Here is a 64,980-nt window from a genome sequence, read left to right on the forward strand (position 1 = left end):
TCCCGGCACAGGAATGGGCAGAATGGCTGCCAGGCAGAAAAGTATTTGGTGGTGAATGCTCAGGATGACGGGGAAGCAGCCCTCTAAGGCAGGCAGGCAGGCAGGCAGGCAGTTTTCAGGTGGAGAACTGGAAATAGATTCTCTTAAAACCATTGGTACTCATACAGATCTTGGACAGTTTTCATGTACATCTAGGGATCCCCGCACCCTCGTCTGAAGACTGCTGCCTTAGAGCAATCAGAGGTATTAGCGTATGGAGCCAGCCTGGGTTCAGGGAGCCAGCCTGGGTTCAGGTCCCTGACTAGCTGCGTGACCTTGGGCGAGTTTCTTAACCTCTTTGAGCCTCCTTTTCTCCTTTGCAAAAGAATGATAATACCGTAGCACCGCCTTCCTAATGAGCTATCGTGAAGGGTAGATGAGGAGGTGCTTAGCGCAGGGCTGGGCAGCTGGAGACGTGCTTGGTGCGGAGTAGCTCCCAGCTTCTCTCTGGCCTTGGTGCAAGCAGAGATCCAGGCATGCTGCAATCTCCCTGTGCTCCCGCCCCTGCTTCCCCCTGAGGTTGTCCCCGCTGCTCCCGTAGGAAGGACCCCACCCTCCGCAGCATGCTGATACCTGCTCTCTGTGTTTGGTCTGGACAGGTGAGCTGATACTTCTCCCGCCACGATGACCAGCCCCTCGGAGGAGAGAGACTCCATACCCGGCTCCTGTATTTATTACCGTCACACACTCAGTTACCTCCTTACTGGCACCTGCCGTCTATTTATTAGCCAATCGTATCCCTGCTGAATGACTCTCTCCCTCCAAGATGAGGGGCATGGAAGGATATGACCCTCAGGAATTCAGTGCCTTACGCAGAACGTGAGAGAAAGAAGACAGCCAGGGCCCGTGTGTGCTTCAGCTCGGGAAGAAGCAAGATGTGACTTTGCGAGGGCCACGCTGGGCTCCAGAGGCCCGAGGACTCCCCACGGGGCTGGAGAAGGAATAAGAGAAGAGGAAGAACCCACCACCTGCCCCCTGGGCTTTGGGCTCTGCATGGACCAGCCGCCCCTTGGGAGCTCCGGCGAGGATGCGGGCCGAGGAGCTTGCTCTGGCCAGGCAGGGGGTGAGGGGCCCCGTGGCCTCCTCCTCCTGTTGGCAGCGGCTCTGACCCGGAGAGCGGAACACTCAGCTCTGGGGAACAGCCGTCGCCCGGGGCCTTGGCCACTTCCTCCTCGCATCTTGCTGCAGCTTGTCCCAGGACATTGTTCTTTGTGGCCGAGGAAGGCTTCACCATCCGGCCCCGCTCAGGGACACAGGCCACGAGCGGCCCCAGGCCCGGCATGGAGCACACTACCTGCCTGGCTGTCTGGCTGTCAAGCCGTTTTCTCTTGAATAAAGTTATTCTAGTCTGAAAACCTCTGCCTCTGGGAGTGTCTGTTGGAGCTGCGAGCAGCAGAAGGTGGAAGCGGGACAGAAAAGGGATCACGGGCCCTCGGCTGCCCCCTGGTGGCGGCAGCCTCCTGCAGCTTCCTGGGGGTGCCTTCTCCCCAACTGCTGTCGGCAGAGACCCTGCAGTCCACTCTTCCTATTAAGAAGGATTTCCGATATTTAATCTCTGCTCCAAAGTTGGGGCAACTTGGACCCAGTATCCCATGAACACCCTCTAATGCAAGAGCACAGTCCCCTCCATCTCCCCCAGGGTCACCCCATACCTGACCCAGTGCCTGGCCCTCCGGACCCTGAGTGAATGGGGGTTCCTCGGGTCCTGCCCCCCATCTCCAGCCTGCTCAGGTTACCGAGTGCAGGGGTCTGCGATGCTGCCCGATTCCCTCTCCCTTTACCTACCACCCGCCTCTGCCTTCCTCCTGAAGGCCTTGGCATGAAATGAGAAAGAGTGCTTTTTAAATTTTTTTCAGTCCAAACCACATCAGACCCCATCTACCTCTGGTCCGAAAGGGGTGTAGTTTTATGGTTGTCAGGTATTGTGGGAAGGAGAGTTCCCCGCTCCTTGCAGGCTGCTCAGGACAAACCCACAGGTCCAGGGAAGGCTCACCCAGGGCTTTGGAGGGAAGCCCTGGACAGTCCAGTGGGTGGGGTGAGTTGGCCCTGCTGAGGCAGCTGGCCTTGGCAGTCTGTTCACCGAGGCCTGGGCCCCCTGGAGGACACTCTGGTCAGAATGTGTTCTGACTGGTGATCACAGAAGGGGTGTGGGCCAGCCCCGGGGCAAATGCTCTGCAGAAGAACTGCACTTTCTTTCCTGCTTCTCTCGTCTTGGGCTGAGGCCATGCTGAGCCATTGCCTTGGAGGAACTAAGAGCTGAGAATAGCAGCCCCTTCCCCTCGGCCAGGCCCTGAATTGGCCACAGGGACCCCAGCTCAGTCCCAGGAGCATCTCCAAGGCTCTCAGCTTCTCAATCACCCACATGGAGGTCAGTCTTCCTCCATGGCCATAGAGCCCTCTAGAGAACTAGACAGAGACGGGGAACTCTCGGAGGCCAGAAACAAAAAGCTGACCCCCGGCCCAGAGCAGTGGGAGGAGTAGGAAAGGAACTGACAGGTCCATTTGGCCACCTGGGCAGTCCTTTCTGATCAGTTAGGTCCTGCAAGGCCCTTTTCATTTGCTCATTGATTATTCATGGAGCACCACCTGTGTACCTGCCACTGTCCCAGGCACCACGGACCCAGAGGGGAATAAGGCACACAAGGATCTGCTCTCCTGTGTCTGAGAGGACAGACAGACTATAATCGTGTGTTACAGGATATTGGGTGGTCTTTACTGTTGCTCAAACTGGTGGCTGGACCTAGAACTAAGGAAAAAGGAGCCTTGATACCCCACACTCTAAAACAAAGGAGGAACGATTTTGGGGTGGACACACCTGCTTACAGGCTTTATCGAGAGGTGGCTGAAGTAATTCACCCAGCTCCTCCTAGAGCACCCCCTTCTCCATAAGCAGAAGACCAGGAACGGAGAAGGAAAGGAGAGGGAAGTGAGGTCGCTGGAGACCTGGGTTGCTGGTTCCTCCTCCTCCTCTCTGTGGAGCTGGATTTGCCCAGATGCTATCTGAATAGGAACTGGGGGGCAAGGAGAACTGAAGAGTGACAGGGGACAGAGTAAAGGGACACCTTGGGGCAGGAATTTCCCATGGGTCAGGGCGCCATGGTGAAAAGTGAATGGCCAGAAGCACCCTTGCCCAGGTTCTCCCAAGAGGGAGACCTGCAGGTGAGGAGATCCTACAGGTGTGGGTCTAGGGTTGGGGAAATTGCTGAGTGGCACGTATCAGAGAGAGAGAGCTGGAAAAGAAGCACATCAGGGAACAGTGCTATAGGGCCGTGGTCGGCAAACTGGCTCACGAGCCACATGCGGCTCTTTGAGTGTGGCTCTTCCACGAAATACCACAGCCTGGGCAAGTCTATTTTGAAGAAGGGGCGTTAGAAGAAGTTTAAGTTTAAAAAATTTGGCTCTCAAAAGAAATTTCAATAGTTGGTATTTGGCTCTATTGACTCATGAGTTTGCCGACCACTGTTCTAGGGTATCCCTGTGGTGCACCAACAAGACAGTTGGCATCTATCATGGGAGGCATAGTCATAGCCAGAGAAGAAATGGCCCCAACTAAGAGGGACTTTACTCCAATTTCTCCTTCCTGGCCCATTTGGAAGAAAGAGAGGGAAGTGGGGAGGAGTACAAAGGCAGACTGTGCCCTTCCCAGCTCCCTTGAGCCAAAGCCAGGCCCTGCCTTCAGAGAAGAGAGGTGTTATACTTACACTGGGTAGACCAGCCTAGATGGGGTTGGGCCTTTAATAAATTAAAGTGACAGGAACATTAGAAGATCCGCCCAAAGTGCTATTAATACACAAGAAATGAGAATCAACATAATTCATCTAGAAGCAATGATGAGAGAGAAGAAGAAGAAAAAAAAACAACTGGGTTGTTTGTGCTTTCCCTGTTTGCTCAGTAAGCAAGTTACACATGTAAACAAAGAAATTAATACGTCATTGCCAAAATGGTTCTGGCACATTAGATATGACCTTGACTTCTTTGACATTTCTCCCTCGAGAGGGAAGGTCTGTTCCCTGTCTTTGAATCTGAGTTGACCTGGGTCTGCTTTGATCATAGAGCATGGCAGAAGAGACCCTAGAAGAGTTCCAAACCCTTTCAAGAGATCTGGAAGCCTTGGTCTCTTGGAACCCTGAGCTGCGATGTAAGAAGTTCAACTATCATGAAGTCACCATGTTGGAAGGAAGCCTGAGCTTGCTGCAGAGAGGTGTGGGGAGAGAGAGCGAGAGCGAGAGCGAGAGCGAGAGCGAGAGAGAGAGAGAGAGAGAGAGAGAGAGAGAGAGAGAGATGCTCAGCCAGCCTCCAGTTGTCCCAGGCTCCCAGCCTTTACAGCCATCTCAGCAGAAGTCCCAGGACTCATGGAACAGGACAAGCTGTGCCCTGTTTGATTTCCTAACCTGTAGAACCATGAGATATAATAACAAATTGTTATGCAGCAATAGGGGCTGAATGGAAAACAAGGAAAGGTGATCAGAGGTGATATTTATGGTGAAGCTGAAAGATAGAAAGGGATTCACTCAAACAGAAGACACCACTGATGCAAACACCTTAGAAGAGATCCCAGCAAGGCTGGGCAAGGGAGGAAGGGACATGAGATGGGATTGATGTTTGAGGTAGGCAAGGGCCAGATCATGCAAGGGTTTGCCAGGTTAGGAGTCTGAATTTTGTTATAATGTGGAGGGAAACCATTGGAGGGTTTCAAGCAGGGGAATGAAGTGACAGCACACATATTTTTGGAAGATCACTCTGCCTTCTGTGTGGAGAATGGATCTTGGGGTCACAAGACTGTAGGAACAAATACCACTTACAAGGCTATAGGAGAACCAGGCAACCAATCAGAATGGCTTGGTTTAGGAAGAAGTAATGGAGATGGAGAGGGATAAAGAGTTTGTTCTTAATGTGCCACATGGACTGGTTACCCTGATCATTCATTCATTCTTGAGCTTTTTTTGAGTCTACTAGAAACAAGCAAATTGTAGTAGACACATGAATAAGGGGGCAAAATATATCAGCATATGAAAGTTTCCCCATTTCCCACTTAGTAGAGAAAATCTCATTCTGCAAGAAATAAGGATAACAGGAGAGAAAGCTTAGCTGAAGGGGCTACATTGATCTACCTAAGAACACACAGAGACAAGGCAAGCCAGAAAAGGGAAAGGAAAGACCTCACGGCTCGGTCTAGAGAAAGAGCGTGGGTTTTGTTGATTTAAGAGCTTCTGATGGTTTAAGACAATTTGGGGAGAGAGGGAAGGGTTGTAAAAGTGATGCTACACTTCTCCCATGTTCAAGTTCCTAATGTTCTTTGAGAGATACTCACTCAATAAGTCAGAGAGCCAGCCCAGAGGAACACCTGGGAGAGCCAGGGTTGCACAGAGAGACAGAAGGAACTGTCACTGGTCTTACAAAGCTGGTCAAAGGAGTCTGAGATGTACAAATGATTATGAAAGAAGGAAAGAAGACCCCATGGCTTAAGCAGATGAAGTGCTACTAAAGAAATCTGAGATCTCTGAGGTGACTTACACATGGGGGAAATCAGAAAATCAAGACTGGCTTCACCGAGTCTGTAGCATTTGAACAGTGACTCAAGGGATAGGCAAGATTGTGGGGAGATAGATGGAGAAGGCATTCTAGGTGCAGACAACACATTAATCAAGATCCAGAGGTGGAAAACCCATCACTATACAGAGATTTTCACATGGTTATGTTTTTTTGTTTGTTTGTTTGTTTAAATTTAATAAATCTTTATTGCTCAGATTAATACAATCGTTTCTCCCCCCCCCATAGCTCCCTTCCACCCAGTTCCCACCCCACCCTCTGCCCTTAACCCCCCCCATTGTCCTCATCCATAGGTGTATGATTTTAGTCCAGTCTCTTCATGCACCTCACACACCCCTTTCCCCCTTTTAATTATCAATCCACTCCCTCTCTTTGCCCCTCATTCTATTATATTCACCAGTTTATTCTGTTCCTCAGGTTTTTAATTCATTTGATTTTTAGATTCACTTGTTGATAAATATGTATTTTTTGTTCATATTTTTTATCTTTACTTTTTTCTTCTTCTTCCTCTTCTTAAAGAATGCCTTTCAGCATTTCATATAATACTGGTTTGGTCATGATGAACTCCTTTAGCTTTTTCTTATCTGTGAAGCTCTTTATCTGACTTTCAATTCTGAATAATAACTTTGCTGGGTAGAGTAATCTTGGTTGTAGGTTCTTACTATTCATCACTTTAAATATTTCTTGCCTCTCCTGTCTGGCCTGCATATTTTCTGTTGAAAAATCAGCTGATAATTGTATGGATGCTCCCTTATAGGTAACTAACTGTTTTTCTCTTGCTGCTTTCAAGATTCTCTCTTTGTCTTTTGCCCTTGGCATTTTAATTGTGATGTGTCTTGGTGTGATCCTCTTTGGATTCCTTTTGTTTGGGGTTCTGTGGGCTTTCTGGACTTGTAAGTCTATTTCTTTCACCAGGTGGGGGAAGTTTTCTGACATTATTTCTTCAAATAGGTTTTCAGTGTCTTACTCTCTTTCTTCTTCTGGCACCCCCATAATTCTGATGTTGGTATGCTTAAGGTTGTCCCAGAGGCTCCTTACACTATCTTCAACTTTTTGGATTCTCTTCTCTTCTTGCTTCTCTGGAGGAGTGTTCTTTGCCTCTTGGTATTCCAAATCTTTGACTTGATTCTTGCGTTCCTCTAGTCTACTGTTGGGAATCTGTACAATATTTTTTATTTCAGTCAGTGTAAGTTTAATTTCTAGTTGGTCCTTTTTCATATCCTTGAGGGTCTCATTAAATTTATCGGCCTTCTAGGAAATTCGTGAAAAACCTTATAACTGTGGTTTTGAATGCTATATCTAGTCTTTTGTTCTCCATTTTTTTCGTTTGAGATCTGTTTCCTTGTCTCAGCATTTTTGCTGCTTCCCTGAGTTGGAAGGGTGGCTTTGTGTGTTTGGTGTCCTATATGGCCTGGTGGGTCAGCCTCCCCAGTGACCTGAGGTAGACACTCTTGGTGCCCCCCTTTGTATACTGCCTATACAGCCTTATTGTAGTTATGTCTTGATTGTTGTTGGTATCACTGGGAGGAATTGACCTCCAGGCCAATTGGATGTGAGTATCAGCTGTGTCTACACTGGGATACCTTCTGTATTGGAGACAGTCTTACAGGATCAGACTTGCAAAATTGCAAAAGCCTCTGAGCACAGCTTGGATGGGGCGGAGTCTCGGGGATGAGCTGACAGTCTTGGCTTCCCATCAGTCCTGCCCGTGTGCACACTTCTCAGACCTCTGCCTTCCATGGATCCCCTGAGTTTCCATCTGACAGTCCATCTTACCCCTTGTAAGAGCATGGGTGCCCCAAGGGCTTGCCCTGAACTGGGTTTCAGTGCTCAGTATAGTCAGAACAGGGGATTCAGTGCAATTCGACTCCCTCCGCTATGGAGAGGCTGCAGCAACCTCCCCAATCAGACCTCTCTGTGTGCACTCACTTGTGTGCAATTACCCACTGTGGCTCCCGACTCCCCCGAGTCTCCCAGTCTCTAAGTCTCCGGGTACCTTTCTCTACTGTCCAGACTTCACCCGTATGAGCCTGGGTCCACAAGGTTTCAGCCAGGGATGGGGTTCAGTGGAGTCAGAACTGGGGTTCAGTGCAGTTGGGGGCTTCCTTTCCCCTCCTGCCAGCCAGGCACTCAGCTGCCCTTCCTCTCTGTGCATGTGTCTCCCTACCTCAGCGCTTTGCGGCTCCCCTGATCGTGAGCCTCTCTCCTTCTTTCTAGTTGTAGATTTCCCACTCAGCTAGCTTTCCTGTAGTTTTGGATGATGTCCTTTCTGTCTTTTAGTTTGTTATTTTGAAATTGTTGTGCGAGGTGGCAGTATAGGCGCTTACCTAGGCCGCCATCTTGGTTTTCCCCACATGGTTTTGTTTTGATGTTAAGGAATGTGAAGCAGATGAGTGATAGGCAGGTTGGGAGGTAAGCTGGGCCCTGGATGCCATCCTAGGTTGTTAGGGCATTGCTAGGCAGTGGGAGGCACTGACATTTTTATTTTTTTTAAAGCAGGGAAAAGTTTTTTTTGTTTGTTTGTTTGTTTGTTTTTCAAGAAAGTTAAAATTTTTATTTTTATTTTATTATTATTTTTTTAAATCAATCTTTATTGTTCGTATTATTACAAAGGTTTCTCATTTCTTCCCCCCTCCACCAGGTTCCCACCCCACCCTCCGCCCCCTCCCCATCCCCCATTGTCCTCATCCATAGGTGCAGTTTATGTTCAGTCTCTTCCTCCCTCCCTTTCCCCGATAGTAAATCCCTTTTCAGATAGTAAATCAGTTACTTAGCATTTTCTCATATCAATAATACCTCCACATGCCCAATGATACATTTCACACAAAAGACATTTCCAAATAGGTCAACCAGCCTCATCCAGGCCCCACCCAAGGCACTCACAGATCAACACCCCAGCGCTATACTTACTCAACACATCCAGATCTAAGCCTTCATCACTTGATTCAGCAGACCCTCAAGTTCCCACAAAAGTTTCCAGCCATGTCTGAGAGGCAGCCATGGGGCGGGGGCAGGCGAGGAGCGAGCTGTTCTGGGCCTGGCCTCTGTTGCTCTTGTTCGTTCCACAACCAGCAAAAGCAGGGAAAAGTTTTAAGCAGGAGCCTGACATGATCTTGGAATTTAAGGCTGAAAGCAGATTGACAAATAATCTATTTCTACCTCCTTATTTTACAAGCAAAGAAGTTGAGGCCCTGGCTTACTCAAAACCATGAATGTTAAGTGAGGCAGAATTTTTTAAAATTTGCCAGTGAGTGGCTGAAATGGAATTGAACCCAGATTTCCCTCCAAATCTGCCCCTCATCACATCCTCTCTCCCTGAGATGAAGAGCAGAGCAGGGAGGAGAAGGAGGGAGGACTGTGTCTGCTCCAAGCTGGAGAAGCAGGCCAGACATCTGCGAGGTGGCTGGACAGAAGAGGCCCCTCCACAACTCTGGAGGGAACTCAAGGCTCCAGACAGGGCGGTGACAGAGCCTTGGTGAAAAAGGTGGCTGTCTGTCAGCACCAGAGCCCAGCAGCTATTTTCCTAGAGAAAGTGGACCCTTCCCTGTCCTGAGGGAAGCCCGGACTGCTCCCCTGCCCTTGACATTGGCTGTGACTGAGGCCCATGAAGGCCTGGCTCCTCCTAGGTGTCTGTGCCCATCCCCTCCTTCCCACCCCCCCACCCCCCGAGGCCATGGGGCTCCAAGCCAAAAAGATGTGTTTCTAGTCCCTGAGATGACTTCATCACCATGAACACCAGGCAGGACCGTCAGAGGAGGCTGAGGGCTTCCTCACAGAGTTGGGTCCATTCCCTGTTTCCCCTGGGCGACAGCGGGAAGGTCCTGCTGCCAGGCTGACCTCTTACTGACACACCCTGGAGACTTGGCCCCTGTCCTGGTTGGACTCGGAGTAGGAGAGACCCCTCTTCCATGCTCCAATCTTCCCCTTTTCCTCTGTCTCCTCTAAGGCCCCTGCCCCCACAGGCACCAGCAGTCCGCGGGACCACCCATGCATTGCCCTGTGGGCAGCACGTAACGGGAGCCTCTTGCTCACAGGCCCAGGCCCACAGTGCTGGCTGTTTACACTGTAATGGTGATATCTTTCTCTGTGAGCTCTTTATCCCCTTCAGAGTGGTCTGTGCCGCGGTCCCTTTTGAAGGCCCTGAAGCCTTCTCACTTGCCAGACAAGCTGGAAGAAAGTACTAAGAGGGTGAGAAATCTGCCCAAGGAATCTCAGCCCCTCTGGGGCCGGGGCTGACAGCTGGGCCCGGCTGCTGCACAGCCAGGCAGAAGCGGAGGCTCCCAAGGCTCTGATTCCCTTGCAGACCCAGGGCCAGCCGTGTGGGGCCACAGAGGTCATCGTGCCAGAGGGAAGGCCCCATCAGAACCTGGGGGCCATCCTGGAGGTGACCCCAATCAACTGGAAATACAGCTTCTCATCAGACATAGGGGGGTGAGAAGTTGTATTTTGCCCCCTCACTCATGTATCTTCTCACACCCAAGTCTTTTTTTTTTTTTTTTTAATATATTTTATTGACTTTTTACAGAAAGGAAGGGAGAGGGATAGAAAGTTAGAAATATAGATGAGAGAGGAACATCGATCAACTGCCTCCTGCACACACACACACACACACACACACACACACACACCCACTGGGGATGTGCCCTCAACCAAGGTACATGCCCTTGACCGGAATCGAACCTGGGACCCTTGAGTCTGCAGGCCGACGCTCTATCCATTGAGCCAAACCAGTTTCGGCCACAACCAAGTCTTGAGTCCAGATCCAGGAGCCGCTGGGTGTCCTCGGATCCTCCTTAGAAATCAGCCCTGGCCCATCAGCCGAGACTCCACGCGGGCTGCTACACTGAGAACTTTGCTGTGCATAGACTTCCCTCCATCCCCTCCCCTTTCCCTGAGAATAAAGCGCTCCCACCCTCTCAGGAACAGACTCACTGTTTTGTGGCCATAACACCAATGACTCTGAGGACCAGGGATACACCTGGTTTACAGGACCACGCATTTCAGGGACCTGCTCCCGAAACCATGTGCTCCATCAGGAACCATTCGCCTCCTGAAAGCAAGCAGTCAGCAACAGCCTCACTCAGCTGACCATTGCTTCCAGGTCAACCGACTCCCGCATGCTCTGCAAGGCGGCTCATCCCGGACTGCCGCTTCCCCAAGCCCGCCTTGCTGGGAGACTGCGCCTGCAAGGACAGCTCCCCCTTGCTGAAGCAAGCAGTAAACTCAGCCTCTTGTTTCAGATATGGAGTAGTTACAGCTTCCTTCATTACCTCCTCCCCCAAGTCTTTCTTATAATCTATCACAAATTCTTCCAAAATCCAGAGAATGAGCAATATCCTTCTTGTCAGTGTTGGTATAAAGTTGACCTACAGTGGGGACAGAAGCCCCTTCCTTGCTATTCCTCTGTCCTCCCCAACATATCAGCTCCATCCTGGACCCAAGTAAAGCACCCATGGGACGGTGCATTGTGTCAAAAGACTCCCTCCTCCCACCCCCAGGCAGGAAGACAGGGAGGATGGAAGAGCGGGAGGAGACAGCTGCCACTACACTTCCCTTCTGACACCAAAATGAGATTGTAATATACTCATTGTTTTATAACTTGCCTTTTAACCTGTTAACCGGGGAGTTCTCTTTTTAATGACGCAACCTGTAATGGGCGCATACTCTTTCACTAGGACGTGTCAGTACGTCACGCCCGGAGGACGTAATTTCATATTATTATTATTTTTTAATTTATACTTAATTAAAATAAATGATATATATATTTTTTTCATTTATTTATATATAAAGCACAAAGGAAAATACAAAATTCCAAAAAACATAGAAAAGAATACCAACAAAAAAAATGGAAACATCGAATTAAAAAATTATAAATTTTACAAACAATTATAAAGATTACAAAAAATATATACCGTCCCTCTCAGGGCGCAACATATATTTCCAGGACGTATTCATATGTCCTACCCGTTCCCGATACTGTTTACGTTTGATGTATTTATACGTCCCGCTCAGTTAACAGGTTTTAAACTTAATATATTGAAGACATCCCCCCACCATGACACTAGATCTCCTACAATATGATTTTAAAATATATTTTATTGATTTTTTACAAAGAGGAAGGGAGAGGGAGAGAGAGTTAGAAACATCGATGAGAGAGAAACATCAATCAGCTGCCTCCTACACACCCCCTTCTGGGGATGTGCCCGCAACCAAGATACATGCCCTTGAATAGAATTGAACCTGGGACCCTTGAGTCTGCAGGCTGAAGCTCTATCTGTTGAGCTAAACCGATAAGGGTTACAATATGATTTTTTAAAGTACTGAATTGCAATGTATCATTTGGCTATTCCATCATTTGATTAATTGATCTATTGTTGAATATTTGGGTTCTCCTTTTTGTTGCTGTTATAATAAACAATGCTATATGAGGAACATACTTGTGGATATGTCTTTGTGTACAGAAGTCTCTCCCATCATAAAAAATAACAACAGCAGCAAAATCAGACCAACCCCTCAATTGCACCATCTCCCTCCAGTACCTCCCGATGTGGCTCTTGTGAGTTGTCTATACTTTTTGTCTCTTTCTTGGCATTTCCATTCACTACAGCCGTGCAAAAGGGATTACAGGCACCAATCAGCATTTTGTGGTTCTTAACCTCCCAAGTCCTTTCTTCAACCTGGAAGCCTCCCTGAGGTCTGACCTCTACCCACCTCTCCAACCTCATCTCGTGCCTATTTCTCTAAGGTCTAGCACATTTGTCTTTTCTTAGTTCCTGAAATCTGTGGTGTCCCCTCAGGACTTTTACTCATGCTGTTTCCTCTGCCAGGAAACCTTTTTCCACCTCCCACACCCAGCCTCTCAACCTTGCTGACTAACAAACTTGCATCATCCATAACTCAGCTCAAAGGCACTTCCTCAGGAATGAATCCCAAACACCGCATCCTCATCAAACTGGGTCTCGCGAGCCATTAGAAGCTTAGGAAACACCGTCTACTTCCTTATGGCACTATTCACTCTAATTTGGGGGGGGGGGGGGGGGGAAAGACTTCCTAAGCACATGTATAGAATTTAATATATAACTTTTAAAAGTTGACCGACTCACGCTGAACCAGTTTGGCTCAATGGATAGAGCGTCGGCTTGGGGACTGAGAGGTCCCGGGTTCGATTCCGGTCAAGAGCATGTACCTTGGTTGCGGGCATATCCCCAGTAGGGGGTGTGCAAGAGGCAGCTGATCGATGACTCTCATTGATGTTTCTAGCTCTCTATCTCTCTCCCTTCCTCTCTGTACAAAATCAATAAAATATATTAAAAAAAAAAAAAAAAAGTTGACCGACCCTGACTCTGCCTGTCTACCTGGCCGGCAGCGGGCCCCTCGCGGGAGTCATGGCAGCAGAAGCCCCCCGAGCTGGCCAGCCCAGCCCCAGCCCAAAGGCCACCGAGCTCTGCCAACTGGCTCCACACTGGAACCGGAGGGGCATCCTTCTCACACTGGGCGCCTCCCACATTGCCGTCGGGGTGCTGCACGCGGTCCTCGGGGGGTACCTGGCCTTTTCAGTCAAGAACCTCCACCTGGTGACGCTGAAGTCTTGGTACCCATTCTGGGGACCTGCCTCCTTCCTCCTTTCAGGGATCTTGGCGATAGCAGTGGCGGAGGTTTTGAAAACCTCTCTGAAGGCGCTGTGCCTGATCGCCAACCTCCTCAGCTTCCTCTGCGGGCTGGCCGGCCTCTTGGTTCTGGCCAAGGACCTCTTCCTGGAGAAACCAAATCCGGGCGGGCCCCCGATCTGGAGACCGTACCCCCACAGCACAGTGCACATCCAGAGTCTGCAGCGGTCCTGTTCAGCCTCACCTGGCTGGAGCTCTTACTGCCCGGGGTCACGGCCGTCTTCTCCGTCGTGGACGACGAGTCTGCGGAGAGCGATGACTTGCCCCCGGTGCCCACCGGGGAGTTGGTGATCCGGGAGCCGCCCCCATCCTATGAGGAGGTGACAGAAGGAGGCACAGGGGAGGGGCGGAGCAGCCGTGAAGAGGCCTGGGCCCCGCAGCAGCAGCAGCAGCAGCAGCAGCAGCAGAGTCACGGGGTCCTCCGCCAGGGCACCCCCCGGGGCCAACATGCTGTTTGGAGAACTGGGTGGCCTGTCCTGATGGCCGAGGTGGTTGGTGGTCCCATCTCCTCGGGCACAGAAGGGCCTCCAGGCCCCACCCCTCCCACACCCCAGCATCTGGTTGGTCAGGGCACAGCTAGGCCCTTCCCAGCCGCCTGCCAGCTCAGGAGCAGCCCCCGGGGCCCAGCCGCCCTGACGCCTTCCCCATCACCGTGCTGGCCCACGTGGGCTGCGAGGAGCCAGGGAGGGTGCCTGGCTTTGCTAGACTCAACCTGTGCGAGTGTGGGCTCTGGGTCCCTGGGTGCAGGGGGAAGGGGCAGCAGCGGCGCCCGGTCAGGCAGGGATGCTGTGGCGTCCTGGCCAGTGGGTCGCTGGGAGACAGCACCCTCCCCCCCATTCCACAGCAGCTGGTGCTGAGCAGCACGCAGGGGGGCGCCTTCCTTCCGTCCCCCGCCACCTCCCTCCGCCTTGTGCTGGGCTCAAACACTGCACAGCTCCGCTGCCTGGAGGCAGGGTGACCTGGTCAGAGGGAGGTGGAGTGGGTCACTGAACAATGGGTCGGTCGGAGTTTGGAGAAAGGTAGAGGTTCACGCTCCGGCCAAGCGTGCCCTGGCGTCGCACCTGTGCCCCGAGTTCCTTGGAAACAGCTGAAATAGCATTTGTAGCCTCTGGGTTGTCCTGGTAACTGTCCTGACTCCCTCTTGTGGATTCTGAGTGTAAATCTGCTGTGACACCTGAGGTTGGCACTGCAGTCGGCCTTGACCGTGGTCACTGGTCAGCTTATTAAAGGCTCATGAATTTTAAAAAAAAAAAAAACCAAAAAAAAAAACCCAGTTAATCATAACATCACAAATATATACCAACTTACTCTGTTCTTTAAAAACATCCAACATGAAAGGGAATTGTGGAGCTTTATTTGACCACTGCCTGCTCCCTCCCCAAGCTCAGGTCCTGCCCCCACTCCCTGGATAAGACGCTGTTAGGAGCTTTGTGTGTCATCAGCATAGGGCTCCAGAGCTTAGTTTTTGGAGCCAAACTGTCAAGCTTTGATTCCTAGAGCTCCTTCTTCCTAACTGTATAAGCTTAACCTCTTAACCTCTCTCTGCCTTCGTTTTAGCATGTTTAAGTAAGGATTAGTAATAGTAACTAATAGTTTTAAGATTTACATAAGATGTTCCATAGGAATGATGCCTAGGCTTTCCTAGGCAGCAGAAAAGCTTTTTTTCTTTTCTTTTTTTTTTTTTTCCAGCTTGTAGAGAGCAGGTCCTGGGTCTTCTGAGCCTCCATAATTTCATGAGCCTACTTCTTATCATAAGAAATCTGTCTGTCTATCCATCTATACTGTTGGTTCTGTTTCTCTGGACTAATACACTGTAACATATACTGTAGAAAATATATAGTACTAGAGGCCCAGTGCATGAAATTCATGCACTAGGTGTGTGTGTAGGGGGGTGTCCCTCAGCCCAACCTGCACCCTCTCCAATCTGGGACCCCTCAGTTAAGATTGATCGGGCCTAAACCTGCAGTTAGACATCCTCTCAAAATCTGGGATTGCTGGCTCGCCTGCCTGCCTGCCTGCCTGATTACCCCTAACTGCTTCTGCTTGCCAGCCTGAGCACCCCCTAACCACTCCACTGCCAGCCTGATCAACACCTAACTATTCCCTTGCTGGCCCAGTTGCCCCAACTACCCTCCCTTGCCGGCCATCTTGTGGTGGCCATCTTGACCACATGGGGTGGCCATCTTGTGCAATGGTGTGAGGGTCAATTTGCATGTTACCTCTTTACTATATAGGATTGTTTTGTGTATTTAAGCAATGTAAATTGTTTATATAAGTAGAATTTGGGAACTGACTGTTTTTACTCAATAATATGTTTTTGAGATCTTTCATGTTTATAAACATAGATTTAGTTCTGATTTAGTCTTTTAAAATGCTGAATAATAAAAATTCACTATATGATTATACCACATTTTATTAATTCATTTTCATATTGATATTACATAAGATTGAATTTGGAATATTTTTTCAATTTTTTGATATTTCAAATAAAATTGCAATGAATATCTATTCTAATATATAAAAACCCAGGGTTTGTAAGGATTGACCGAAGGCTCAACTGAACACTGGAAGTCAGTCCTGCCCCAGCATTGACTGCCCAGAGGGCTGCAGATCAGGCCTGGAGAGAGGTCTGGAGAGAGAGGCAGGGTCTGACCTGCAGCCTCTGTGACAGCTGTTGATCAGCCATTGCCTCTCTCTTTCTCTCCGGGCTTCGCTAGCAGCCACGCCTCTGTTTTTTTCTGAGCCTCCACAGGGGCTGCTGATCAGCCCTGCCTCTCTTGATCAGGCCCAGAGATAGGCACGGAGACACTGACTGGCATAGAAACCGACCAATCAGAACCAAATCTGGGTGAACTGTGAGGAGCCAATGGCTGCCTAGGAGGCAGAGCTTTTGACACTGACTAGCATAGAAACCAATCAATTAGAATCAAATTGGCCATCAGTGGAAGGCAGTTGGGGGAAACCAGGCCAGCATGTGAGGGCAGTTAGGGATGATTAGGCAGGCAGGCAGGTGAGCAGTTAGGAGCCAGTGGTCCCAGATTGTGAGAGGGATGTCTGACTGCAGGCAGTCAGACATCCCCCAAGGGGTTCCCAGTCGGAGAGGGTACAGGCTGGGCTGAGGGAATCCCTTCCCAATCCGTGCAAGAATTTCGTACAAGAATCCCTCCCCACTCCATGGAACAATATGTATCCAAGGTATACTGCAGTAATAAAGAAAATGTTTTTTAGATGAAATATCTAGAATTAGAATTGGTAGGTCATAGATTATGTGTATTTTCACTTTAAATGGTTCCCCACCAGGAATATTTAAAAGCATTTCAGTTTCAACCTGAACGTCATGCTGATATTCTTAGACACTTTCTTCTAAACATTTGTGGTTGCTCTCTTTTGAATTTTGAATTTTAAACTTGGATTTATTTTTGTATATGGTATGAAGTATGAATTAATTTTTTTCTATAACTTAAGTCAAGTTTCCCAACACCTCTCATGAAGAATTCATCCACTGGCTTGAAATGTCTCTTTTATCCTAAGTCAAACCCTCCTACACGCATGACTTTGTTTCTGAACTCTAGTCTATTCTTATCATCTAGTTATATGCATCAATGCCACTTGTTTTAAAAATTGCAGCTTTACACTATGTCTTTTGATTTGGTAAGGCAAGCTTCTAAGCCCCAGTACTTGTTCTTTTTCAAACAGCTATTGCTGCACAGTTACATATACTATTAAAATCACATAAGATATTACGTATCTACTAGAGTCCCAGTGCATAAAATTTGTGCACTGATAGGGTCCCTAGTGGCTGCCAGCTGCTGGCTGCATACTCCCTCCCTTTCCCCAGCTGGCCTTGCCTCCTAGTCGAACTCCAGGACAACTCGTGGTCAAGGGGACAATTTGCATATTATGCTTTTATTATTTAGGATATGTATGTATTTGTTATTGTTTTTTTCCATTAGAATGACAGTTCCATGAAAGCCTTTTTTTTGGTTTGAGTTATTCACAAGGATACCTAGAAAAGGGTCAGGCCCAAAGTAGGCCTTCCAAAAGTTTTGTTAAGTGAATGAATAAATATGAATTTTAGAATCATCCTGTTCTAAGTTCTTTGAAGAGTTCCTTTGGTGTTTTTATTGGAATTGCATTGAATTTTTATTTTATTTATTTATTTAAGTATATTTTATTGAGTTTTTACAGAGAGGAAGAGAGAGGAATAGAGAGTTAGAAGCACTGATGAGAGAGAATCATCAATCAGCTGCCTCTTGCACATCCTCTACCTGGGATATGCCTGCAACCAAGGTACATGCCCTTGACCGGAATAGAACCTGGGACCTTTCAGTCCACAGGCCAACACTCTATCAACTGAGCCAAACCGGTTTCGGCTGCATTGAATTTTTAAATTAATTTGGAAAGAATTGACATCTTTATAGTGGTAGTCATTGTTGAACACAATACAACTCCTCATTTATTTGAGTCTTTTTTGTGTCTTTCAGTAGAATTTTATAGTTTTCTCCACAAAGGTCATATATTTCTAATTAATTTTAAATGGTGTTTTGTTTGTTTTATTACGTTTATAATTTTTTTAATTGATCTTAGAGTGAGGAAAGGACAGAGGGAAGGAGCGAGAGAGATGGGTATGAAAAAGAAACATCGATTGGCCACTTCTTGCATGCACCCTGGCTGGGAAATTGGACTTGCAAACTTAGTATGTGCCCTGACTGGGAATCAAACATGCCACTTTTTGGTGTATGGAATGATGCTCCAACCAACTGAGCCACACTGGCCAGGGCTATTTCTAATTAATTTATTCCTAAATATGTTATAGTTTTGTTACTACGTGAATGAGATTTTAAAATTATTATTACACTAGAGGCCTGGTGCACAAATTCATGCAGCAATGTGGGGTCCCTTGCCTGGCCTGCGGGATCGGGCCAACACTGGCTCTCCAACATCCCCCAAGGGATCCTGGGTTCCGAGAGGGCGTAGGCCAGGCTGAGGGACCCCACCTGTGCACAATTGGGGCTGGGGAGAGATGTGGGAAATTAGCCAGCCAGGGAGGGACCACATGAAGGCTCCAGGGTGTGTCTGGCCTGTCTTGCTCAGTCCAGATGGGCTGGACCCTACCAGCAAACTAACCTACTGGTTGAAGCGTCTGCCCCCTGGTGGTCATTGTACGTCATAGCAAGCAGCCTTAGCATATCATTAACATATTACACTTTGATTGGTTGAACAAATAACCGGACATTAAGCATTGCAGGCTTTTATTATATAGGAATATTCAAATTATTATTTCTGCCCTAACTGGTTTGGCTCAGTGGATAGAGCGTCGGCCTGCAGACTGAAAGGTCCCAGGTTTGATTCCAGTCAAGGGCATGTACCTTGGTTGTGGGCACATCCCCAGTAGGAGGTGTGCAGGAGACAGCTGAATCGGTGTCTCTCTCATCAATGTTTCTAAGTCCCTATCCTTCTCCCTTCCTCTCTGTAAAAAAATCGATAAAATATATTTTAAAATTATTATTGCTGATACATAGGAAAGTTCTTGATGTATAAATATTGATCTAGTGCCCTGAATCAAAGGGTCACCTGGTATTGTAGGCTCAATTCCCAGTAAGAGCTCTTTAGGAGGTAGCACATTATGTTTCTCACATCAATGTTTCTCTCTCTCCTCTCTAAAATAAATAAAGACATATTTTAAAAAAAGATTGGTCTAGTATGCAGACATTTTGCTGCACTCACCAATTATTGCTTTGGGTTTTCCAGGTGAACTATCACTTCATCACAAACAATGGCAATTTGGTCTCTTCCCTTCCAGTTTTTAAACCTCATGTTTGCTTTAATTTCTTATTGCATTAATTGTAACTTCCATTATATTGTTGAAGAGTATATTGATTCATTTCTGACTGCATTGGTATATCATTCAGGATAGGTTAAGGTATGCTGCAGTAACAAACAATCCCAAAATCTAGTGGTTTAACACAATAAAAATGCATTCCTCTGGTCCTGGCTTGTTTGGCTCAGTGGATAGAGCACCAGCCTATGGCCTGAAGGGTCCCGGGTTCAATTCTGGGTCAAGGGCACATGTCTGGGTTGCGTCTTGATCTGGGGGTGGGGGGAGGGAGTGCAGGAGGCAGCCAATCAATGATTCTCTCTCATCATTTATGTTTCTATCTCTCTCCCTCTCCATTCCTCTCTGAAATCAATAAAAATATTTTTTTTAAATGCATGCCTCGCTTACACCCCATGACCAACACAAGCCATAGAGCAGGGAGGAGTTCCTTAGTGTTGTTTCTCAGAGACTCAGGCGAATGGACGTTCTGTGCCTCCATGGACATGTGCTTCTACGGTAACCAGAGCGGAAGGGACTGGCTCTTGGAGCTTCTCCTGTGAAGTAACGCACGTTCTGTCCACTGGCATGTCAGAGCACGTGCCCCGGCCAAGCCTGACTTCCTCAGGGGCAGGGAAGTGCGATCCTACCGGAGGCCAGAAGGACCGTGGGAATGGGTCTAAGGCCCCACCACTACGCATGATGGAAGTTGCATCACATATGCTCCAAGTTTCTAGCAGATAATCTCAAGTTGAGGATTAAGTTCACGAGTTTGTTTAGATTTTGTTCAGCCAAGAGTTTTGTCTATTTCATGCATGAGCGTTAAATTTTATCAGATGATTTTATAGCCTCCTTTTGATGTGCAGATTTTATTCTTCTCCCTTGCTTTGTTGGGGGCATTTATAGATATTTTTCGCCCAGAACATTCTCCTCTACTGCCCTCTTCAAACACTTCAAGGCTCATTCATTCATTCATTCATTCATTCATTCAGCAAATACTTACTTTAGCAATACTGTGTGCCAGATGCTGTCCTAGGCACTTGGGGTACACCAGTGAACAAAGCCCACAGAGGCCCTTGACCCCACCCTCTCCCCAAGCCTGCCCCTCCCCAAGCCTGCCCCCCTACCCCCACCCCACCCCCAGCGCTCCGCCTCGCCTCGCCTACGCTACTGCTTTGGGGGCCGGCCGAAGCCGAGCTGGGCGCTGATTGGCGGTTTATTCTAACAGCTAGAGGCTGAGCTCATCTGCAGCCAATGGCTGGCTGCACCCGGCAAGAAGCCTGCACCCGGCTGGAGGGCGCAGAGCCGGGGTCCGGGTGCAGGATCGCCGGCGGAGGTGAAGGGGCGGTGGTGGTGGCTCCGTGACCGCGCGGACCGAGCTCCTGGCTCGGGCAGGTACAGTGTTTGCCCGGCCCTTCACCATCCCTCCTCCCAGGCCCCTCCCCTCACTCCCCAGCTCACCTTCCTCGGCCTGACCCCCGCGGGGTGGTGCCCCCAGCGGGGATCCCCCCCCCCAACCCCGCGCCCCTGGAGCTCAGGGGCAGGACGGACGCACCGCTCTCCGTGCGCAGGCCTCGTCCTGCGGCTCTGCCCTCCAGGCTCTGCCCCGCAGGACCGGCCTCAGGCCTCCGAGCTGCATGCCCTGTCCCGGGTGGGCTGGGCCGAGTCCCTCCCTCCCTCTCTCCACCTCCCGGCCTCAGCCTGGCCAGGGAGCAGCTCCCCGCTGGGCCCGGGATGTGGGTTTCCCTCCCCGCCCCACGCCCCATCCTGTTCCCTCCTCCCTTTCTCTCCAGAGGCGGACATGCCTGCGATTGGGAGCTCAGGCCCTGCTCCTTCCCAATGGGGCCCCAGAGCAAGGGCGCCCCCTGCAGTGCAGAGAGGGGCAGGGACAGCTCTGCTGGCCTCTCTCCGGGCCCTGTCCTTGGCCACGGCCACTTCTCTGTCCCTTTGGCCACGTGTGTCCCACACGCTCCGAAAGGAGCTGCTGTGCGGTCTCTGGCCACGTGGGCTCCTGGCTTCAGAGCCATCCCCTCCCCCCTCCCCAGAGCTGAGTAGGCCCTGCCCTCCTCCCTAACCCCATCCATCTGCCCCTCAGGAATGGCACTTGCCCACAGGCCCGAAGGCCTGGCTTCGTGCCCAGCTCCCTGCTGGGCTGTGTGGGAGCACCCCTGACCACACTGACCTCGGCGCAGAGGGAGACAAAGCAGGGCAGCCGCTCGGTCTGCAGCTGAACGGGGAGGGACAGTGGGGTTCCCGGGGGAGGAGCGCGAGGGGAGAACGGGCAGGATGGAGGGAACCCTGTGAGGAATGGCCCTGCCTCAGCTCAGAGTGTGGCCTCCGTTGCGTGTACTGTGTGATTTTTTTTTATTATTATTATTATTGATTTCAAAGTAGGAGAGAGAGAGAGAGAGAGAGAGAGAGAGAGAGAGACATCAATCAGGGTTTGCTCCATGAAGGCAGCTCTGGGTCACAGATATCTTCGTTTCCCGCCAGTGCTCAGCGCCTAGGAAGTGAGAAATGCTCACTGAGCGGAAATTGAATCGAAGAGAGGAGCCCCAAGCGTGTTCTTGTTCTATTACCACCCCTTAGGAAAGACCTGACTCCGTGAAAGGACTAGACCCGCATTCGCTCTGATCCTCCAGCCCCCGAGGTGTTCGCCTCTGAATATTCAGGGGAGGAAACCAGGGTGCAAACGGGGTGCTGTTCCCAATGGGGTCCTCCCTCATGCCCCTGTTCATTCCCCCATGCCCCTGTTCACTCCCCCATACCCCTGTTCATCCCCCCACACCCCTGTTCATCCCCCCACGCCCCTGTTCATCCCCCCACGCCCCTGTTCATTCCCCCATACCCCTGTTCATCCCCCCACGCCCCTGTTCATTCCCCCACGCCCCTGTTCATCCCCCCACACCCCTGTTCATTCCCCCATGCCCCTGTTCATCCCCCCACGCCCCTGTTCATTCCCCCATACCCCTGTTCATCCCCCCACACCCCTGTTCATTCCCCCACACCCCTGTTCATCCCCCCACGCCCCTGTTCATTCCCTCACGCCCCTGTTCATCCCCCCACGCCCCTGTTCATCCCCCCACGCCCCTGTTCATTCCCCCACGCCCCTGTTCATTCCCCCACGCCCCTGTTCATTCCCCCACGCCCCTGTTCATCCCCCCACGCCCCTGTTCATTCCCTCACGCCCCTGTTCATTCCCCTATACCCCTGCAGGGCAGCCACCATGAGCCTGGTGGCCTGCGAGTGTCCCCCCGGCCCCGGGCAGGAGCCCGAGCCCTGCTCGCGAGCACCGTCCCAGGCCCGCGTGTATCTGGAGCAGATCCGCAACCGGGTGGCCCCGGGGCCGCCGGACACGGCCAAGCGCGACTACTTGGTGGACGCGGCCACGCAGATCCGGCTGGCCCTGGAGCGCGACGTCAGCGAGGACTACGAGGCCGCCTTCAACCACTACCAGAACAGCGTGGACGTCCTGCTGCGCGGCGTGCACGGTCAGGGCCGGGCGGGGCGGGGCGGGGCGGGGCGGGGCGGGGCGGGGCGGGGCAGGGCGGGGCGGGGCAGGGGCTGGGGAGGGAGGGCCCCCGTGAGCTCCCTGCATCCGCCCCTCTGTGCTGGGTGAAGACGGCCTGCAGGCCTCTCCGAAAGACCCTAATAAAAGCTCCTGTTTATGGAGCTTCTATTAGGCCCTGGTCCAAGGGCTTTGCTGCATTTATTTATTTTATTTTTTTTTAAATATATTTTATTGATTATTTTTTTTACAGAGAGGAAGGGAGAGAGACAGAGAGAAACATCGATGAGAGAGAGTCATCGATCAGCTGCCTCCTGCACACCCCCCACCGGGAATTTGCCCACAACCAAGGTACGTGCCCTTGACCGGAATTGAACCTGGGACCCTTCAGTCCGCAGGCCGATGCTCTATTCACTGAGCCAAACTGGTTTTGGCTGCTGTATTTTTTAAAAATATTTTTTATTGATTTCAAAGTGGAAGGGAAAGAGAGAGAAAGAGAGAGAGAGAGAGAGACAGACATCAATGAAACATCAATGATGAGAATCATTGATCGGCTGCCTCCTGCACTCCCCCCACTGGGGATCGAGCCCACAACCTGGCATGTGCCCCCTGGCCGGAATCGAACCTGAGACCCTTTGGTCTGAAGGCTGACGCTCTATCCACTGAGCCAAACCGGTCAGAGCAGGGCTTTGCTGTATTCACTCATCTGAACCTCACGGTAGAGGAACATACTGTGTATGTTGTTGCAGGGAGCTCCAAGTACACAGGAACTATTTTTGTTCCCATTTTCCAAATGAGGAAACTGAGGCACAGGGCAGTTACAAAGCCTGTGTGTAATGGGGGTGGGCTGATGAGTGGACGATGGGCAATTACAGCCTCAAGTGTGAAGAGCAATGAGGAGGAAGTGAAGGGAGGGAGACTGAGTCCAGGCGCGGCCGGCATAGGGGACTTCCTGGAAGTCCAAACTCTCATCAGAGCGCTGAAGAACAGCAGGAGCCTTGTCCAGCTGAAGGGCCGGGCAGAGCTCCTGAGAGAGAACAGCGAAGGCTGGAGGGGTGGGTAGGAGCCTGTTCAGGGCAAAGTGAGGCATTTCCAAGCTGGGGGAGAGACCAGCCCTGAGGCCATTGTGGGACCCGGTGGGCCTTGGTGGCCAGGCTCGGGTAGAGTTAAGCCCTGATTCGTGCTTCCTGCCCTCCTGCTGACCTGCCCCTCAGTGCCTGGGCTTCAGGCCTGCCCAGCAGACCCCTCTGTCTTCCAATCCTGACCTCCTCTCTGGCCTTTTCCACGCTGGGCACCAGAGAGGAAGGCAGCCGTGTTCTCCCGGGGCTCCTGCCTCCGCCTCTGAAACGGACACGGGCATCCCACTCTGCCCCTTCCCAGGGTGGCGGCGGCCAGCGAGGTGGTGGGCGCCGGCTGTAAGGCGCTCTAGGCCGGGGGTGACCGCGGCTCCCAACCCCTCCTGCCATCTTCCTTCCTCCTCCCCTGCCGGTCTCCTTCCTAGAGGAGGGGCTCGGGAACAGATGGGGGGTGGGAATCTGCTGACCAGCCTCAGACCTAGGCACCCTGACCTGCGGAGGGCGGAGGGCGGAGGGCAGGCAAGGGGAGTTAGAACCACAGCCCTCCAGGGCCAGGGAGGGGAGCAGGGTGGGCCCTGGTAACCCCCTCCCCCCACAGTCGACCCCAACAAGGAGCGGTGTGAGGCTGTGAAGCTGAAAATCACCAAGTACCTGCGGCGGGCGGAGGAGATCTTCAACTGCCACCTGCAGCGGAGCCTGGGCGGCGGGGCCAGCCCTGGCGCGGTGAGGAGGGCTGCGGGCAGAGAGCTGGGCGGGCAGGGGGGGCAGGGGCGTGTGCCCCAGCTGCCCTTCCCCCACCCTCCTTTGGCTTCCTCCCTCGCCCACGCCCTCTAGGGTTCATTCACTTTCCAACTCGCAGTGAATCCTGCAGGCCGGCCTCTCGCCCTCACAGAGGACACAGACCGCCCCGCCCTCGCACACGGCGCACACACAGACTCGCGTGTGCACACACTCCCAGGCTCCCCGGGCTGTTTGTGTGTGAATGGGCCTCCGGATGTGGAGCAGACACGGATACCGCGGTGTGCGCATACACACGCATGCACACACAGCGGTGCCCAGATGCTCTCCCCATGCGGCTTTCCCTAACCCAGTGCACACGCAGAGGGGGTTGAAGATGCACGCCCACCTCTCATGCCCACAGGTGTGCACGGACACTCACTCGCACCCTCCTAGGCTCACTTTCCCCGCAGCCTTGTGCCGGGGCCACGGGCCTGGGTCTTCCAGGCACGTTCCCTGGGGCCCACATGCTCCCAGGGTACCTCCCCGCCCCCGGGGCACTGCCTCCTGGAGGCGCTTTCGAGGGCGGCTTCTGAAGCCCGAAGGGTGGCTTCTGGGCCTTGGAGAAAGGCTGCGGGGTGGGGGGAGGGCAGTGGTGGGCAAACTGCGGCTCGTGAGCCACATGCGGCTCTTTGGCCTCTTGAGTGTGGCTCTTCCACAAAATGCCACGGCCTGGGAGAGTCTATTTTGAAGAAGTGGCGTTCGAAGAAGTTTTAAGTTTTAAAAAAAATTGTCTCTTAAAAGAAATTTCAGTCGTTGTCCTGTTGATATTTGGCTCTGGTGGCTAATGAGTTTGCCGACCACTGGGGTAGGGGTTGAGAGTTGGGGGGCTGAGTGAAGAGGGCAGTGTCCCCCCCCCCCCAAGTCAGGACCAGCTTCTCTGCTCAGCCTGTCCCTGTGAGGGGAGGTTGGACCGCACCCCACTCTTGCCCGCTCCCCGTGCTCCCCCGGCAGCTGGAGGCCCAGCCCCTGCCCGGAGAAGCAGCCGCTGAGGGCTGGGCCCTGTGCCTGTCTCCCCTCCGCAGGGTTTCAGCAGCCTTCGGCTCCGGCCCATCCGCACGCTGAGCTCGGCCCTGGAGCAGCTGAGGGGCTGCCGGGTGGTCGGGGTCATCGAGAAGGTGAGTCAGCGGGGCCCGGGGTGTGGGAGGGGATGGCCTGTGCGAGGGGGTGACGGGTGGGCAGAGAGAGCACCACCCCAGTCCTTCGGGGAGACGGGAAAGGAGCAGGTGTCCAGCGGTGCCCAGTGGCTCCCCTGCCTCCCCCAGCTCACACCAGTCAGGTCCTGGGAAGGAGGCTGGGAGCCCAAGAGGCAGTCAGCGCCTCCCACAGCCCTCCAGCTCGAAAACAGGAAACTGCTCCCCCCGGGATCCAGGGCAGAAGCCACAGGAGGCGCGGTGCCCGGGGCATCCTGCCTCCCACACTGCTCACTCCCACGTCCCACAGGTCCCACCCCCCATTCCCCCTGCACCCCAGGGCTGCAGCCGAGTCCCCCACCAAGCACAGCCAAGAAGTCCCCGTGGCGGGAAGGTGCTCACCTCCAGAAACCCGTCCTCAGGGTGTCCCACCGGCCCGGGCATCATCCGGGGCCTGGCCGCTGTACCCTCTCTCCGGGCCCCACCCTCCTCCTCACCCCTCTGGGCCCTTCCCTTCACGCAGGCAGACAGGAGGCTAGGACCTGACGTCCCAGCCCGTACCTGGCACCCTCGGCGCGGGGTCAGCAGGGCAAACAGTTGGGTCAGATGAGGTGGGAGCTGTTGACATAAGAAACGTCCAAACCTGTACGAATTTTTATGAGTTTATTTATCAAACTGATGATAGTTGAGGGGAAGCGAAACCCGAATGGACTGAGAAAATGTTCCAGAAAAAAAAAAAAATGGCAGTTTTACCACTTATTCCGTAGCTCGGAATTAAAGGGGAAGACCAGGGGGTTGGTTACTTAAACTTCATGGGTGATAGATTAGGGAGACAGGAGAGAGCAACTAGGAGGAATCTTTGTGGTTGGGAGAAAGTAAAATGGATAGACACATACTTCCTTTCCTCGGAGGGCACCGGGCAGGCACGGAGGAGCGTTTTCAGCACACAGAGCGTAGTCCGGGAACAGGACACCGTGAGGGGCTCTGTGGTCTCCGGACCCGGTGGGGGGTGGATCCCGAGGGGGTCTGGAAAGGAGATAACGCTGACATTCCAAGGTTCGTTGCCTCAGATGCAAAAAAACAGACAGGCTCACTTCAGGGAAAGACCGGCGTTTGTCAAGGAAGCGGTAGGCCTGGGATGGGACGCGCCTCCGTTGGGAAGCTTTATGCTCAGACCGCCGGGTGCGGTTAATTTCAGCCCCTGAGCTTGTCCGGTTCCGCCTGTGGCCCCTTTTCCTCGGCAGAGCCGGCGCTCGGTGCCCTCTGCCCCCACCCGGGCTGCCTGGGTATCACGGGAGAAGCTCCTTCTCACACCGGCTGTTTGTCAGGATCACCTGGGGGCCTCCCCCAACATACAGGCGCCTGGAGCCAGAATCTCTGGGGTGGAGCCAGGGATCTGTAATTCAGACACTCGTGGGGGATTTTTTTTTTTTTTTTTTTTTTTTTTTTTTACAAAGAGGAAGGGAGAGGGATAGAGAGTTAGAAACACCGATGAGGGAGAAACATCCATTAGCTGCCTCCTGCACACTCCCTACTGGGGATGTGCCCGCAACCAAGGTGCATGCCCTTGACCGGAATCGAACCCAGGACCCCTCAGTCCACAGGTCCGCAGGCTGGCGCTCTATCCACTGAGCCAGACCAGTCAGGCGCTCACAGGGGATTCTGACGGGGCTGGAGCCGCAGAGCAGAGAGGCCGGTGTGAGCTTCCGCACTCGCCGGAGGGGGAAGTCTGTCTGGGCGGCACACGGGTGGCCAAGGGCAGGTCCCTCGCCCTCAGCGCTCGCCGGCCGGCGGGGTGAGGCTCCTCCCCGCACGGGGTGATGTGGGAGCTAAAGTGAGATAATTTAGGGGAAAGGCCCGGCTAAAACCCGTGATGCATGTCTGATGGCTCTCGGTGCGAGTGACAAGTGCCAGTCGGTGGCATGCGGGCTTCCCGTCCCCAGCCTTGCTCTTGCTCCATCGGCTACTCCCAGGCCCCTGGAACGGACCCCAGTAGGTCAGCAAGGCCCAGTCAGGCTCCTCCGTCTGTGCAGCCTGCCCGCCCGCCAGCTAGTCCGTGTGACTCGGCCAGGCCGGGAGGTGACCGCCGCCGCCGTCTCCCTACGGGGGACCCCACGGAGCCCGGCGCCCTGCAGGGTGGCGTTCCGGGGGAAACAGGTTTGGGAAGCAGTGAGTGGACGTTACGCTGCTCTGCTCTTTAAGTTACAGGAGTTTTGGGGTGCACACGGGCACCTTGCGTTGCCAGGAGGGAGGTCTGTGACAGGACGCCCCTCGTGAGCTCAAGCCCAGGTGGCCCCGTGCAGAGCGTTGTCAGAGCCCGGTGTTCTGAGCCCCGTGCGTGTGGCCAGCCGCCGTTTCTTGGGCCACCCTTTCTTGGGCAATCCCTTACCTGCTCCACCTCCCTCCAGAGATCCCGTTTCCTTCTCCCGCGCCGTTCCCAAGCCAGAACACCAGTTTCCCCAAATTAGGAGCGGTGGTGGGGAGCCTGGGGCCAGGTCCCGGCCGCCAGGCCTGGATGTGCCTCACCGAGTCCCCGTTCAGTCCCGTTCGGCGGCTCTGCCCAGGCAGCTCCGGGCGGGAGGGCAGCGCTGGGGCAGCACAGCCAGGGAGGGCAGAGGGCTGGCTCAGAAAGCCCGACATCCCCTGAGGTGCCCCGTTGTCAGGGGAGAGGGCCTCCAGGGCTGAAGAAGTACTGGCAGGCAGAGAGGGTGGCAGGGAGCAGAGGTGGCTGGTCAAGGACGAGGGAGGCAGTGGGCCAGCATACCCAGGCGTCTGCTCTCAGGGATCCAGGCTCTGAGTCAAGGATGGGGAAGGAAAAGGTCACTCAAGTCACTTCTTGTTTTTTTGGCTCCAACACAGGGGTGGTGGGTTTTTTTTAAAATTTATTAGTTACCAACATTGAAAAGTTGGCAGGTTTTATATAAACGTCCAGCTCTCCTGCTTCTCCTCAAAACCCAGAGGTCTGGAGAGGCTGGCTCGAGGGAGTGGAGGAAGGGCCGGCTGCTCTCAGGGGCTGCAGCCCTCGGCTTCGCCCCGTCCCCGCCCTGCTCGTGCGGCCCACAGGCCCGGCCCCTGCGGACCTTGCATGTTGGAAGCCCGTTTGCAACGTGGGGGCTTGTGGGCTCGGTGAGAGATTCCTCCTGGGGTTTGGACACGTCGGGCGTTTTTACAGAAAGGGTTCCTGTGTCTCAACAAAGAAATGGCAGCAGCTGCACCAGCCACATTTCAAGGGCTCGATACCCTCACGTGGCTAACGGCTTCCACATGGGACGGTGCGGATGGAGTTTCCCTGCGCGGCCCAAGCTCCTCTGGGAGGGCTGCCTGTGAGGATTGTCTTACGGAGCGTGAAACGGGGTCCACAGAGGCCACGGGGCCGGAGGGTGTTGTGTCTCCCGTAGCCGGGGCAAAGGAGGAAGGGTTTTTTTTTTTTTTCGTTTGCTTGGTTTAATGTGAAAATGCCCTCCCTGGTACCCCTTTGGGGACAACATGAAGGAGGAAGGCATTTAAAACAGGAACAATTCCCCACCTTCCTACCTCGCTCCAAGATAAGGCCTGCTACTGTTCTGGTCGAATTCTTTCCACATCAGTAGGTTTCAGTACACAGACGGAGTTTAACCCACTTGTTTCAATGTCCTGGTTAAGTTTTTCTTGTTTTTAATATATTTTATTGATTTTTTTTTTTTTTTACAGAGAGGAAGAGAGAGGGATAGAAAGCTAGAAACATCGATGAGAAAAACATCCATCAGCTGCCTCTTGCACACCCCCTACTGGGGATGTGCCCGCCACCAAGGTACATGCCCTTGACCGGAATTGAACCCGGGACCTTTCAGTCCGCAGGCCGATGCTCTATCCACAGAGCCAAACCGGTATGGGCCCTGGTTAAGTTTTACTTCTCACTGCCCCTGCCTTCCTGGCTGGTTTCTGGACTCTGTGAACGCCAGGGCCGTGTCCGGGACGAGGGAGCAGGAAGCCCCACTTGGCAAGGGGCGGTGGGGAATTATCTGGGTGTCGGCGCTTGTGGGAAACGGTTCTCCCAGAGGGCCCCGGAGTTTCTTTCTCAGACATCGTACAGATTGGGCCAAGGAGAGGGGCCGGGCTGGGCTCCGGCTGTGGCTCTTGGAGGACGAGCCCCCTCACTCCGGCTGCACAGAGTCCGCCGCCTTCGTCCCCCTGGTGATGGGGACCTTCGGGCCCAGAGTGAGCTGCTGGTGCCCCCACTGGCAGGTACTCTCCACGGCTCCAGGATCAGCCCGCCTGGATTCAAGTCCTGGCTCTACGCCTTCTTAGGAGTGGGATCGTGGGCAACATAACCTCTCTGAACCTTCATTTCTCTAAATAAATAAATAAATAAATTTCTCCCCCCCCCCCCCCATGCTCGGCACGCCCTCTCCTGGACCTGGGGTCCACCCTGCCCACCACGAGAAGAGGCAAGGACCCAACTTGCTACAAGGTGCTGCCTCTGGACAAAACCAACGGGAGGAGTGGACTGGTCTCCGAAGGCAGCCTCCAGAGAGAACTATTGAAAAGAAGGGTGGGCCCTGGATGGTCTGGCCCATCCAGTGGATAGAGCGTCGGCCTGCGGACTGAAAGGTCCCAGGTTCGATTCCGGTCAAGGGCATGTACTTTGGTTGCGGGCACATCCCCAGTAGTGGGTGTGCGGGAGGCAGCTGATGGATGATTCTCTCTCATCGATGTTTCTGACTCTCTATCCCCCTCCCTTCTTTTCTGTAAAAAAAATAAATAAGGAATATATTTAAAAAATTTAAAAAAAATAAAAGAAGGGTGGGCATCAGGGGAAGAGGCCTGCGAGAGCACTCCTGCGCAGGCACTTGGTGGCCTGGGCCACCCTCTCAGAGCCTCCGCTTTCCACCTGGGAAATGAACGATCAGAGGATGTGACTGGCTCTGAGGTCGTTGCCATCCGTGACACCCTCACACCTTGCAGGCTGGGCCCCTCACCATGGACACGTGCTCTGGAAACAGAGCTGGTCCGTGGGCTTCCTGTCCTCCTGGGGCTCACAGTGCAGGGGGGAGATGGGAAATTAGACACCGTGTGATCAGGCTCCCCTAGGGTGAGCTTGGAGAGCACCCGAGGGCCGGGAAGGCTTCCTGGAGGCAGCGGCACATGAGCTAAGGCCTGCAGGTCTGAGGAGGGCGGGTGAGCAGGACAGGATGGATGTCAGTTTGGGGGCCTGCCTTCCTCGCCCCTGGAGTGAGTCGGCCTCGGGAGGAAGCTGGGGGCTGGCGTGAGGGCCATGGAGCCCCGGGAACCAGCATGTGCTTGACCAATGCCTCCTGGACCTTGGCAGGTGCAGCTGGTCCAGGACCCGGCGACTGGAGGGACCTTCGTGGTGAAGGCAGGTGCCACCCAGCCCCCTCCATGCTGCACTCCCCTTGGGACTTTCTCAGAGCTCTTAGACCCCACTACCCTCTAGGGAACCCCCGACTCAGAACCTCTATCTGACGTCCACGCCCCCTCCAAACCTGAAAGCCACTCGTCCCGCCCTGAGCACGCCCGGGCCCTCCAGACACTCACACTTCACTGCCCCCTCCCTGGCCCGGGAGGTGGAGGCCCTGGGTGGCATAGGGAAGACGGGTGGGGGCCAGGGCAGGAAGTGGGGGAGCAGTGGCCCCTCAGGGTGGCTGGCTCCCACCCCTCATCCGGTTGCCACTGAAGCCGGGGCTCTGACGTCCCCTCGCAGAGCAGCCTCTGGCCTGCCCCCTCCCCAGAGCCTGTCCAGGTGTCCCACAGCGAGCCAGGAGCGGCTGACCATCATCCCGCACGGCGTTCCCTACATGACCAAGCTGCTGCGGTACTTCGTCAGCGAGGACTCCATCTTCCTGCACCTGGAGCATGTGCAAGGTGAGGGCCCGGGGAGGGGTCCCCTCGCCTTCCCTTCAAATGCCTGAACTGGGGGAGGGGTAACCTGCACTGAGGGTGCAGGCAGACCTGGGCCGGCTTTGCTGGCGGGTGGCGGCCGGGTCAGGCTGGGTGGGCCTCAGGGGCAGGGGCGGCCTGGGGAGGATGTTCCCGTAGGGCTGGCGAGAGGGCATGTAGGTGCCCCCTTTGTCACCATTTCCTCCAGTCACGGCTCTCTTCCTCTTTCTAGTCTGTGCCCATCCCTCGGAGCACTGTGTGGGATGGTGGTTCTGAAGCTGTAAGATCAGGAGCTGGTCATGTAGCAGATATTTATTGATCTCCTGTTAGGGTGATGAAATTTTTTAAAAAATATATATATTTTTTTATTGATTTCAAAGAGGAAGGGAGAGAGAGAGAGATAGAAACATTGATGATGAGAGACAATCATTGGCTGGCTGCCTCCTGCACGCCCCCTACTGGGCATCGAGCCCACAACAGGAATCAAACCAGGGACCCTTCAGTTCTCAGGCCAACGCTCTCTCCACGGAGCCAAACCGGCTTGGGCAGCTGATGAGATTTTTTTTAATAGAGGTGCACATTCTAGGTCATGACATGGAGTCATCGCAGGTCCGTGCCTGGCCTTCTTTTATTTTACTAACTTACATTTCATTGTATTATTCTCCCTAAAATTTTTTATTTTTCATTTATTTTTTTAAAATATATTTTATTGATTTTTTTCAGAGAGGAAGAGAGAGGGATAGAGAGTTAGAAACATCGATAAGAGAGAATCATCGATCAGCTGCCTCTTACACACCCCCTACTGGGGATGTGCCCACAACCAAGGTACATGCCCTTGACCAGAATCGAACCCAGGACCTTTCAGTCCGCAGGTTGATGCTCTATCCACTGAGCCAAACCGGTTTCCGCCTCCCTAAAAAATTTTTTAAAATATCTATGTATAAAACATATTGAACGCTGGTAAACCAACACCAAAACCAGGGACGTTAGCAATAACGTACATTTCCTTAGGGGGTAAGCATCTATTTTGTGCCAGATTGGGAGGCTGGTCCTCTTTAGGGGAGTGACAGGAAGGAGAGGTCATTCGAGGGTCAGGCTCCGGGGGCGGGGAGCAGAGGCCGCAGGGCAGACCGGGACCTGGTGCCCACGCTCTTCTTCTCCCTTCTGCCCGGCCAGGAGGCACGCTCTGGTCCCACCTGCGCTCCCAGGCCCGCCCCCAGCAGGCCGGGCCCAGGCCTGGCTCCAGCCGGGAGAGGATGAAGGCTCAGCTCAACCCCCGCCTCAGCATCCGGCCCCCGACGTCGCTGCCCCCTGGCCACACCCGCCTGCAGGACCCAGTGCCCCCGGAGTCTCCCTGGACTTGCCGGAGCTTCGCCCCAGCCAGCCAGGTGCCGCCCGTCGGACCCCAGCGAGAGGCTGAAGGTGCGCCCTCAGCCAGGACCAGCACCCCCTGCTCCTCCTCCTGCTCCTCGGACCCTCCGAAGGCTCCCGGTGGCCGCCTGCGCCTCCCGGCCCGGAGAGAACCCGGCCGGAACTCAGACACTGGGTCCCCCTGGGGGCTCTCTTGGGTCCGCGAGGGGGCGGGCCGGGTGCTGGGGGGCTGTGGCCGCAGCAGAGGCCCCAGCTGCCCCTCAGCGGACATGGCCGGCCGGGGGCCCGGCGGGGGCGCCTGGAGCGTGAGGGAAGAGCAGGCCAAGCAGTGGGCGGCGGAGCTGCTGGTGGCCCTGGAGGCGCTGCACCAGCAGGGGGTGCTATGCCGGGACCTCAATCCCCGGAACCTACTCCTGGATCAGGCAGGTAGGTGCCCCGGCCTGGGGAGGGGAGTACAGTGGGGGGCCCCAAGGCCTCAAGACAGAGGAGAGTGCCACGGATTCAAGGGAAGGGTGGAGGTGATCTGCTTCCCCCAGCCTTTTTTTATTTTTAAAAAAATATATTTTATTGATTTCTTATAGAGAGAAAGGGAGAGGGATAGAGTTAGAAACATCGACGAGAGAGAATCATCGACCAGCTGCCTCCTGCACATCTCCTACTGGGGATGTACTTGCATCCCAGGTACATGCCCTTGACCGGAATCAAACCTGGGACCTTTCAGTCCGCAGGTCGATGCTCTATCCACTGAGCCAAACCTGTTAGGGCTCCCCCAGCCTTTTTTTTTTTTTAAAAAAATATGTATTTCTCTTGATTTCCGAGAGGGAGAGAGAAGCATCAGTGATGAGAGGGAATCATTGATCGGCTGCCTCCTGCACACCCCATACAGGGGATCAAGCCCACAACTCAGGCATGTGCCCTGACTGGGAATTAAACCGTGACCTCCTGGTTCATAGGTGGATGCTCAACCACTGAGCCGCACCAGCCAGCCCCCTCTCTGTGTCCCTCCCCACCACCACCACCACCAACTCTCCTTCAGGCCCAGGAGTCCAGGGCAGCAGCTCCTATAAATACCCAGTTGTCTCCGGGCCTCGGGGCTGCGTGCCCCTCGGGAGGCCATGCTTAGCGAGGCCGGTGACTCCTGCCTTGTGTGGGGGGCGTGCTGGAGCCCCCTCCCCCAGGCCAGCTGCTCAGCGGTGACTAATGGTATTTTCTGTCCCCATCCCATCCCCTGCCCACGCCGGACGGGAAGGTCACATTCGGCTCACGTACTTCGGCCAGTGGTCCGAGGTGGAGCCCCAGTGCTGCAGGGAGGCTGTGGACAACCTCTACAGTGCCCCAGGCAAGGGGGGGCCTGGACCCCGGGGCCTTTGTGTGGGTGAACATGGCGGGGAGGGGGGGCTGAGGGTGACAGAGGGGATGGGCCGTGTCTGGGTAGGATGACTGGAGGGGAGACCCGCCTTCGTGGGGAAGGTGGGGACATTTGTGTTCTTGCTCCCGCAGAGGTGGGTGGCATTTCCGAGCTGACGGAAGCCTGTGACTGGTGGAGCTTTGGGTCTCTGCTGTATGAGCTGCTGACTGGCACGGTGAGTGGCGGGGCAGGGAGTGGGGCCCTTGTGGGGGGGTCACTGAGGACAGGGTGGCCTGGGCTCAATACAACCAGCCCATGGGGGACTCAGGCTGCCTGGCGCTCCAGAACCTGGCCCTGGGACTAGGTGTCCTGCCAGCACAGCTGCGCTCCCCAGCTCATCCCCACAGGGAGCCACTGCCACCCAGGCCCTGGGCCCACTTCATCCCCCCCCATCCCCGCCCCCAATACTAGTGGCTGTAGCTGGTGAGCCTGCCACCTTCCGTGGGCGAGAGCTGAGCCTGGGTGGGCAGGGCAGGTTTCTGGAAGAGCAGCCCGGGCCCGGGTCTGGAGGAGGGTGCAGGAGGACAGCCCTTCTTCCCCGAAAGACCCTGGCTCACCCCCTCAGCGCTTCCCACTGCTCGCTTCCCACCCCGACAGCCTCCGGGGCTGTGACCCCCCGGCGTTGGCTGAAGAGCAGGAGAGAGGGCCTCCTGGGTGCGGGCCGGCCGCTGTCCGTCCAGCCCGGGTCAGCCAGGGGCTCCACGTTTCCCCCGCAAACACCCTCCTCCCTCAGGACGGCGGCCTCTGCCCTCTGTCCGCCCCGATGAGCTCAGCCCTGCACCTGGGGCTGGTGAGGTCAGACAGCGAGGAGAGAGCCAGAGAGGAAGCAGTGTGACCTGAAGCCCGGATCTGACCGGTTCACCGTGGCTGCCTCCTGCGTCTGCCCCGTCGCCCGGGGCCTCGGAGCCCTGGCTGCAAACAGGGCTGCTCTCCCCTCGCAGCCTCCCGCCACCTCTCCAGCCCCGGCTTCTGGCCCTCCTCCTGGTCGCTTCTTGCAGCTCATCCTGACCTCCAGACAGACCTCCTTGCTCTCCACAGCTGCACCCTGCTGGCGGCCAGAGAGGCCCTGCCTTCCACACCACAGCCCTGCCGTGGCCCGGCGGCAGCATGCCGTGGCCGGCTGCCAGATGAGTGGCCCGTGGAGGGATTTTGTTTTTTGCTTTTTCTGTACGAAGACAAGTCCCAATACTCATCCTGATTGCAGCCAAGAGCAATGGATCGAGCGAGCTTAGAGCCAGAGGGGCCTGGGTTCAAACCCTACCCTCAGCACCAGTCCCTTCACCTCTCAGCTGCTTTTGTCTCTCCAGTGCGATGCTTGTATTTCCTCGGAGAGTGGTTGTGGGCATGTGTGGAATGGCTGTCAGGCATTGAACGCCGTCTGGCGTACAGTCGATCCAAAGCAGACCCAATGGCCTGCCTTGCCATCATCGTCCCATGGAATGGGATACAGGGAACAGTAAAATCCTGACTGCCGCTGGGGTGGACCGATGTTCCAGGGGTTGCCCCCTGAGGCCCCTCCCTGTGTCTTCCCAGGCCCTCTCCCAGAGCCACCCCTCAGGAATCCAGCCCCACACCCAGCTCCAGCTGCCCGAGTGGCTCAGTCGCCCAGCTGCCTCCCTGCTGGCTGAGGTGAGGTCAGACCCTTGGCCTGAGGGTGGGAGGGCAGAACCCTGTGTATGAACAAGCAAGCTGCTCCCGGATGGCTGATGTGGGTGCGGGAGGTTACAAAGTTCTCTATATGTTGGTGGCCAAACACCACCAGTGTTCCCCAGGGTAAAGCGGGGGGTTCTGTGGGCTGGACTGGCAGGCAGTGAGCCCCCGGGGCCATGGTGACAGGTCCCTGGCAGTCAGCCCACCCCTCAGCAATGGGGCTGGAAGGGCCTGCCAGGCGCTGACTGGGCCTTTCTCCACAGCTACTGCAGTTTGATGCCAGCAGGCGCCTGGGAACCGGAGGGGGCGGTGTCAACAGGCTCAAGACCCACCCCTTTTTCAGTACCATCCAGTGGAGCAAGCTGGTGGGGTAAGAGGGGGCGGAGTGGCGATGGAGGCAGCTGGACTGGTCTGGATCTCCTCTCCTCTCTTCGTCTGCCATCCTGCCACTCTGAGCTGACCCTAATCCTGTCACTCTGATCAGTGGCCTCTGCAAGGAAGGGGGGTCAGCCGCCTCTCCCGCTCTGCTCTGCTCCCTCCCGTGGGCCTCAGAAGCTATCGTCGCTGCTGCCCAGGAGGGGTCTAGGGAGTCCTCCGCCAGCTCTTGGAGGAACCCTTTCTAGTCACTGCTGAGGGGAAGGGACAGGTCAGAGCTCACCCTGCTAGGTGGCTTGGGCCCCTCCCTCCACCCATCGGTCCACAGAGATCTGTGGAGCACACACCCTGAGCCTTGAACACAGACCTACCCCGTTCAAAGGGTGCCTTCTGTCACATTCGCTCCGAAGTACTCACCACTTGCTGAGCTAACCTTGAGGTTTTGTGATTCGCTACCTGCCGTGTTGTGCCCTACTTGGGGCATCCCTGGAGACTTATCTCAGGATACTGGTCCACTGGCTTAGTGGGCTCAAGTTAGGGCTGCCCTGGCTGATACCTTAGCCACGTAAATAGCGGCCTCTTCTATCAGACTCCTCCTGCAGGGGGTGGGGAGGCCGGGGGCGCAGGGAAGACCTCTGCTGTGAGCAGGCAGTGAGGTGGGGAACAGGGTGACCCACTCCCCCTCCTGACCATGCCCCGGTCTTGCAGTTTCAGACTCTGAAGAGAAAAGGAAGAGGGGTGTGGGGGAGGGAACAGGGATTAGGAGGAGGGGAGAGGGCACCTTTGCCAATTAGAGCAATTTTGGAAGCAGAGAAAGATCTCCCCTCCCCCAGGGTGGAGAGAAAGGGGGGCCTGCCCCACGGGTCTGAGAGACCACAGTTAGCCTCCAGTCGGAAGCTGCTAAGATAAGCTGGACTCATTAGGATTCCCTTCTCAGGCATTGGTCCTATTTACCATTTTGCATTTTAGTCTTGAGGGTCCACTCAATTCATTGCCTACTGTGACTTCATCCCCTTTTGAAATGAATCACAACACAGAGAATGGTTGCCCAGGCTTAGCCAGAAGCAAGATGTTTCTGGTCTCTGAAGAACTGGGATAAGTAGTTACCCCAAATACAATTCCCTCCTCAGGTTTGGGGGCTTTTTCTTCTCAGGATTCATCCTGTCACTGGGGTGTGGCAACTTCAACTTTCACCAGACCTCTATCCCCAACCCCTTGCCTTGTGTCTGCAACACCACCAGGTGGCGCCCTTGACACTCATCTCCATTCCATGAGGGAGGCTGGAGTGACTTGGGCAGAGGACATGGGGAAGCATAGCCTGGTATGGGCCTGGTTTCTCTGGGGCTTGTCCATACCCTCTTGCCCCCAATAAAGCCTGATGTTGCCTGTGGTATTCTTGCCTCATTAATGCAAGGAGAGCTACCCTGTATGAACAAGAAGATTGGAAGGCTGCCCCAAAGAAGCTCCATGATATTCAGCAGTGACTTAGGAAGCAGGGCTGGTGGTAGACCCACCCACATGCCAGCCTGTGCCCTGCTGAGTAGCATTGAGCCTAAGGGGAAGTGCTGGCATGGAGGGGCATTGGCCTCTATGGGAAATAAAAGACAAGCCTTAGAAGAGGGTCATGATGCCTGGGGGGGGGGGGGGGGGCAGGGGGAAGAGTTTAATCTTCAGTAAACTATTACTAAGACAATGGCTCCTACTCAAAGAGGTTAATGACATCTTAGCTGATTTGGCTCAGTGGATGGAGCATCAGCCTGCAGACTGAAGGTTCCTGGGTTCAATTCCAGTCAAGGGCACATGCCTGGGTTGCAGGCTTGCTGGGGGTGTGCAAGAGGCAGCTGATCTATGATTCTCACCATGTTTCTCCCTTTCCCTTCCTCTGAAAACACACACACACACACACACACACACACACAGGAGGTTAATGACAAGATCTGGTGGGAGCCTAGTGGAGCCTGCTCAGTCTTCCTTTTGCTACACTCCCTAAGTCATGCCAGACCTCCTCCAACCACTGCTGTAGGTCCGAGTTGCTTCTGGAACTTCTGGGCCCCATCTATGCAATAGACACCGTATGTGTGGCACTGAGCCAGGCTCGAAGTTTTTAACCCTGTAGCCCCAGACCTTATGGGGCTTACAGTCTACCTCCTTAATAGGTTTACTAGAGAAATGAAAGCTTCTAGCACCAGGTTCTGGACCTAGAAAATTCTAAAATTCCTTTCATTGAACCCAAATTCTACCCTCGGAGAGCCACTCTGTTCCTGGGACAGACCTCCAGAGATGGCACCACTGGAAGTAAGATCAGCAGGCATGGACTGTGTGGAAGCATCAGGTATATTTAAGCCTGGAGACCATCCTGCCAGTCACCTGGAGTCAGTCTGTTAACTGTCCCTCACAGACCACCACTCCCAGGAGGTAACTGACCCTCACTGGTTTTTACTGACCTTGGTATCCACCCCAGAAATGTGTGTTGGTGTTTGCAGGGGCCTCACACAAAGGTGGGAGCCAGTCTCTGCCCAAGAGCCCCACTTGCCAGGCTTTGAGGGGTCAACTGGAGGCCAGGGCACTTCCCTGGCTGGCAGACGGCCACAGTCCCATTTTTTGTCGTATCAGTGCAGTGTTAAGTCAGGTACCACAGGGTCACTACAGGGACATTATGTGGCTTTCAATGCCAATAATAAGTGTTGGAGACTTACACAACCTCAGTAACCGAAATGAACACAGAAGCAACAGGAACCCCGTTTGAGAATTTTTGCCCTTTAATTTGCATTTAAAGTCAGTTTCTTTAAATATTTCAGTTACGAGTTCTGAATAGTGAAGACATAGCAGATGCTGCAGGCACTCAGTATTGGCTCCCATCCCTTCCCCCCACCCATCCCCCAGGCCTTACTTCGAGATACAAGTGGGCACTCTGCACTAAATAAATGGCTCCCATGTCAAGTGTCAGCAGCCTCGGGCCTGAATGCAGTTGGATTTAAAGCGATGAAGCCTGGTAGTTTTCATGACAAGACGTGTACATTTAACCATGTTCCAACGAATTCCAATGATTGTGTCCAGACCCATCAGGCAGGACCTTAGAGGTGACATTGGTCACTTCCCCGTGATGGGCATCTTGGGGCTGGTTCCCAGTCCACCCTCCCCCAGACCCGCGCTCTGTAGAGCCAAAGCCCCACTTCCCAAGGGCCATGAGGAGGAAAGAACTGCCTCTTCAGTCACATGCTCATACCAATGGAATTTAAAAGCTCAAGTCAGTCGGAGCCTGTCCACAGGACGCTCGCTCCCCCCAATCCCTACCAGGCTCCAGTCCATCCTCCACTGCCTTGATGTACTAGAATCAGCTCGATGAGAACAATGTGCTAGAACAGTTCCTAGCAACCTAGAAAGGTTGGCACAACCATAGCTGTGCCAAAATGGGTTTTCCTGGTGTGAGGCTATGACAGAGAAATGTGAGGACAGGCCTGGGTTCTGGTCTCTTGTTTACAGCTTATGCTCTCAGGGGGGATCTGCCCTCTCCCCCTCAACACTGCCAACATCCCTCCTACCCAGGTCCCCTGGCCTGTGCTTCCTGGAAGAGGTAGTAGAGGCATCTTAAAGTCAACGACAGCTGAGAATGAAGGTGCATTTCAGCAGCAAAGCAGCACCTCTTGGCCTGTGGTCAATACCTCCACACAGGTGGAATCAAGTGAGAATGTGCACAGCCAGGGCAGAGGCTGCTCCGAGCGTGGGAGGCACAATGTCCTCCCAGGCAGCTCTGGAGAATACACTTTCAAAAGACTGAAACTTCATCACATGGTCCCCAGTGGTTTCCCTATAGTGTACTGGCACAGGGGAGAAGCAAAATGATCTCGGCAGAGGGTTAATGAAGAAAGGGAGGGATATTAATGAGCATCTGTTAAGGCTCTCTCTCTCTCCCTCAAGCCTAAGGAAGTAAGATATGCGAGTGTTAAGAGAGGGGTGCAAAGAGAGAGAGAGAGAGAGCCTGTAGGAACTCCAAGAAAGACCTGCGACTGCTGGTTATATAGTGCCCTGGCTTCCTTGCTTGAGGCCAACAGCATGTGCCTGTCTGTCGCCAGGCGAACTCGGGGACCCCCGTGGGGCAGAGAAGACTGGTTTTCAGTTCCTGCGTGGTCAATGTGCTGGGTGTGTGACTTCCTCCTAAAGGTCCATTAGGAGGATTCTGGGATCCTCTACCGCTGCCTTGATTTTTCGGAGGAAAGTCACAGCCTCTCTGCCGTCGATTAGCCGGTGATCATAGGTCAGTGCCACAAACATCATGGGCCGTATCTCCACCTACAAAGAGAAGAGGTTTATAGATTGTCTGCAGCAGAAAAGCCCCATGGAAGTGGGGAAATGAGAAAAATTCTGTTCCTTTCCTATTGGTGTCCCTCTAGATACAATATTTCTGAAGACCAAGTCTTATCCTTAGAGCAAAGCTCCCCTGCTTGCCTCACTCTGAAAAACAAAGTAAACAGGAGTCTCCGCACAACTGCCTTTTTAAATACTCTCTGCCCTTTATTCATTTTCTAAAGGAAAAGTTTCCCTTTCAGGCTGGCTTTAGGGTTATAAATTTAAACCTGGAGTCCACAAATTCTCTGAAATTGTATGTAAAGTAGGGTGTGTGAGCATTTTCAGGGGGGAAAATCTGTGATTGTAGACTCACAAAGGAGTTAGTGATCCAAAAAAGGTTTGAAACAGCCCCAGAAAATGTTTTCCTACTGACATGTCCTCCGGGGCCAGCTCCACACTCTGGGACTTCCTTCCCTGAACTCCCAGAGAACTCTAAGCCTTACCCTACACTGGGAAGCTCGTGGACTGCTCTGCATTATCCTTTTCCCAGGCAAGGACCAGGTCCCCAACTGCACCCCCAGTTCCTACAGCACCTAGAGAATGAGGCTGCTGACTGTCCCGGATAAAGGAGCAAGCCTTCCCAGCTCAGCTGTCCTCAGACTTCACTGTGCATCAGAATCATCTGCGGGTTCTGCTCCAACGGGTCCAAAAGGGGTCCAAGAGTTAGCATTTCTAGTAAGTTCCCAGAAACTAAGAGATGAAACTTAAGCCTAAAATTACAGTGACTCTCATAACTGGCATTTAGTAAGATTTCCTCTCATCTCCTAGCTCCTAGGACATGGACAGTGATGGTTCTTACCTTGCCTCCAATAGCCACTGGCCTATCAAAGATGGCATGCATGCCCAGGATGGCAGACTGAGGGGGGTTGATAATGGGTGTTCCAAAGAGGGAGCCGAAAACACCTCCATTGCTAATGGTGAAAGTACCACCATCCATATCTTCAATGGCCAGTTCATTCTTCCGGGCCTAAACACAGAGATTACATCATTGCAATGTAAGGGCAGGTGAGCTTTCTTCACCTAAAGGAAGTCAGGAAGGCTCGTATCTGAGGTCAACATGGCAAGTCCCAGCTGCAACATGAAAGTTGTTCAGCTGAGCCCAGCCAGCGTGGCTCAGTGGTTGAGCGTAGATCTATGAACCAGGAAGTCACGGTTTGATTCCTGGTCAGTGCATATGTCCAGTTGCAGGCTCTATCCCCAATGTGGGCCATACAGGGGGCAGCCGATCAATGAGTCTCTCTCATCATTGATGTTTCTCCCTCTCCCTCTTCCTTCCTCTGAAATCAATTAAAGAAAATATATATATATTTTAAAAGGAAGTTTTTCAGCTGAGATGCTGCACCAGAGGACAGACACAAGGCCTTCAGGTCCTCTTGTGTTCCAGCAGGTTCACTTGATGAGTCTTCGGTCACGAGAGCATGACAAGCTCTGCCCGATGTCCGCACTTCAGCTCTAGTGGGCGAGAGGGCATGCCCTCTCACGGAACAGAGTGAGGCTCAGCTCCCCGCGCACGGCTCACTGGCGAGCGCTGCCTTCCTGGCTGTCTTCCCTGCCCTGCCCTGCGGCTTAACACAGGCTGCGTTCTACTTTACCTTCTCTCCCAGTTCACTGATGGTTCGCTCAATATCTGTATAATTCATCGTTTCCACGTTCCTGATGACGGGAACCACCAGACCCTGATGAAAGTGAAAAGCTGTTTTCAGTTGCAAATAGCACCCTTTACAGTTATAACTCCCTGACTCTAGTCAATGGTGGTCCCTTCCCAGAATATCTAATTACTTAATTTGATTAACAGAGTCTAAAATATTTAGGCTTGACATTAAAAGAATGAGGTATGGTAAAAAATAAGTTACTCTTTTACTAATTCCCTTCTAAAAAGACAGAATTACAGACATGATCTATGCCTAGCCATCTGCTTCTTCACACAAATAAGGTGAGAATCTAAGACAAGAACCCCCATTCCTGTCCCAACATACCCGTGGGGTGGCCACCGCAACACTGATGTCAATATAATCTCTATATACCACCTCTTTGGTTGTATCGTCAATCACTGCGAGAGAGAAAACACGTTACATACAACCCCTGAGGCCTAGGCTGACGAGTAACAATCCACAGTGCCTGTAGTGTCAGCTGACCCATCAGTATGAAAAGCACTGCATTGCAAGTCGCAAACTCCTCTCACTCCCATACTAACCAATCGTAACATCTCCCAAGTGCCCTCACTGAGCCCGACAGCCTGAGCATAGGGCACCATTTCTTTGGCAGCCCTCGGCTCACATACGGTAAGTACGCGTTAAGTTCCCGTGAACAAGTCCTCGCTTAGCTGAGAACCGTTAGGTTTAGCCCATCTGCTGTCAACTCTCAAAGGGGGCGGGAGGGAAGGGTCTTCTAGGAGGTTCAGGAGGAAGCAGGGTAGTCTGGCTTTAATAGTGCAGCTTGAGATAGCAACACCAGCTGCACATTTAGGTCAAGTGCTCATGAAAAACTAGGCTTGGGAATCTTTTCCACAGAAAGTGTATGTTGTATAGTTAGACAAAGACACCAGGAAAAGCATGTCAATGACAAAGAGGCCACAAGAACTCAGAAATGCCTAGGTGTACGGGCAGGCAGAAGACCAGAGAGAGCCAATCAGGAAGCAAAAGAAGAATGGAAGAAACAAAGAGGTAATATATGGGTAAAACAAAGACAGCCCTCCTAGCTACCTAGAGCAGTGGTTGGCAAACTGTGGCTCTCAGCCACATTAGCTCTTGAGCCACAGTTTGCTGCTCTGTTGACTAATGAGTTTGCAGACTACTGACCTAGACTCCTGATTTCAATAATTACAGGCTGTTGTTCCTTGTGATTAAGCCCTTATCCCAGTGGTTGGCAAACTCATTAGTCATCAGAATGGCAAACAGCGGCTCGTGAGCAGCATGTGGCTCGAGAACTGCAGTTTGCCGACCCCTGAGCTAGGGCCTATCACTTGATGGAAGGGAGTAGGGCTTCTATTTCTAGATCTTTAGGGACTCTGACCTTGCTGAGGGTTGCAAAAGTGTCACTGTCACTTCTCCAATCTTTCAGGGAACAGAGAAGTGTCTCAAAGGGAAAGAGAACTGCTTGTTAGGTCAACATTTCAATGACGTAGGTGAATAAAAGAGAAAGAAAATGAGCACAATCTTCCAAGGAGGCCCATCAACCAGAAATCAAAGGTCGCCCTGGAGCCTATGCCAAGTGTGGAAGTCAGGCCCCAAGATAACAGAGCCCTGGGGAAGGTGAGTGCCAGACAGGACATGAGCTTCCACCCTGACCCGAGAGCCCTGGAGAGCTGAGCTGGCTGAGCACTTCCAAACTATGCACTGGGAAGAGAAATCATTCTGTTCATTTAATGGGGACAAAGTAATTATGATACTATTAGTGGTCCGGTGCATGAGATCCATGTGGAGGGTGGGGAGGGCAGGCCTACACCCTCTCTAATCTGGGACCCCTCAGGGGATGACCAACAACCGGCAGTCAGGCATCCCTCTCACAATCAGGGACTGCTGGCTCCTAACCACTCACTCATGTGCCTGCCTGATCGCCCCTAATCACTCTGCCTGCCGGTTTGCTTGCTCCCAACTGCCCCCCCTTGCTGGCCTGATCATCCCCAACTACCACACCCTGCCAGCCTGCTTACCCCCAACTGCCCTCCCCTCCTGGCCTGATGGCCCCTAACTGCCTCTGCCTTTGCCCCGCCCCCATGGTTTTGTCTGGAAGGACATCCAGAAGGTCTCTGGTCTAATTAGCATATTACCCCTTTATTAGTATAGAAGAGATTTCAGGAAAGTGAACCAAAAAAATCCCTGAGAAACACACTCACGTTTTCACAGGTATGAAATTAAAAGTATGGTCTGTCAGGCCAGTGTGGCTAAATGATTGAGCATTGACTTATTATGCATCAAGGAGGTCATTGTTCAATTCCCGGTCTGGGCACATGTGTAGGTTGCAGCAGGGGGCAAGCAGGAGGCAGCCAATCAATGATTCTCTCATCAGTGATGTTTCTATCTCTCTCTCCCTCTCCCGTCCTCTCTAAAATCAATAAAAATACATTTTTTAAAGTATGATCTGATGACCCCCACCCTTGTGTCTGTGTTTGTGGGAACAGTTCTGTGTCCATACACACACCTCCCAGGACCTCTGCGATGCTGGCCACAAACTCACCTGCATTTACAACAGGCTGTTCCTGCAAGGCAAAGGCTGAGGCCTTCACAAAGGCCGACATGAAGCCCAGCTTGAGGTTATGTTTCTTCAGAAAAGCATCTTTGTGCCGGGCCCTCATCTCCTGGATGTTACTGCAAAAAACACATTACAAAGCAAACTGACTATCAGTGAAGCCTTGATTCTGACTTTCATACTGGTCTCCAACTCCAAGTACACAATTGGGTAAGCTTTTCCCCTTCACTCCGTACCGTAAAGTTCAAGTTTTGAAATAGTCCGCTAGAGGTCACACAATAACCTTCCTTGTTCTTTTACTAAAAAAACTTGGATACAAAGGAATCAGGTCCAAGGTTTCTTTAAGGTGGGCTGAGCCCTAGACAGGCTCCTTCATACTCCTTAAGTCAGAGATTTCAGTGACAAGATAATAGGAACAAGAACTCACACAGCACATCGACATCTTTGCTCTGGATGAGAAAGTGATTTCTAGCTACACTAAAATCATGGGGGGGGGGGGGGGTGTTTAAGCATAAAATCCACAAAATAAGCCATATTATTTTTTTTATTATAATCATTTAAAAAAAAAAACAAAAAAAACCCAAACCTGATTATGGCTTCCTTGTGACATGCTTTCTATCTCCTAATTAAGACAAAAGCAAACCAACAAACAAAACCTGCACAGGTGAATGGGCTCCCTGTGAGCAAAAGCAGCCATACAGAAGGTACAACCCAGTGTTCTTTAAGCTGATGGCAAAGTCAGCAGACTCATTCTTCATCCCCCAGAGTTATCAGCCCCATCACCTGTTCCTTCAACAGGTGCCCCACTACCTGAGAGGGTCAATGCTGGACACAAAGATAATCAAGACACAGCTCTTGCCCTTAAGCGCTGTTCCATGGGTGTGGATCCCTTGGTATTTAGGAGCGTGGCCATGTGTGAACCTGAGCTTCCCAGTGTGAGCAGCACTGCCTTCTGAGAAGTCTCTACGAGAACAGCCTTCGCTCCTTCAGGGCCGGGTTTTCTACATATGCACCGTGTACATGCTGCAGTTAGCGGAAAATGGCTTTCCCATCGCTTTGCTGAAGAAACCCCAGTATTTATCGAAATACTGTTCTGTGATGGAAATCAAATTTAACTTTATTTCAGGCCCAAATGCTCAGTTCTCCCTTTCTCCCTATAATGGCCTAATTCAACATTAGCATGAAAGGTAAGATGATATAACTTTAACTCATCCTTTCAGACCTTTTGTTTTTTAAAAAGGAAATTTTCCTAGGAGGATTGATTGAGTCTAAATGTTTGTTTTCCTGAGTCTAACCTTATTTAGTGCTAGGATTACCACCCTAAAGACATTACTGGTTCCCAAGACACAAGAGCTGCAGAAGATGGAAAGAGAGTGATCAACATCTCTGCTCTCAAACCTGCCCCAACGCTATTGTCTGGGCATTAAGTAGTTCCTATTTCAGAGCTCTGTCCTTGGAGGCAGAGGCTGGGACAACAGGGAGAGGAGAAGGTTTCTCAGAAAGGCCCCTTATGGGTTAGCTGATCAGCACAAGACCCAAAGGGCACTCGATCTAAACCAAATTACTGAGGCGAGACCCCAGGCCATCGTTAAGTGACACCTCGATTAGCTGCTAAAAGGAGATGCAACTATTACTCCTACCTCCGAATCAACGCTGTTGAGCCAACTGAATCTTTCAAGGCCACAAATATTTACATGTTTTGTCTTAAGAAATTGGGTAGAATTTCAAAGTCCAATTCAATTTGTGCACAATTTGGCCCTAATGCATTGAAACCTAAGCTGCAGACTTTGTGATTTATTAGTCAAGGTTCTTCCCCACATCCGATGGACAGGAGAGAAATCTCTAGCTTGAATGACATCCAATCTTTTTAAGAAGCTTCGCAAGAGAATGGATGAAATCTAGTGAAATAGGCCACAGAGCCCTCCTCTGCAAACAATGACACTGTCAAAAGCCATTCTCTCCGCTACACTTTTCAGATTCCTTCCCAAGGAAAACAAGTTTCCCTAATGAAAAGTAGAGACTAATAAACACTTAGGACCAAAAGAAACAAAGAAATGCCATGAACACTTGATGACTTACCCCTGAATTAAATATAAACTCGTATCCCTGTTATTCCATTCCTTCTTATACACATTCCTCATGCAAATTTCTCAAATGTGTCTTGTGCTGTCCTGTCTGTCAAGTCCACATTATTAATGTCATCTGGAACAATCTTTCTCCACAATGCTACCTGTGTCAAAATGCTAGTTGTGTCCTGGCCAGTGTGGCTCAGTGCACCGAAGGTCTCGGGTTTGACTCGCAGTTAAGGACATGTACTTGTGTTACATGTGCTGGAGGCAACCAATTGCAGTGTCTCTTCTCTCTCTCTCTCTCTCTCTCTCTCTCTCTCTCTCTCTCTCTCTTCCTATTTCTCTCTCCTTCCTCCTTTATTTTCCTCCCTCCCTACCTCCCATCCACTCTCTCTAAAAATAAATGGGGGGAAATATCCTTAGGTGAAGGTTAACAATTAAAAATAAAAAAAATAGTCCTAGCTAGCTTGGCTCAGTGGACAGAGTGTCGGCCAGAGGACTGAAGGGTTGTGGGTTCAATTCCAGTCAAGGGTGCATGCCTGGGTTGTGGGCTCTATCCCCAGTTGGGGGCGTGTAGGAGGCAGCCGAACAGTGGTTCTCTCTCATCATTGATGTTTCTATCTCTCTCTCTCACCCTTCCTCTCTGAAATCAATAAAAACATATACATTTAAAAAATGCTAGTTGTTCTCTTTTCTCTAGGAAGCCTTTCCTGACCTACCCTCCCTACCTCTGCTGCCACCTCAAAAACAAATGATATCATTCTCTTTTCACTTCACACTCTTTGCACCCTTCTGATACTTATTTTATGTTTACCCACACTAGACAGCAGACTCTAGAAGGGTAGGGGCTCTTTTCATTCATCTTTGTATCTTCCTCAAATACATATAATATCTGATACACAGTAAGTGCTCAAAGTTAGATCTAACTATATTCTCTTCCCTAGAGTGCTGGAACTTGTAAACACCAAAGTCTTTTAAGAACATAGGAGAGCCAAAACCAGTTTGGCTCAGTGGTAGAGCATCGGTCTGCAGAATGAAAGGTCCCAGGTTCGATTCCGATCAAGGGCATATACCTTAGTTGCGGGTGCGTCCCCGGTGGGGGGTGTGCAGGAGGCAGCTGGTAGATGTTTCTCTCTTATCGACATTTCTAGCTCTCCATCTCTCTCCCTTCCTCTCTGTAAAAAAATCAATTAAAAAAAATTAAAAAATTAAAAAAAAGAACATAGGAGAGTTAACAATTAGCTTATTACAGAAATGGGTATACAATAATTCCTAATTTGGTATTAAGATTTAAGTATAAAAGTCTGAAAAGCTAAGTTTTTTAAAAATATATTTTTATTGATTTCAGAGAGGAAGGGAGAGGGAGAAATGGAAACATCAATGATGAGAGAGAATCACTGATTGACTGCCTCCCGCATGTCCCCTACTGGGGACCAAGCCCACAACCCAGGCATGTAGCCCTGACCGGACCCTTCAGTTCGAGGCCGATATACTCTATCCTCTGAGCTAAACCGATTAGGGCTGAAAAGCTAAGTTTTTTAGGTCACAGAGGAGACAGGCACAGTATTAGCAGTTAACGAGAGAATGATAACAGTGCGTCACTCTGTTTAAGTCAACAAGCAATACAAAGCAGGAAGTACCTCTTCCCCGCTCAGTCAGTTTTGGAATTAACACTAGGTGGGGACTGAGGCAAGTTGAAGTGTCCTCCAAGAACAGGGGTATGGAAATAAGTGGAACAGAGCTCACCTCATGTCAACCTCATTGAAAGTTGTCAGCATTGCGCATGTATTCTGGGCCTCCTTCAGACGCTGGGCAATGCGTAGCCGCATCCTGTTCATTTTCTCCTGAAAGAGAAAGTGGGACCAAGTATTGACAACCTGGGTCTCTTTGGACCACGCACTCCCCATTTGGTCTGTGGGAGTAGATGGCCAGGACTATTAATATCCAAGTACAATGAGAGCGCCAGCATTCCTCTTTCCTGTGGCCTTGCTCCTCTGAGCAAGAACAAGGAAACATAGACAAAAACTACTCTTTCAGACTCACTTTAAGTTTGACCAAAAATGGAGGCCCAGGAAATGGTTTGATTTAAACACAAAACCAATGTATAGAAAAGAAAGGAAGAGTGTGGTGTAGGGCTAGTCAGCTAAGGGATCACTACAGATAAGGCAATTTCTAGTGTTAAAGACTTGCATGAGAATAGCTACTTGTGGAATGGAAACTCTGAAGCAATAAACTTTTGAGGCTAAAGTATTTTTAGGAGGCTTTCTCTCAGGCAGAGAAACCCACACTCTTGACCATACTTCCTTGAGGTTTATGTCTGTCCCTGATAGCTACTGCTACTGTGAGGCCTCAGCTAGGTATCCCGGAAGTACAGGGATAGAGCTCACTAAACCACCTCTCTGAAGTGTGCTGACGCACTCTTCCCTCCCACGATACTAAGCTACCATCCCTGCTAATAGTTGACTCACCCAAGACAATTCAGTGGCAGCACAACATACTAGGGAAAACCACTGGACAAGTGTTCACTCAGGTCCTAGTCCTATCATTTGACAGTCCATGACTATGAACAAGTCACTTCCCAAACTCAGTTTCCCTGTCAAGGTCAGAGAATAAGCAGCCAGCCAATCAAATGCAGGCACCACCATGCCCACACTCCACTAATCTCAACTGCCCCTCTGCCTCGGGCTTACCCGATGTTCTGAACGCAGACCTTTAACAGCTCCTGGCTCAGCTCCTGGACGAGCAGCAGAGGGTTTTACCGCAGACACTGAAAACAAAGTGGGGGGACAGCTGCATCAGAAAATGAAACATGCCCACTTTCATATCCACTTATGAAGGTACCAGTGCTTTCATACTGTAGTCAATCGTCAAGACATTCTGGGATAGCTCTAGCCCATTAGGCTCAGTGGATAGAGACTGAAGGGTCCCAGTTTCAACTCTGGCCAAGAGCACATGCCCGGGTTGCAGGCTCAGTCCCCAGTGGAGGGTGTGCAGGAGGCAGCCAATCAATGATTTTCTCTTGCCCTCTCCCTTCCTCTCTGAAATCAATAATAAATAAATAAAAATAATATTTATTTATTTATTTATTTATTTATTTATTTATTTATTTAAAGATATTCTGGGGTAGCCCTGGCCAGTGCTGCTAATTGGTTAGAGCATCAGGCTATGCACCAACGGGTCACAGGTTTGATTCCCAAGCAAGGGCTCTTAACTGGGTTACAGGTTCAATCCCCAGACCCGATTGGGGCGCATGCCGTAGGCAACCAATTGCTGTGTGTCTCTCTCATTGCTGTTTCTCCCCTTTCCTCACTCCCTCTCTCTCTTAAAAAAGAAAAAAAAATCACTGAAAAAAAAAATCTCCTGGGGTGAAGATTAACAAAACAAAACAAGATATTCTGAGGTATATTGGAATCATTCCCACTTCACAAATGAACAATTTGCTCAGAGCAGTTAAGTAGCCAAAAGTCACACAGCTGTAAACAGAAAGCTGGGATGCAAACCCAGGTGTTCTGATACAAAGTCTACAGTTCTTTCTACAAAATAGGCAACAGAGCTGTTCAGAGGCATGATTAGTCCCGGACTTTGCTCTGTGAGAAAACATGACGTTAGGTGAGATTGTTCTTCTCCCACATAAAGATACGTGGGAGCCCTGCCAGTGTGTCTTAGTGGATGAGCTTCGACCCAGGAGGTCGTGGTTCGATTCCCAGTCAGGACACATGCCCAGGTTTCGGACTCTATCCCTGGTAGGGGGCATGCAGGAAACAGCCGATCAATGATTCTCTTTCATCATTGATGTTTCTATTTCTCTCCCCCTTTCCTTCCTCTCTGAAGTCAATAAAAATATATATTAAAAAAAAAAGCAAAACACATGGGGGTGAAGGCTTACCTGGTTTGCTAGCAGAGGGCTGTGCGGGGGAGGGCACCGGTGGCATCTGAGTGGGTATGGATGCTGCAGGGGGAGGAGGAACTGCCGCTGCTACTGGTTCTGCCTTTGGGGCTTCGGCAGCAGGGGCTTCAGCTGGCTTGGCCTTAGCAGGAGCAGCTGGAAAACAAGGGAAATAGATACCACTGTTTGGAATGGAAAGTAACCAAATCACCGATAGTAGAATTTAGCAGTAGAATTTAGCAGCAAAATCTCTATCTCCAATCAATTAACAAATGCTTACTAGATATTCACTATATATGCAAGGCACTATAAGATGCACACATGATATAAGTCATTCTTCTATTCTCCGGGGCTCCTATCCTACATAAGACTAACTGAATTCAACTTTCTCAACTTTCTCCCTAATTTCATAAATATCTACTGATCATCACATGTGGAAGAATATAGTTAACTATAAAAGAAAAGTTTAAATAATCAAGTGTTCATTTAGACTTAAGAGTTCAAAGCATTTCATTTGGATGATGCTTAAAAGACAATGAGATGGTCAAGTAATAAATTCACAAGGTTAAATTAGATGTTTATTTTTATCTTACCCATTGGGATATTATATTTGTTTTTATATTTAATTTAGAATTTCTCAAACCTCAGAGGGAAGGTAGGGGAGGGTGGGGATAAAGCGGGAGAGATCAACCAAAGGATTTGTGTGCATGCATATAAGCCTAACCCGTGGTCACAGACTACAGGTGGGTGGAGGCATATGTGGGGAGGGGTTTGGGGTGGGAATGGGAGGATAAGGACAATTATGTATACCATAATCAATTTTTTAAAAAGAACTATTTTTTAAAGGATTAAAAGATCAAAAAATGAAATTCTTCAACTGAAAAGTCAATCTTCTTCACTAGCCTTCTGCTGCATTCTTTCCATTCTGGGCTTCTATACTGCCCTGACCAATCTCAATGATGCGATCTACCATCTCTCTGCTATATATTTTAACAATGAGAAACTCTAGTATATAGCATTTAACTGAGAATTAAGGGGAAAAGTTATTTTCTGTTCAATTCTCTAATACTGACTATAAAGTCCAGTAGAAATTCATTTGCTTATTTCTCATTTATTCCCAAGAGAAATACCAATCCTCCCTGCAAATGTTATGGGAACAGATGTACAAATATTACACTGAATTCTCCATAACACACACCAGGAAACATTGCTTTTCCTCACTTCTCACTTTAGAACAGTAGCTCTCAGCTCTGGCTGTGTCTCAGAATCTCTTGGAGAGCATTAAAAACCACACACATGCCCTAACCGGTTTGGCTTGGTGGATAGAGTGTTGGCCTACGGACTGAAGGGTCCCAGGTTTGATTCCAATGAAGGTGTACCTTGGTTGCGGGCACATCCCCAGTAGAAGGTGTGCAGGAGGCAGCTGATCGATGTTTCTCTCTCATCGATGTTTCTAACTCTCTACCTCTCTCCCTTCCTCTAAAAAAAAAATCAATAAAATATATTTTAAAAAACATCACACACACAAGAAAAACATGACAGATAACCAAGATCTTGTACTCCCAGATTAAATATATCAGAATCCCTGGACCATGGAGTCATGGCATTTGTATTATTTTTAAAACCTCCATGTGATTCTGATGCCAGGGTGGGGAGGGGGAAAAAAAATCACTGTCTTTAGAACTTTCTTGATTTCTATCATATTTTAAAGAAAAGGTCCAGCATAAGAAACATACATGGAAAGGACAGAACACTATGAGGTTTGTTTACTTATTTAAAAACATTTTTTATGCCCTGACTGGTTTGGCTCAGTGGATAGAGCGTGGGCCTGCAGACTGAAAGGTCCCGGGTTCGATTCCAATCAAGGGCAAATGTCTGGGTTGCCGGCTCAATCCCCAATGGAGGGCATGTAGAAGGCAGCCAATCAATGATTCTCTCTCATCATTGATGTTTCTGTCTCTCTCTCCCTCTCCCTTCTTCTTTGAAATAAAAAAATAAAATAGGAGAACTCCTTTACCGCCAGTTTTCCTGAGTGTGAAAAGAGGAGTGCCTCCTTCTACTTTTCCCCCATCAGGTACCAAAAGAGATTCAATAACGCCATTTGCTGGGGATGGAACCTGCACAGATGTCTGGAAAAGGAAACAGATGGAGAAAAAGTCCAAATTTTTACTCAGCATTAGAAAATTAATTGTACAGAATCTCAAATATGAGTTACAAAAGTTGCAACACAGATATACAAGACCATGCATAAAAAAATGCCAACGCAACATTTTTAGGATGAGAGTATGACAGGTCAATGTTATTGTGAAGATTCACTCTTTGCTTATTCTGTCCTTTCTCAGAAACATTCAGTTTATAAGTTTCCAGGTGATACTTGAAAAATAAGTGGCAACAAATCGTGCAGGCTTTACACACAGGCACAAGAGCTACAAAACTATTACTAAAGTATAGAGTGCATGCACCTAGAACGGCAATTTTCAACCCCTATGCTGAAGCACACTGGTGTGCCCCACGAATTTTTAAAACATGCAAAACCTGACTATTTAGTCAGGAGCACTGACCTCTTTTCCCTTAAATTTTCAAATTTTAAAAAATGACAACAGGGGTGTGTGCAAGAGGCAGCTGGTCGATGTTTCTCTCTCATCGATGTTTCTAGCTCTCTATCTCTCTCCCTTCCTCTCTGTAAAAAAATCAATAAAATATATTATATAATTAAAAAATAAATAAATAAAATAAAATAAATAAAAAATGACAACAGACAACACAACAGCAGTCATCCAGTGTGAAAGAATAAAACTATACCTTTTTTTTTTTTTTGTCAGAGTGGCAAAAATATAATACATTTTTTTGATGTGCCACAGAATTATAGTAATTAGTTTATGTGTGTTGTGAGATAGAAAAGGTTGAAAATCATTGACCTAGAACAATCTAAAATTAAACTTTTTTTTCCTTTTTAATGAACTTTTCCAACATATTTACAACTGTGCTTTGAGCCAGTTAAAGATGATCTTTAAACAACAGTGAAAGCCCTGCTTCTTTCATTAAAGAAACGAAGGAGAGACCATGAAAAAATTGGCACTAACACAGGACAAGCCTACCTTGTCGGTTTCAATCTCACAAACCACTTCATCTTCTGCAACTGCGTCTCCAACAGCTGAAAAACAGTCAAAGGCCACCGGTCAGGAAGGGCTCCAGTAGCCACCAAACGCCCTTTCACAGATGGAAGACCCCTTTCCTCCAGGCAAGGGTAAAGCAGGCCACACTAAGAAAAGGGTGGAGCTGATTATCACTGAGAGCGGGAGGATAAGAAAAGACTTTTAGGAAGTATTTAAACTTAAGTGAGAGGGCACTAATCTTACCTTTCTCCCACCTGACATCCCCTTCTGTGACAGATTCTGCAAATGCTGGGGTTTTTACTGTAATCACATCATCCTCTAGAAAAAGAGCAAAAAAAAAAAAAGGAAATCACACATAATCCATATATTTTTTCTTCAATTAAACTCAGACAATTGTTCTTTTTCCATTAAAATTCCATTCCCAAGAAGGCAGGGCGCTGAAGGCAGGTACTTACTGCACACGGCCGTAGTTCTGAAGAAGCGAACACTGAAGACACTACTATTGCTAACGCTAGAAAAGAAACAAAAGTAAACTCCTTTGGCAAGTGAACCACTCACATTGTAGGCACCGGGGACCACCTTCCCTTCAAACCAATGGTTCTTGACCCAGGTGCCCTCAGGGTCACCCAGGGGAACTTGACCAGGCCCCATCCCGAGTCTTACTTGGCAGGTCTAAAGCAAAGCCTGGATTGGAAGCCTTGAGGGCCCTAAGTGGTAAACTCATTGTGTGAGTCCAGGACCCTATTGTGCAGTGAAATTCTCTCTCAAAACAGACTTACATTTGGTTCTTTGAAGAAAAAGATAAGTATCTTGGTCCTTTTCACACTCACCAAAAGGACTTATCTTTCTGATCAGGTTTTTTTTCCTTAACCAAATCCAAGTAAAAGCAATTGCATGCTCTTGTGATACTGCCATTGTGCCAAATATAATGGAATTTCTGTCCATAGGATTACAGATTTAGATTAAAGCAGCTAGATGAGACAGTTAGCTGGGAAGTAAAATAATAAGGTTATTGCCCCATGCACAAAACACACACACACACACACACACAAAAAAAAAAACAACACACATACAAACACACAAAAAACAACCCTCATATGGTATGTCTTCATATGGACTCATTAAAGAGAACCTCAGAAGACCAAGGTATTTCTTGATATGGCACTAACTTTAAATAATGTAAACCAGAGAACACTAACACCTTGTATGCCAGAAAGTGGTAACAGTGGTTACCTCTGGAGAGTGGGAGGCGTAGATAAACGTGCATGGTATCTATGGTTATCTGTCACAAACATACACATTTTGGGACAGTGCGACAGACTGATGGGGACTTTCACTTTGTGCATTTCAGGACTGTTGAAAAAAATGTAAGTTATAACAAAATACAGACCACAAAGTGTTCTGTGTACAGTTTATAACCATGTATAAGCACATGATCATGGGCAAGAGCCAATGGGTAATGCAGAGACTGCTCTGTGAGGACATCCAAGAACCTGGAGCACCGGCTGTCTCTGGGAAAAGGAAGACAGCGGTGCTGGGGGACAGGAATAAAGTCTTCTCAGAGATTCCGTTTGCTTTTGAACCATGTACATATATAACCTATTAAATAAAAATATAAAGCCAAAAACAGTTTCACAATAAAAGATTTTTAAAATAAAGTAGGTAGCCCAGCCGGCGTGGCCATGGTTGAGCACTGGCCTATGAACTGGGAGGTCATGGTTCGATTCCCAGTCGGGGCATATGACTAGGTTGTGGGCTGAGTCCCCGGTTTGGGGCGTGTAGGAGGCAGCCCATTCGAGATACTCTCTCATCACTGATGTTTCTCTCTCTCCCTTCCTCTCTGAAATCAATAAAAATATTTTTTTTTAATAAAGTGGGTAGCTTTTTCACAGAAAAAACACACAACACAGCCTGGCCAGCATGGCTCAGTGGTTGAAGGTAAACCTAGGAACCAGAAAGTCATGACTAGATTCCCAGTCAGGGCACATGCCTGGGTTGTGGGCTCGATCCCCAGTGTGGGGCGGGCAGGAGGCAGCCGATCAACAATTCTCCATCATCATCGACGTCTCTCTCTCTCTCTCTCTCTCTCTCTCCCCCCCCCCCTTCCTCTCTGCAATAAATAAAAATTTATTTTTTTAAATACACAAAAGTTATTAGATTTGGGTGACAGCCTAATCTAATGTGTAATTTAACCCCTCAAAATTTATGGTTTTAAAAAATAATTTACTTTCAAATAGTTATTTGTTGTATTTATTGCATATAGGTTTGTGGTTGCTCCAATTTTCATAGAAATTGCAGATGAGTAGCACATTTTGAATCTAAGTAATTTTTTCAATTATAAAAGTATTACACGTTCACTATAGAATATTTGGAAATAGCAAAAAGAACATTTACAATGAGATTATACCAGACGGTAGAAAATGGAATCATTTTATAAACTGCTCTCCCCCTCCCCCCACTTATCATAGTGTGAACATACTTAACCAATCTCTGCTGTTTGGCCATTTGAGAGAAATCTGGGTATACCAGGATTTCTTTAGTATAGATTCCTAGAAATAGAATTGCTAGATCAAAAGGTAGACACGGTTCAAAGATTTACGAATGCCAAATTGCCCTCTAAAAATAACACATTTTATTTTTAAAAATCCCATTGAGATGCACAGTGAAGAAGGAGCTAATCTGCTGACCCTTCATTTTGAAGATTTCCCCTGCAGTGAAAGTAGCTTGACAGCTGTTTACTAGGTAACTAGAGAGCATCTTCTTACCACCACCTTGAAAATACTTGGAAGGGAAAGTAACATTAAGCAACATTCATAAGCAGACGTTAACCTGAAACACACATGGTGGCCTTTGTCCAACTTTGCATTATGCAATAACTTCCCCTCCAAACTAGTCAAAGTCCCAGGGCTCAACAGATTAGTCTTTTGCTTTTACTGTTTCTAAAATAAATAACTGTGCTACATCAAGAGGATACTCTCAATCGCCCCAGTACATGTAACCTCCAGCCCTTGAGCTGCACTTGTATCCAACCAGAATACTATTTAGGAGCACCTTTCTATATCCATTAGCCATAAAAAGAGGATTCCAATTCCAGTTTCATTATAATCTAAACACCTCAGGACAGGCACACTCCTGGTCCGGCGCTTGACGTGGGGCTGAAGCTCAGGAGTGTGCCTGTCCTAAGGTGTTTAGATCACACATCATACATTAACAGCAAGGCTGGGTCTAGGGACTCAATATAATTATAGAATTCTAGCCCTGGAAACCACTGAAGAAAGCAAATGGTCAAATTTGTAAGTGATATCTTATATGCCCTATGGCCACATAACTGTACTCCCCGGTGATACTTACGCGATGGTCCTCCTGTCAGGGTAACCAGGTCCCTGACATAAGGAGACCCCTGCAAGAAACAAAACAACTCTTAACCAACAGCTCTCATCTTATACAGGATACCTGCTGGGAATGAAAAAGAAGGCCGTTCACCCTCTGACTCTGAGAAAGAGTAGTACCAACCATAAGCAACAATATCATCTTTATCACAGAGACCTGATTCTCAAACTTTTCCACCAGAGTAACTATAATAGCAGAGAGCAGCAGGTGTATGGGGTTGAGAATGGGTATGTGCAGAGGAGGAAAGGGGAGAATTCTAAGGGCATAGCCTGAAGTAGTTTTATCTTATTTACCTTAAATCCGTAAGTTTTTATTATCCCTATTATGTTTTCCGAATAAATTGTCTCTACTCCCCAAGTCTTCAAATACAATTGAAGCTTGAGAAAAGACACGCAGTGGCTTATCCCGTAATCACACACAGCCTAATCTGAGCAGCAGTGGGAATGTTTGGTCTGGGTTTCTGTTTCCCTGGTTACTTAAAATGCACTGAGCTGGAAGTCCTATTGCCTAAACCCTAGTACAGTGGTCGGCAAACTCATTCATTAGTCAACAGAGCTGCATGTGGCTCGAGAGCCGCAGTTTGCCGACCACTGCCCTTAGTACTCAACGAATTATCCTCCCTTTCAGTTTACTGTCTCTTCCTGAGGTCTTCTAATCTGTAAGTAACATGTAACAGGTGGGAGTCCCTTTCTGCCCCCCAACCTCCTCACAGGTCATTCATTTCCCCACTGATAACTAAGTACTACAGCTGCCTCACCTGAATGTGTTCTTTCATTTTCCCAATCCATTAACAATCTGAACCAGGGTTTGGGAGACACCAAGTGAGAGATATCTCTCTTGTGCCCACCTCTGCACAAACATCCCCTGGGTTTCAGAGTCAATAAGTCACCTATGTCCACAGCCTATGTCTGCAGCACAAATCCCAGTATAATAGCATGTTTTGAGCTAGGACAGCCAGCAGCCCATGCTGATTTCTAGAACCCTGAATCCGATTCAAAGTTCAGCCTACAGCAAGTTTCACTTGTAGGGTTTATAAAAAGCTTTCACATAATGACCTCATTTTGATTTTCCAGTCTCACCATCCGGAAGCAGAACCACATCTGCCACTATTCCCATTTTATAAGTAGGGCTTCCGGAGGTTAAGTTGCTAGCCCCAAGGTAAAGCCCTAAGCCACAATGCAAACCCCAAGTCCAAGGCTCTTTCCAGCCAGATGTGTTTCCTTAACATCTGTGACTAGTCAAGTCTCTTCCTGCCTGAAAACCTTTGCACAAGCAATTCATTTTACCCGGAATACAGTTCTCTTGGGTAACTCTATGTGCTCTTCAAGGCTTGGCTTAAATGTTACTTCTTTGGAAAAGCCTTAACTAACATTCCCACAGCGCTGACCATCATCCCACCCCCTCATTACACCCTGCACTTCCCTTTCACAAAGTACATCTCTATGGATGCATAAATGTAAAAAGTCTGTTTCTCCAGCTAGCACATAAAATCTCTATTTCATCACCTAGAACATTAGTAAGAACTCAAATAACCTATTGAGTACATGAAGAATCAGGGTTGACCAATAGTAGACAGAGTGACCTTGGTCACAGCATTTAACCTCTTAGCCTTGGGTTCTACATTTGTGAAGTAGAGAGAATACTTCTAGTACTGTTTCTTAATGATTAACTGAACAACGCACAGAAAGCACTCAGAACACTGCTTGGCACACTGAAAGCCCACAACAAGATCGACTCATTCAACAAATACTTATTCCAGGAATATAAACAATTATTGGGATAAAATCTAAGATCCTTCCAGTAGTCTCTACACCATACCATCTTCTATCGCATGCCACTCTCTCCCTTCCCAAAATGCTCTGGCCAAGTCATATATATATATATATATATATATATATATATTTTTTTTTTTTTTTTTTTTCCCCCCCATTCTTCCTCCCCAGTTCTCAAGCACTGCTAAGCTCTTTCCTTCCTCAGGGACTTTGTACATGCTCTTTCCTTCCCTTCTCCTCCTCTTCATGGGGCTGGTTTCTGTCACGGCCTCTGGGTAACAGCTTTAATACCACCTATTAAAGAGGACTCTTGCCCCGCCTAGCCGGTTTTGCTTGGTGGACAGAGCATCGGCCTGCGGACTAAAGGGTCCTGGGTTCGATCCAATAAGGGGCTTACAGGAGGCAGCCACTCTCTCCCCCTCTCCCTGCCTCTCTGAAATCAATAATATATATATATATATATATATATATATATATATATATATATATATATATATATATATATATATATATATATTTAAACAGGACTCTTCTGTCCACCTTCATTTGCTTAGCAATTCACACTTTCTTTTCCCACCAGACTGTAAACTCCAGGCAGGCAAGAAGTTTCAACTGCTGTATCCCAAGAGAGGGCCTGGCTAGTGCCTGACACCCAGTAGAAACTTAGTAACTATGTACTAACTAAACGAATAATCAGGCCAGCGAGTCGCCAATGATTAAATGAATAAATGACAGCTGTCGTTACTCAGTAGCATTTGGTTGCACTCCTCTCTCTCTGAACATTATGCGGAGACACCCGGGCACCCCGATTTCCCCACATCCTCCTCTGCCCAGGAGAGCATGTTTAGGTGACGGCAAGGGCAGAACTTACCAGGCAGGGAACGTCTCCCTAGAGGGCAGCTCCCCTGTTGAGAAAGAAGACATCATCGGCGTCACCCAAGACGAAAGGAGGGGAGAAACAGCTTTTTCTCTTAGCAAAGACCCCAAGCGCTGCAGGTGCCGGTGACAGGTGAATCTCGTGACTCCCAGGGGGACATGCAACAGCCCCGGCTGCCGGGTCTCGGTCAACACACGGGGCCAGCCCAGCACCTCCACTTCCCGGCGGGAGGGGAGACCCCTTGACTTGAACGGGAGAGAAGGACAGGCCCCGGGATCCCGCCGAGGACTCGCGGCGGCGCCTCCCAAACTCCCGAGTCTCCCCCGGCCCGGGCGGGCGCAGCTCTGGACCCCTCCTCAGCCCGGCCGGGGGGTGGGGGACGGCAGGGGCCGGGGCGCCGCTGCCTCGGGAAGCCGAGGGGCCCCGGGCTCCGCCAGACGACCCCGGGCCACCCAGCCCGCGGCCTCCGCGTCCCAGTGCCCTTGGTGCCCGGCCTGGCCGGCGCAACCGCCCCTGCCCCCCGGCAGCCCGCCAGCCCCCCGGCCGGGTTCGCCCCGCCGCGGCCCCGCCCCGGGGGAACCCTACCTTCTGGAAGGCGGAGAGCGAGCGGCTGAACGCCCGGGACACGCAACGGGACCGGGACAGCATCGCGGCGGCGGCGGTAGTGGCGGCGGAGCGGAGGGCGGGCGGACACCGGATATAGGGCCCGGCAGCCACCGGAAGCGGGGCGGGCCGCGGCACCGCGCGGGGAGGGGTGCGCGGGACGAACCACTGGGCGCGGGGGCCGGGCGCGGAGCGGCCCGAGTGACCGCCGGCTGACCCAGCTGTGGGCGAGGGGGCCGCGGCGCTGCCCGCCGGCCTGGCCGGTCCTCCCTCCCGAGGGCGCCTGCCACGGCCCGGCAGCCGGGTCGTCCTCGAGGCCCCGCAGCTCCCGGCCTCCCCGCGGAGCTGCCTCGGAGCTGGGCGCCCTTCTCCGCCGGGGCCGGGGCCGGGGCCGCCGCGCCCCCCTCCTCCGCGAGACCGCCCGGCGAAGAGCAGATGGCGGGCACGGACTTTGAACTTGGGCCTTGGCCTGCTCGTACACTTGTTTGGCCTTGGGCAGGTGACATGGCCTCCCTGAGCCTCGGGTTCCCCAACTATAATTTAAAAAGCAATAGCCGGGCCCTGGCCGGTTTGGCTGAATGGATGGAGCATCAGCCTGCGGACTGAAAGGTCCCAGGTTCGGTTCCCGTCAAGGGCACATGCCTGGGTTGTGGGCTTGATCCCCAGTAGGGGGCGTGCAGGAGGCAGCCGATCAATAATTCTCTCTCATCATTGATGTTTCTCTCCCCTCTCTCTTCCTCTCTCAAATCAATAAAAATATGTATTTTTAAAACGCAATAGCCAGCTTCCTGCCTCCCTAAGCCCGGAGCAAAGAAACAGAAACTCCCAAAGAACCTCCCATGGCCTTCACCGAGATCTTCACCGAGAAGCCTTTTGCAGCAGCATCTCCCGTCTCCCCTGCTCCCTGCTCCAGCCCTCTCCAGCCAGGCCGATCGTTCTGTCTCTGCCCCCAGAATAGAAACTCCGTGTGTTGTTCAGTGCTGAGTCCCCAGCGCTTAGAACAGAGATGGGCAGTGGGGTGTGCAATAAGTATTTTCCGGCTAAATTTGGGCCTCGGGGCTTTGGGCAGAGTAGACCATTCTGCCCTTATCTTCAAAGTGAAAGCACATAGTACCCGCTTTTCTTCTTTAGTGTCCTAGCTCGCCTTCCTCATAGTAAAGGTTTTCTGTAAGCTTCTGACTAAATGAAGGACGGATGAATGAGGGAGCCATTTGGTTACTGTTCATACTGGTTTCTTCAGGTGAGTTGTCTTGCTGGGTCCTCAGGACCTTTTTGGTGCCTTCACTCATCCAAACTCTGAAAGCACTTCCTCTGGAACTCTGGCGGGATGGGCAGAAGCCCTAACGAGAAACAGGAAGCACATCCTTGCCCTCCTACTGCCCCTGATCAAGTCCTCAGCATCCTTCACCTGGCTTATTACTTTCTTTTTATTGTTGACAGTGTTACACATGTCCCCATTTTCCCCTTTTGCCCCCCTCCACCCACACCCCACCCCGTCTGATTTATTTTTTAAGTTTCCTAATTTTCCTTGGGCCTCCACTCTTTTTGTTTTTTAAATATATTTGTTGTTTTTAATTTGAGAGAGAGAGAGAGAAGAGGGAGAGGGAGAGAGATAGAAACATCAATGATGAGAGAGAATCCTCAATTGGCTGCCTCCTGCTGGAGACCAAGTCTGTGCCCTGACTGGGAATCAAGTCAGCGACCTCTTGGTGCACAGGATGGTGCTCAACCACTGAGCCACACAACCTCTGAGCCACACAACCACTGAGCCACGCCGGGCAGGCACCACTCACGTTCTCTATCCTCCACACCTGTGTCAAAGATTCAACTCTAATCCTGTCACTCCCCTAGTTAATCCTTTGGATTGCTTCTGCCCATTGGCAGGATAAAGTTCAAACTCCTCAGCCTGACCAGGCACCTGGCCTCTGGCTACATTGTGATAGTCCGACCCACACTACCCAGCACAGCCACAAAGTCTTCTCACTCCTTCAAGCGTTTGCGTGGGTTGTTGTCTTATTTACCTAGGACTCCTAATCCCTTCCTAATCCCTTTGGGCAGAGTTAACATAACTTCCCTGTGCTTGCAAAGCATTGTGTCTGTATCTCTACAGTGCTTTGTAAGGTCCTATTTACCTGCCTGTCTCCTCTCCTGGGCGGAGTAGCAGGAGGAAAGAGATGTTCCAACGCCTCCTTTTATCGCACTTCACTTCATTGTAGTTTACAATGTTTCCATTTTTACAAACTGAAGGCCAGGTCTTTCACTGGCAAAAAGATTACAACTTGCTTTGTTGCGGTACTCACTTTGTTGCAGTGGTCTGGAACGGAACCTGAAACATCTCTGAGGTACGCCTGAATTTTCCTCTATCCTCTGCACGGAACATACTACCTGGTCCTCTTTAGGTACTTAATCAATACAAGTAGAATGACTACATACTGCTGGATGAAGCTAAAGAATCCAAGAACAGTAATTAGAACTATGGCAATCCCTTGTAAGGGTTGCCGTTAATACTTTTTAGATGGCTACCTATTTTTTTATTTATTTTTAATTCATCTCTATTGTTAAAAGTATTATAGATGTCCCCATTGACCCTCCTCCTGCTCACTCCCTTCCCCCTCCCAGATTGTTTTAGTTTTGTTGTTGTTGTTTTTAATATATTTTGTTGATTTTTTTTACATAGAGGAAGGAAGAGGGATAGAGAGTTAGAAACATCAATGAGAGAAACACCGATCAGCTGCCTCCTGCACACCCCTCACTGGAGAAGCACCCACAACCAAGGTACATGCCCCTGACATGAATGGAACCTGGGACCCTTCAGTCCACAGGCCAACGCTCTATCCACTGAGCCAAACCGGTTAGGGCTGTTTTAGTTTTAAATGATTAATTTTTGAGATTATTTTTTAAAATATATTTTATTAATTTTTTACAGAGAGGAAAGGAGAGGAATAGAGAGCTAGAAACATCAATGAGAGAGAAACATCGACCAGCTAGCTGCCTCTTGCACACCCCTTACCAGGGATGTGCCTGCAACCAAGATACATGCCCTTGACTGGAATCGAACCTGGGACCTTTCAGTTCTCAGGCCAAGGCTCTATCCACTGAGCCAAACCAGTTTCAGCAATTTTTGAGATTCTTATCTAAGGGTTATAAGTACATGCCTGAATCAAGTGGCAAAGCATTTATTCTGGAATTTCAGTGATCACCCAGGTTAACCTTAGATGTTACAGTCATAGCCAACACACACACACACACACACACACACACACACGCACACCATAGTCTGCAAAGTCCCTCTCAAAGGATAAAGGTTGAGTTGATTTCCTTGAGATTTGCCTATGAACTTCCCTGGAGTCCAAGGTCCAACTCAATAGACTTCCACCCTCTTCTGTGTTTGGAGCCTCCCAGGACACAGCAGCATCGACTGGGACAGGAGTTTATGAACGTAAGCTGTGGCAGGGTTCAAAAGATAATGTTTAAAAATGTATTGTAGCCAAAACCGGTTTGGCTCAGTGGACAGAGCGTTGGCCTGCAGACTGAAAGGTCCCAGGTTCGATTCTGGTCAAGGGCATGTATAATACCTTGGTTGCAGGCACATCCCCAGTAGAGGGTGTGCAAGAGGCAGCTGATCGATGTTTCTAACTCTATCCCTCTCTCTTCCTCTCTGTAAAAAATTAATAAAATATATATATTTTTAAAATGTATTGTAAAATATTCATTCAAAAGAGTGTATAAATACATGTGTATGGTTTAAAGAAAAATAATGAAAGGAATATCCACCCTCACCACGCAGCGTAAGGAACGGGAAAGCCCTGTGGGCCCTCCTTGCTGATCCTCCCGAAGTTTACCGCTGCTAAGCTGAATTGTGTTTTATTTATTTTTTAAATATATATTTTATTGATTTTGTACAGAGAGGAAGGGAGAGAGATAGAGAGTTAGAAACATCGATGAGGGTCATTGATCAGTTGCCTCTTGCACACCCCCTACTGGGGATATGCCCGCAACCAAAGTACATGCCCTTGACAGGAATCAAACCCGGGTCCCTTCAGTCCCCAAACCGACGCTCTATCCATTGAGCTAAACCGGTTTTGGCCACTGAATTGTGTTTTAATCACCCCCTCACTTTGTAGCTTCAATATGCATGGGTCCTAAACTGTACTCAGTTTTGCCGCTTTTTTCAATTGATGAAAAGACGTGTGTACGTTCAAATTATGTAAGAAAAATGCTTGTTTCTAGGAAGGTTAATAACGGCTGTTAATGAAAAACACCACAGAGCGGCAGGTGGTCTTAAATGATGCGCACAGCGCCCTGGGTGGGGTTGCTCAGTGGTTAGAGCATCGTCCCATGCACCAAAGGATCATGGGCTTGATGCCCAATCAGGGCACATACCCAAATTGTAGGTTTGATCCCCAGTGAGGGCATGTATGGGAGGCAACCCATACGTTTCTCTTTCACATCCATGTTTCTCTCCCTCTCCTTTCTCTCTCTAGAC

General features: G+C 50.5%; 3 protein-coding genes across 6 annotated transcripts in view; 2 read left to right on the plus strand and 1 right to left on the minus strand.

Annotated features, from left to right (window-relative positions):
* Positions 1–1,390, plus strand: part of PGF (placental growth factor) — an 11,223-nt gene extending 9,833 nt beyond the window's left edge. The window contains exon 7 of the mRNA XM_084898983.1: positions 639–1,390. Coding sequence (XP_084755109.1) covers positions 639–647 — 9 coding nt within the window. The 3' untranslated portion in view covers positions 648–1,390. The remainder of the gene's footprint in view (positions 1–638) is intronic.
* Positions 1,391–20,306: 18,916 nt separating this feature from the next.
* On the plus strand, positions 20,307–37,636 carry RPS6KL1 (ribosomal protein S6 kinase like 1). Of its 4 annotated transcripts, XM_084893076.1 has the most exons (11): positions 20,307–20,466; positions 22,288–22,562; positions 24,254–24,378; positions 25,458–25,550; positions 30,874–30,921; positions 31,295–31,427; positions 32,619–33,239; positions 34,063–34,152; positions 34,314–34,396; positions 35,755–35,850; positions 36,135–37,636. In XM_084893076.1, exons 2-11 carry the CDS (start codon positions 22,298–22,300, stop codon positions 36,243–36,245), a joined length of 1,665 nt encoding a protein of 554 aa, XP_084749202.1. In that variant the 5' UTR covers positions 20,307–20,466; positions 22,288–22,297; the 3' UTR covers positions 36,246–37,636. The 4 variants fall into 4 exon arrangements, with proteins under 4 accessions (XP_084749202.1, XP_084749204.1, XP_084749203.1 ...); XM_084893078.1 differs by lacking the exon at positions 35,755–35,850; XM_084893077.1 differs by lacking the exon at positions 34,063–34,152.
* Positions 37,637–38,983: 1,347 nt separating this feature from the next.
* Positions 38,984–60,622, minus strand: DLST (dihydrolipoamide S-succinyltransferase). Its single transcript, XM_084893375.1, has 15 exons — positions 60,477–60,622; positions 59,886–59,919; positions 57,204–57,252; positions 54,308–54,363; positions 54,096–54,170; positions 53,835–53,890; positions 52,754–52,865; positions 50,737–50,892; positions 49,541–49,617; positions 48,597–48,694; positions 44,770–44,900; positions 42,570–42,643; positions 42,186–42,269; positions 41,393–41,560; positions 38,984–40,536 (listed from the first exon to the last, which is right to left on the minus strand). Exons 1-15 carry the CDS (start codon positions 60,537–60,539, stop codon positions 40,402–40,404), a joined length of 1,368 nt encoding a protein of 455 aa, XP_084749501.1. The 5' UTR covers positions 60,540–60,622; the 3' UTR covers positions 38,984–40,401.
* Positions 60,623–64,980: the final 4,358 nt, after the last annotated feature.

Source organism: Pipistrellus hanaki (assembly GCF_964339955.1).
Source record: "Pipistrellus hanaki genome assembly, chromosome: 1".
NCBI lineage: Eukaryota > Metazoa > Chordata > Mammalia > Chiroptera > Vespertilionidae > Pipistrellus > Pipistrellus hanaki.

Excerpts from the sequence above, each read along its gene's own strand:
- RPS6KL1 (XM_084893076.1), top strand. The coding sequence starts at position 22,298 with ATGAGCCTGGTGGCCTGCGAGTGTCCCCCCGGCCCCGGGCAGGAGCCC. Across the intron at positions 30,922-31,294 it reads GAGGGACCTTCGTGGTGAAG|AGCCTGTCCAGGTGTCCCAC; the intron begins GCAGGTGCCACC and ends CCCCCTCCCCAG. Across the intron at positions 33,240-34,062 it reads CCTACTCCTGGATCAGGCAG|GTCACATTCGGCTCACGTAC; the intron begins GTAGGTGCCCCG and ends CCGGACGGGAAG.
- DLST (XM_084893375.1), bottom strand. The coding sequence starts at position 60,539 with ATGCTGTCCCGGTCCCGTTGCGTGTCCCGGGCGTTCAGCCGCTCGCTC. Across the intron at positions 50,893-52,753 it reads CACACTCAGGAAAACTGGCG|CTGCTCCTGCTAAGGCCAAG; the intron begins GTAAAGGAGTTC and ends CTTGTTTTCCAG. Across the intron at positions 41,561-42,185 it reads TCAGTGAACTGGGAGAGAAG|GCCCGGAAGAATGAACTGGC; the intron begins GTAAAGTAGAAC and ends CTCTGTGTTTAG.